Source organism: Triturus cristatus, chromosome 6 (genome assembly GCF_964204655.1).
Source record: "Triturus cristatus chromosome 6, aTriCri1.1, whole genome shotgun sequence".
Classification (NCBI taxonomy): domain Eukaryota; kingdom Metazoa; phylum Chordata; class Amphibia; order Caudata; family Salamandridae; genus Triturus; species Triturus cristatus.
Genome location: NC_140589.1, coordinates 1008007409 through 1008079497, shown reverse-complemented (window position 1 = coordinate 1008079497; position 72089 = coordinate 1008007409). Strand labels below are relative to the sequence as shown.

Below are 72089 nucleotides of genomic sequence, written 5' to 3'. Positions count from 1 at the left end.
GCAGTGCCACATAAGTCCATTCCGGTGACCTGTACTTTTGGTTGGGTTTTCTGATTCTTTTGATCTCCTCCGGTTCTTTTGATTTCCTTTGCTCCTCTTCCTTCGTTTGATCTTGACTTGACACTTCGTTCACCTGTTCAGCTTTTGATGAATTCACTCGTGTCAGTCGATACCTCAGCCTCTTTATCCTGTTAGGCCAAAGGTCTCCTCTTACACTCCTTTTCGGTCTCACTTCTTTATTATTCCTTTCTCCGATCCAAGTTCTCTTTCTCAGAACTCGACCCTCTGATTTCTCATTCTCACTCTCATCTGATCCTGTCTCATTTGCCTCTTGTTCTTCAGCAGTTTTCTTTCGCTCCACAGTCTTTTCCACCACTGATTGAGACTTCCCTATTTCTGTTCCTCCTCGGGTCTCCGACACGCAATCTTCTTGCTGTCTACTTGTCCCTTCACCTAGCTTATCAGAAGTGTTCCCTACACCTCCTCGGGGGTCTTCCGCAATCTGTCCCTCTCTATCTTCTTCTGACCCTGCTTCTTCAGGTATAATCTCAAGTGGTTCTTCAACCTCCTCATCTGATTCAGGAGTAGTCTCTGTGGAATTGCTCCTTTCTTTTCTTTCTTCTCCACTGCTCGTTGGAACTTCAGGCACTCTTACAGAATCCGACCTCTTCTCTGAGGCTCTCAGTGTTTCTCTTGAAACCTCTCTTGGAAAGAAAGAATCACTAGACTCTCTTTCTTCTTCACCCCTTACAGGATTCTTCCCTCTTCTCACTGGTTCAGTGTCTGGATCATCACTGGAATCTGACTCTTCAAAATACTCCTTACCAGTCCCATCCTTTGGATTTGGAACTCTCAGAGTATGACTCGCATGCACCCAATTTTTCACACCAGCACACTTTACTGCAGTTGTCTAGTCAGAATAACTTGTCTTGGCCTTCCCCACCTTGGAACCAAGCAATTTCTTCTTCTGTGCACCTTAATCCTCACCCAGTCACCTGGACTCAGATCATGAGCTTGCTTCTTCTCAAGCGTGGTAGCGTCTTCTCCAACCTGGTGAAACACAGAATGAACTGCGTCAGCCAGGCCTTTACAGTAATCCAAAATCATGTCATCAGTTATCGTCATCAACTTGTTGACAGGCACAAATGCATGTCTCATCGCACGTCCCATTAAGATTTCGTGCGGACCCAAACCTGTGGTTCTATCTGGAGTAGACCTAATAGTCATAAGCACTAGAGGCAAGACATCAGGCCATTTCATTCCAGTGGCTAAACACATCTTACCAATTCGGTTTTTGATTGTGCCGTTCATCTGTTCAACGACTCCAGAAGCCTCTGGTCTGTATGCACAATGTAACTTCTGCTGTATGCTTAATGCTTCACAAATTAAACCCATGAGCTCATTATAGAAGTGTCCACCTCTATCAGACTCAATCGTCACTGGGAACCCGTACCTAGGAATCAACTCTCTCAACAGTAACTTTGCAACTGTTATCCCATCATTTCTCCTAGTCGGATAGGCCTCCACCCATCTTGAGAACAAACAGACTACGACTAGAACATACCTCAATCTGTTCACTTGGGGCATTTCAATGAAATCTATTTGCATTCTGGTAAAAGGACCTCCTTCTCTGCCTATTGTTCCTAGACTCACCACAGTTTTCTTTCCAGTATTAAACTGCTGACAAATCAAACATCTCTGACAGATGCTCTCTGCAATTAATCTGAACTTTGCATTGTACCAGGTTTGCTTGAATGACCTAATCATCGCATCCCTCCCCAGATGTCCCTGGCCATGATACATTCTTGCCATTGTCGACAGCATGGAGTTAGGCATGACTGGTCTACCATCTCTATAGATCCAAACATGATCTGTTTCTCTTGGGGCACAACCTGCCTTAATCCAATCTCTCATTTCCTCATTTCCTGCCTCATCCTGCAACTGTTTCACTTCATCCCACGTTTCTAGCACATTTGTAAACATCACAGAACAAAAAGACATTTCCCTTTCTCGTGCCCTATTGATCGAATGATTGTTCTTTGCACAATACTGTGCTATGTCATTTGCGAAGCGATTACCAAGAGTAACAAAATCATCTCCTTGTCCATGAGCAGCACACTTAACAACTGCTAACTCTTTAGGCAGCTGTATCGCCTCAAGCAACTTTCCAATCACTTCAGCATTCTTTATTGGAGTCCCACTCGACATCAAGAAACCTCTCTGTAGCCAAAGCTGGCCAAAGTCATGAACGACTCCAAATCCATACTGACTATCAGTCATCACAGTCTCTCTCAGATTCTTCCCAATCTTGCAAGCTTTCGTCAATGCCACCAATTCAGCCACTTGAGCAGATCTTACTCCTTTCAAAGGCGAAGCTTCCATAACTTCTGAAACCTTGCACACTGCATATGCTGCACTTAGCACACCATCATCAGTTCTCAGACATGATCCATCCACAAACAGCACATGATCACTCTCAGGCAACGGTAAATCTCTTATGTCCGGTCTAGGTTTTGTGCAGTAGTCAAGCACATCCAAACAATCATGATCAATATCATCTCCCACATTCACATTTTCAGCATCTGGTAACAACGTTGCTGGATTCACATTCACACATCTCTCAAGAGTCACATTTGATGCTCCCAGAATGATTTTTTCATATTTAGTCAACCGACTATGTGACATATATTGAGTCCTGCTTCTTGTCAAAAGAATAGCCACATCATGAGGTACGAATACCCTTACAGGATATCCCATTATTATACCCTCACTCTGTTCCAAGCTTCTGCATGTAGCAGCTACTGCTTTCAGACAACCTGGCAAACCCACAGCTACGGGGTCAAGTGTCGATGAGAAGTACGCAATCGGCCTCCTTAGTTGTCCATGTTTCTGAATTAACACTGAAAGTGCACATCCATTTCTCTCATTGCAGTACAACTCAAATTCTTTCTCATAGTCTGGCATTCCCAAAGCAGGGGCTTCACACATTCTGCTCTTCAACTCTTCAAATGCTGCCATTTGTTCTCCATCTAATTCCAATGGGTCTCTCACCTCACTTTTGGTCAATTTAATCAGTGGTTTCGCTATCAGGGAAAAATTACTTATCCACTGACGACAATAACCCACCATTCCCAGAAACATCCTCACTTCTCTCTGGGTCATTGGGGCTCTCATTCCTCTGATAATTTTGATCCTGTCATCGGTCACTTTTCTCAGACCTTTTTCAATATTGTGTCCAAGATAATGCACCTCTTTCTTGCAAAACTGCAATTTGGCTGGAGATACCTTTAATCCTCCATCTGCCAGATGATTCAGTAAAGCTATGGTATCCACTTCACAAGCTTCACGTGTCTTCGATGCCACCAGTAGGTCATCGATATATTGCACTAGCACTGAGCTTTCAGGCATGATCAAACTCTCCAATGACTTTTTAAATAACTGATTGAATATCGAAGGACTCTCTGTATACCCCTCTGGGATACGACACCATGCTAAAATACGCTGGCCAAACCGAAATGCAAAAATCGGCTGGCTGTCATGATGCAATGGAATTGAAAAGAAAGCATGACACAAATCAATCACTGTGTACCACTCAGCATCATGAGGAATCTGATACAAAATCACTGAAGGATTTGGCACAATGGGACAACATGCCACCACAATTTTGTTAACTTTTCTCAAATCTTGTACAATCCTGAACTTTCCATTAGGTTTTTTCAGCCCCATTATCGGTGAATTACACGGGCTACTCAGTATCTCTCTCAAGACACCCTGCTGAATCATCTTGTCAATTATAGGAGTTATTCCTTCAATTATTTCTGGTGTCAATCTGTACTGAGGAATATTAGGATAAACAATCCCCTCTTTCACTGAAATCTTCACTGGATCAACATTATTCATCAATCCCACATCTTCTCCAGTAAAATCCCAAACCGCTGTTTTTACTGTGTGTCTCAACTCCTGAGGCAAATCATCTGGATTAAACACAGCATATGTACCATATGTTCTGGTAGCAGTATGATGGTTAGATTATTGTCTTGATCTGATAAGATTGCTTGTACATAGGCTTTTTGATTCATTGATTATTGATCTATGATTGGTATATGTACTAATACTAGGTGTTGAAGTCGTCGTGTTGAGTTTTATGTAGTGCTTCTGGAACTTGGGAGCTGGTGACGGTTCCGTAGTAGGGCAGAGGGAAGTGAGTGCTGCTCTCGGGAAAAACGTGATTGTTGGAATTACCTATATGTATGCAGGAAAAACGTGTGACAATTGAAGTTGCGCGTCACATTGTCTGGGTTCGGAATCAGTGACATCGTTGTGTGTTACTATTAGGGACATATTTTCGGTATAAAAGGAGTGCGTATGGTAGTGAAGGTTATCTGTGAAACTCTGGCCTTAAGTCCCAGGGATCCGTAAGGTTTGCCGTTAAAGCTTATCGCTGGAGAGGTAATAGGTATTCTCTGAACTTGTCTGAAGGACTGGGCAGAGGTAAGCGCTGCTTGGTTAACGCGTGTTATAATTCTGTAGTGGGACAGACTGTTCGCTGTTCTCGGGAAAGACAGGATTCTGTGTGATTGTGCTACATTTTCTGGTATAAAAGTGCGTGAATGTATGAGCATTTAGTTGATTGTGAGACAGGATATTTTGTCATTTACGAATGATTTCCCTCGACTGAGAGACAAGCCCGTCGAGTGGTATAGGCAGGTAGACAGGTTTGTGAAATTGTGTCCTCACCTTTGAGGTGGTATTTATCGAGTTTTTAAGCTCCAGTTTTGTTTATAAGTTATGATTAAAATCACTGATTTGTAATAACTAATGTTTAGTTTTGTTTAAATGTCTAAATTAACCAACATTACTAATGAGAAAAAACTACACGTGGGATGCATATATGTTGCTTAATAATAATGTGCGGTTTTACTAAATGAGTGTCACAAAGGTGCTATTTGATTCGTGTTTATGCTTTCTAAAATAACATGTGCTAATGCTTTATTGTGTTGTGGAGGGCTAGATAATTACATACACATAAGGGTATTAGTGGGGAATAACACTGTATAATCATTATGATGTGGTAACGTTGTTTTGTGTTTCTTTTAATTAAGATGGTCAGTTTGGCCTAAAACAAGATGGCTGCCATTTACAGCCTGCACTCGAGTGATTGAATTTTGGCGGAAGGTCTTGCTGAACATGGTCGAGAGTCACCTGACCACAGCTTCTGCCTGGGTTTAAAATTTCTGTGAGGACAGCAGCTCTGGGAAGCATAAACACGAATCAAATAGCACCTTTGCGACACTCATTTAGTAAAACCGCACATTTTTATTAGGCAACATATATGCATCCCACGTGTAGTTTTTTCTCATTAGTAATGTTGGTTAATTTAGACATTTAAACAAAACTAAAAATTAGTTATTACAAATCAGTGATTTTAATCATAACTTATAAACAAAACTGGAGCTTAAAAACTCGATAAATTTTCAACAGAAAACTCTGCTCCAGCATGACCACGCTGCATTTTGCTCCGTTTCCTGTCGCTGGCACTAGGCCGACCCACACAAGTGAGGTACCGTTTTTCTCGTAAGACTTTGGGGAACGCGGGGTGGGTGGAAATTTGTGGATCCACGCAGATTCTCGAACTTTCCACCACAGAAATGTGTGGAAAATGTGTTTTTTTTGTCAATTTTTTAGGTTTGCAAGGGATTCTGGGTTACATACCCTAGTGGGAGGCAGTCAAGTCACCCCATCCTGGATTCCCCTATGTGTCTAGTTTTCAAAAATGTATAGGTTTGCTAGGTTTCCCAAGGTGCCCGCAGAGCTAGGGTTCAAAAACTACAGCTAGACATTTTGCCAAAAAAGGGTCATTTTTCACTGCGAAATTGAGGTGTGACCACTTTGCGTTTTGCGCCGTTTCCTGTCGCGGGCACTAGGCCGACCCACACAAGTGAGGTACCGTTTTTCTCGTAAGACTTTGGGGAATGTGGGGTGGGTGGAAATTTGTGGATCCACGCAGATTCCGGAACTTTCCACCACAGAAATGTGTGGAAAATGTGTTTTGTTTGTCAATTTTTTAGGTTTGCAAGAGATTCTAGGTAACAGACCCTGGTGGGAGGCAGTCAAGTCACCCCATCCTGGATTCCCCTGGGTGTCTAGTTTTAAAAAATGTATAGGTTTGCTAGGTTTCCCAAGGTGCCCGCAGGGCTAGGGTTCAAAAATTACAGCTAGACATTTTGCCAAAAAAGGGTAATTTTTCACTGCAAAATTGAGGTGTGACCACGTTGCGTTTTGCGCCGTTTCCTGTCACGGGCACTAGGCCAACCCACACAAGAGAGGAACCGTTTTTCTCGTAAGACTTTGGGGAATGCAGGGTGGGTGGAAATTTGTGGATCCACGCAGATTCCGGAACTTTCCACCATAGAAATGTGTGGAAAATGTGGGTTTTTTGTAAATTTTTTACGTTTGCAAGGGATTCTGGGTAACAGACCCTGGTGGGAAGCAGTCAAGTCACCCCATCCTGGATTTCCCTGGGTGTCTAGTTTTCAAAAATTTATAGGTTTGCTAGGTTTCCCAAGGTGCCCGCAGAGCTAGGGTTCAAAAACAACAGCTAGACATTTTGCCAAAAAAGGGTCATTTTTCACTGCGAAATTGAGGTGTGACCACGTTGCGTTTTGCGCTGTTTCCTGTCGCGGGCACTAGGCCGACCCACACAAGTGAGGTACCGTTTTTCTCGTAAGACTTTGGGGAACGCGGGGTGGGTGGAAATTTGTGGATCCACGCAGATTCTCGAACTTTCCACCACAGAAATGTGTGGAAAATGTGTTTTTTTGGACAATTTTTTAGGTTTGCAAGGGATTCTGGGTAACAGACCCTGGTGGGAGGCAGTCAAGTCACCCCATCCTGGATTCCCCTATGTGTCTAGTTTTCAAAAATGTATAGGTTTGCTAGGTTTCCCAAGCTGCCCGCAGAGCTAGGGTTAAAAAACTAAAGCTAGACATTTTGCCAAAAAAGGGTCATTTTTCACTGCGAAATTGAGGTGTGACCACGTTGCGTTTTGCGCCGTTTCCTGTCGCGGGCACTAGGCCGACCCACACAAGTGAGGTACCGTTTTTCTTGTAAGACTTTGGGGAACGTGGGGTGGGTGGAAATTTGTGGATCCACGCAGATTCCGGAACTTTCCACCACAGAAATGTGTGGAAAATGTGTTTTTTTTGTCAATTTTTTAGGTTTGCAAGGGATTCTGGGTAACAGACCCTGGTGGGAGGCAGTCAAGTCACCCCATCCTGGATTCCCCTGGGTGTCTAGTTTTCAAAAATGTGTAGGTTTGCTAGGTTTGCCAAGGTGCCCGCAGAGCTAGGGTTCAAAAACAACAGCTAGACATTTTGCCAAAAAAGGGTCATTTTTCACTGCGAAATTGAGGTGTGACCACGTTGCGTTTTGCGCCGTTTCCTGTCACGGGCACTAGGCCGACCCACACAAGTGAGGTACCGTTTTTGTCGTAAGACTTTGGGGAACGCAAGGTGGGTGGAAATTTGTGGATCCACGCAGATTCCAGGACTTTCCACCATAGAAATGTGTGGAAAATTTGTTTTTTTGAAAATTTTTTAGGTTTGCAAGGGATTCTGGGTAACAAACCCTGGTGGGAGGCAGTCAAGTCACCCCATCCTGGATTCCCCTGGGTGTCTAATTTTCAAAAATGTATAGGTTTGCTAGGTTTCCCAAGGTGCCCGCAGAGCTAGGGTTCAAAAACTACAGCTAGGCACTTTGCCAAAAAAGGGTACATTTTCACTGCGATATTGAGTTGTGACCACGTTGCGTTTTGCGCCGTTTCCTATCGCGGGCACTATGCCTACCCACACAAGTGAGGTACCATTTTTATCGGGAGACTTAGGGTAATTCAGTTCTGTAAAGGAACTGTTATTATCTATTGACTTTCGATGCATTTCTGCCTTCCAAATGAAAGATATTGTGTAAAAAAGAAGTCATTCTAAAAAATGACTGATAATTCTCATGCTAGTATGAGTATCCCCAATTTCAGAAATGTGCAAATATCTACTGTTTCTAAACTCTATATTTTGTTCCCATTTCAGAAATACATAGGTGTCTTTCATACCGATTTTTCCATGTACACATTTTTACAGAATAATTACTATATACCCGGTACATAATAAAAAACCATTGCAAGTTGCTGCTCAGTTTTTGGCTCTGGGTTCGTCGGGTTCTTGGTGAACCTACAAGTCCTATATATCCCCACAACCAGTAATGTCCAGCGGATGTAATAGTATATTGCTTTCAAAGAGCTGTCATAATTAGAAGAAGTTACAGGTGAAAACGTTGACACAAAAGGCTTTTTTTTTCAACTAATTTTCAATTTATCCTATTTAACTGTTAGTTTCTATAAAAAAAACCTTGATGGATCTACACAAATGACCCCTTGCTGAATTCAGAATTTTGTCTTCTTCTCGAAAATGTATAGCTTTCCATGATCCATTATTGCTTTTGTACCCATTTCTGCCATTAACTGGAAGGAGGTCAAAAGCACAAAAAACAGCAAAATTAGGCTATGCCCCAGAAAAATGCCAAAACTGTGTAAAAAATGTTGGGTTTCTGACAAAAGTCTGGTATCCCCAAAAAGCTGGGAAAATGGTGATTCCAACCCAACAAACACGTTTTTGATAACATTTGCAGGGACAAACCCAGATGCTTTCATTTGCAGCCTGTTTTTCCAATTTTTCCGAAATAAACCAAAATTGTGATGTATTTTGGCTAATTTCTGTGACCCCTCTGGGAGAATCCACAAACCCTGACTACCTTTAGAATCCCCATGATGTTGGAAGAAAAGGACGCAAATTTGGTGTGGATACCTTATGTGGTCAAAAAGTTACAGGGGTCTAAGCGCGCACTACCCCAAATAGCCAAAAAAGGGCGTGGCACAGAAGGAGAAAAGGCCTGGCAGCGAAGGGGTTAATGAGATTTTGTTTGGCATGTTTTACCAAACATCCTTTACATCCAATTACTGCATACTTTTCTTCATTTATATTTTCTGTAACATTTCTCTTAAAACTATAATGTTGCAGTACTTCATAGAGACATATGTTTTCCAGATGTGGGCTCCTTTTGGGATAGTACGTATCCAACATATTAGTTTCAACAATATCTGTACTTTCTGGTTCATTCAATGCTAAGTAGTCAATTTCTTGTAGAGATTTCAATACTCGATTTCGTGTTGCAGCAAGACCTAGACTTACCCAAATGATTCCTCTTGACTTTAAATATAAACTTGCAGAAATCAACCAATCCGAACATTCGTAGGATCCAATCTCTCGATAGTAAAGCATCTTCAAACTAAAACTGTACAATTTGTTACTAAGAGTCTTCTTTTGTGAAATTTCTTCCCATATTTCCTTCAACTCTATCTTTTCAGTTTTCGTTATATGTGACATAACATCCATGTTTGCATTCCACATTGTCAAAATCACTGGATTATAGTAATTAATATTCTTTGAATCTTCAGTTCTTTTTATGTGGTAAGTATTCTTCAGAGATTTTTGAGTTATAGTATGCCTTACTGCTGACATGAAATTATTGACTCTTATTTTTGAAATTACTGGATGTGGGAATCCAAAACAACATTTTGTATACATTTTTCCATTTGACGTGTATTTTCATCAACAATATTGTCCACATCGATGACTTTGAAACCGTAAAACTTGTTGTCTTAAGCTGTTTTCTCCTCCTTTTTTTGGAATGGCACAGGTAACATAGTATTCAATGAAAGGCAAAACAGTTTCATCAGAATCGGTTTCAAATTTAGGTGCATTCTTGATCCATAATAGCATGTGTATATGAGGAGCACCTCTGGCTTGGTACTCCTTTCTCCAAAAGAAATCAATAACTTTTCCAAGAGGTGGATTATTTTTTTGCAGATAAAAGACATCATAGCTTGAAACCTATGATTAAAATATCTACACATATGTACAGGATCCAAGGAACACAGTTCTCCAGCTGTCTTCAGTTCAATGTTTTCTACATTTGAATTTGCATGTCATAAAAATTCAAGTAAATTGTCCCATGTGTATTCAGCACAGCTAAGCAAAATAAACCATGTAGGGGTTCCTAAGTTTCTGAACATACATTGAAGTTCTCAGTGACGACGATACCAATACTCATTAATACCACATTGAAACACCATCAAATTAATTAAATGAGATTCTAAATAATCGTCTCTTTGTTGAACTTTGTCCAAAAATTCCTATGCAGAATCATGTTTACGATGAACTCCTGTTTTTAATATGTGATTCACTGCATATAAAAGTCCAGACAAGTCACTTTCAAACAGAAGATGAAATAAATATAGAATACACTGTCGAAATCTTGGATCTTCTGAGTACAATCGCGTTGTACGATATTCTGAAGCTAGAATCTGTCCTGGTCATTCATCATATCGTCCACCTGTTCCAGTGTGAATAGCTGAGGAAAACAACAAGCTTTTTAATTTTTTTCCATACACTCATAGGAGTTCCCTTTGCTGTCTTCATTTGCAATAATTCAATAGTGTTTCCCATAACTTCTTTTGAATGTAGAGGATGTATAAAGTAATGTTCATAAATTTCTTCACTCCTGGAGTTGTCCCCTTTTTCTATTTGGCCAGTTGAAATTTCTCTATCATATTCTAAAGATATTTCTGGTTCGTCCCCATATACATTTTTATAACAAATATTGTCTTTTACTACTAACTCTTGCCATGTTTTCCGACTCTTTGTTGGTACATGGTACACCATTAACTAGAAAACCTACAGGTTCACTTTCCTCTCTCTCTATACCAACGGTTTCTATGTTTTTCTTTAAATCCAAAGGTAAATACACAACTCTTGCACAGATTGAATAAGAATGGACTCATACGTATTTAAATCTACCAGTTCCGGAGGAACAGTTACCAACTCTAAGTTGTTATGTACAACTCTAGCTGGCATTTTGTTCTCTTCTAATTTGTTGTAACAGCATTTACAAATACGTTGATCACTACCCAACTCAAAATGACCTTCCACCAACATATTAGCACCAAAGTGCTCCCACTTATCATTGTTTTCCTTTTCACCTTTTAACCCCTTGAGTGCCCATGACGAGATGGTCTCGTCATGGGCCGCGGTTGCGCTGTGCCCATGACGAGACTATCTCGTCATGAGCCCTGCCCGCTAATGAAACGCCCGGCACAGGGCGTGGAAAGGGCGGGGCACTCAAGAGGTTAAATAAACATCAACATTCCTAGTTTGACTTCTAAACTCCTCGCGGCCCCCGCTTCGCGGGAGCCGCTCGTAGAGGAGTACTTGACCTGCGTTGCTTGCTGCCTACTGGAGCCCCGTAGGGCATTGATCTCACCTAACCTGTGTCCAGGGAGCCCCGTTGGGCATTGAAAGTTGATCGGGGAGCTGCTGTGGAGGAGGACGGGACTGCGAGGACCAGCAGGCTGTGCGTGTTCCATCCAGCACACCTGCCGCCTCTTCCCGTGACTCCGCCCCCTTTATCAACAGCCAGTATAATACCTGAAGGTATTACGCGTCAGCGGGACGCGTGTGCGGGACATCACCCGGGACAAAGCCCGGACTAAGGGCGGACCCTCTGAGACCCTCCGAGGCCGATCGAGGCTGGGCTGGGCCAGGAGTGACTCTGCTGCATCGTGGTAATTGGGAGTTTCTCTTTTAAACATTGCCATGGCTTCCAGTGAGATTGTTATGCCTGGGGAGAAACCAAGGCCAGTGGTAAATGGCCCCCTTGACAGTTATTTTAAAAAACCTATCGTAACGGATAAGGAGCTGGACACTACCATGGAGGAGCGCAGACTAGAACGTCGTCGCTCTATTGAAAATATGAAACGTAGAGCTCCAGAGGTTGTTTCCCCAAACATTCCTGTTGTCGAGAGTGGTAGTAATGGTGTAAACGACACCCCCCTCTCGCAAGAGGGTGTTCCGCTATTGTTACGTGACTGTTCGCCCACAAACTGTGTCCCTAGTGTTCAGGTTATCAGCGATTCTCTCCCCCCACATGCCATAAGTCATTCTAAACTTTTTAATACGCGGCTTGTGGGACGGGGGGTAGGAAAAAAGGCTAAGAATCCGAACAAGGGGATTACTCATGGCCCTCCTCCCAGGAAAAAAAGGCGTAGGGTGGGGGTGACCAATGGCCCCAGAATACAGTATTCAGAATTTGGCCACTATCTTTCTAAAGGGTCTGTTTCTGGGTTATTAATTGGCCCAGATCATAGCCAGACGGCGGCCACTAGTACCTGTCCAACGGTCGTGAACCCTGTTGTGACCCCCCCAGAGCCTGCTCTATCAGCTGAAGTTATCCCACAGGTGCCCATTCCCATAGATTTTTTACCCCAACTGGGGGACATGATTAGCATTCTCCTTTTACCAATTACTGACACCTTAAGGAAGCTGGAGCATAGGCTAGCGAACATCGAATCTACAATGAGAAATATGGCCGTTGTAGGTAAGGTTACAACGGATGGTACTAGTAAACAGGCTGGAGCTCCCCTTATAAATCCACCCAGGGAACCTCCTGATCTCAGTAGGAATGTAGTGCAGACTGTGGGCCACCTAACTACGGATCAGGGCAGAAATGAACCTTTGTTGCCGAAGGAACATATAGTTAGCAAGCCCGTTATGGATTTGGTGGAGGTAGCCAGTATTGCCCCAGAAGGGAGCCCTGTCCAGGCGCAGGGTAACCCTAGGTGGGAGGGGGTTCCTGGGATTCATGGCCTTCGGGTTGATTTACCCCCAGAAGCTGCACCCTTAGTGGTGGTGTTGACTGGGGTTCCTGTTTTAACTGTTAATAAGAGTGAGGATTATGCCCAGCTTAAAAATAAAACTATCCACTGGCTAAGAACATATAGACCCATAAACAGGAAAGTAAATGGTGAGATATTACATGTTAGACGTCTCCCATGGCTTGGTGGAAGGAATAAAGACGTCGATGGAGATATAGTTCTGATTAATTTCAGAGACCCAGAAGCGGTAGCTCTTATATTGAACTGGCCCCTGGGCAATGGTAATAGCCAAATTCGCCCTCGATCTTTGACCTATTTCTATCCCAGGTCCTTGGTTTTCCCCACATCCTATGTAAGGAAAAATCGTTCAGTTTACGCAAATGACCCCACTGCCCTTTATGCACCAAATCAGCGAATCGATCACCAAGGTTGGAACACGGTTCCCTTTAGTGGCCACAGGAATAACAACATTCGGAGAATGGAGCACCTGAGGCCTTTTACACCTTTAGAATTAGGGAACAGGTTTGATGTTTTTTCCAACATTGATGATTGTGATTGAAAATTACAGTTTGGGCAGGGTAGGCGGGAGAGTCCAATTGGAGGTGGAGTTGCGGGGAACGTTACTGTGTTACCCAATGTGGTTGATGACCCCCAAAGTAGTGATGTGCTTCCCCTAGATGCAAAAAACACTACTTTAAGAATTCCTAATGTGATAGATACCACCACATGTACTGCCCAAAAAAGTATGTTAAATCCAATAATATTATCGGCCACAATAGATACCAACCCATCCCAAGTAGCCTTAGAAGAGAACCTAAGGGCTATTACGTGGAATATAGCTGGGCTAGCCTCTAAGGTAAACACCCCCATATGGGCTGATTTTATTAAACAAGGTTATGATATTATTTGCCTACAAGAAACTTGGGATAGGGCCGAAGTACATGTTGAGGGCTATACTTCTTTTAACGTGCAGGCTGTGGCATCCCGAGCTGGTCGAGCCAAGGGTGGACTCGTGACCCTGATATCCACTGCACTGACTGAGTTCTGTGTTAGTGATCATGTAGTTCTAGGCGAACATGCCTCGGTTCTGCGTATGGTCCATAGCGGATGCAGAGACTTAATAATAGTGAACTTTTATAACAACATTGCTGGGCACAAACAGGGAAAGTTTATTTCTGATATAGAGCAGGCCATTGATGCCTTTTTATTGAGTACACCCAAACCTGCTGCCATCATATGGGTGGGAGATTTTAACATTAAATCATGTACCTATGCACTCAAGGGGGCATGTGGCCATAGGGAGGAGTACTCGGGAAGGGAAACAACATGTGTATATAATCATTTCCCGCATAACAACTATGGTAGTGCTCTGAATAACCTATTGGCCAAATATGACCTGGACCTCCTTGAATGTAATAAGAACAAAAACAACGTTAGATGTCCAACATTCCATGGGAGGAACAGTCAAACATTTATTGATCATATTATGATATCTTGCTCTGTAGCTTATATTAATGTTTGGGTGATTGAACAAACGGTCAGTGATCACAACAGTGTAACCATTGAACTATTGGGTTGGGGAATCAAAAGGAATACCTTTGGTCAACCAATTCAGGACATTGTTGCAGTAAGACCGAATGGGATGAGAGTGAAATGGACAAAAGTTGACCCCATTAAACTTGTTGCTAATGTGATCACAAACTGTTGTGGGGAGGTCGAATATTGCTTATTGCTGGACCCATGCCCACGAATTCTGTTATCCAAATTCCTAACCATTACCAAAACCATTGAGAAATCCCTGACACACAAACCTCGGAAATCAAGGAAAGTTAAGGCGGTGTGGTTTGATGACCATTGTGCGCAGTCTTTAAAAAGGTTAAAAGCTTTACTTGATGCAATACCCAGAGACGTTTGTAAGATCAGGGAAGAGCGTCATAATTATAAAACTGCACTTTCCATTAGGAAGAAGGAATTGCAGGATGCGGCATGGGAAAAATTAGACCAGGCTGCAGATACTAAAGATCATAAACTTTTTTGGGACACCATAAATAGCCCATTCTTGAAGAATGACAATGTCCCTGAACTAACCTCGCATGTCAGTTGTCAGGCCTGGATAGCTCACTTTACTGGGATTTTTAATTCTGATTTTACTACCGCTTCTAATTCTAATGTTTTAACTGATACTCCAACCTGTTTTAAATGGGAGAAACTATTGTTCTCGGTGACACTAAGCGAGGTGATTGTGGCAATTGAAAAGAGTAAGGGGGGGAAAGCCCCGGGCCCAGATGGGGTCCCCGTGGACTTTTTTAAATCTGAGATTGTTTTATGGGCCCCCATTTTAACCCGTTATTTTAATGCTGCAATCGAGGACGAGCTACCAACCTCATGGGGTCAATCCATCTTAGTACCACTTTTTAAAAAGGGTTCCAGGGCTGAAGCACGAAATTATCGCCCAATTTCACTTTTAGACTCGTCGTTAAAGATTTTGAGTCGTATACTTCTGGTGAGACTAGAGACCTGGGCTGAGGACAATAATGTTCTTTCGCCTATTCAGTTTGGGTTCCGAAGGGGTTTAGGAACTATGGAGCAGTGCGTGAACCTTGAACTTATCATCGGCAAGTACACTAAAGCCAAGGAGGGGAATTTGTTTATGTGCTTTGCCGATTTAAGTTCTGCTTTTGATTTAGTGGAACACGCACTGCTCTGGCCAGTACTACTTGACATGGGCGCACCACCTGAAATCATCCACCTCTTGGCTAGAATGTATGGTAATCTTTCAAGTAAGGTTAGATTCGGAACAAATGGTGAATGCACCCCCCTTTTTAAAATTGGTAGAGGGATCCGACAAGGGTGTGTGCTTGCTCCCCTTTTATTCTCCCTTTTTATAAATCAGGTTGATCAATTTTTACAAGAATCTTATGCTGATGCTCCCATCATCAATGGAAAGCAAATACCCGTCCTACTATATGCGGACGACGCGGTCCTGATCTCCAGGACCGCGAATGGGTTGCAAAAGTTAATTGAGAAATTTCATATTTTTATTAAGGGCAGAAAGCTTAAAATTAACAAGGGTAAGACTATGACTATGACTTGTGGTAAGAAAATAAAGAAAAACAAGTCATTCTTTTTAGATGGGGATAAACTTGAGGCAGTCCGACATTTTTGCTATTTAGGTATCACCTTTTCAGGTGATGGGAGATGGGTAAACGAGCAATCCTGTGTTGGTATGAAGACGACCAGAAATACAAATTGCATCTTCAGATTCGCCTCGAAATTGGGGGGTCGTAGAATCCGTGAGATGATTTCTATCTATAATTCAAGGTGCATGTCCTCTGCTTTGTATGGAGCAGGGATATGGGGATATAATCGTCAGATTGCTCTGTCCATCCAGCAAGAGGAAAACAAGTACCTGAAACGACTATTATGCCTCCCCGCTTCTGCCTCAAATGAGATTACCCACAGAGAGCTAGGCATAAATCATGCCGCAGATCTGATTGCATTGCGTCCCTTGTCCCTATGGCGGTCCATATGGGCCAAAGAAGAAACTAGGTTTACCCAGGAAGTAATTTTGGACTGTATCCAACTAGATCGTCATTCGAAAATTCCCTGGTTAGAACATATTTACTCCTGGTATAAGATTCTCTTTGGCCAGGATATTTTTAAAGATATTTTAACAACATCGGTTTTAACAAAGCGTAACCTTAAAACCATTTACTTGGACCATGCAAAAGGGACCAGAACGAAGGAGTATGCAATGCAAAGTACGTTCAAATTATATTTGGAGTACAATCTTAGTACAAGATTCCCACCTTATCTTACATTTGTTAGTATTAATTCTCATCGCTTTGTTCTAGCACGCCTGAGGTTGGGAATAGTCCACCATCTGGTGGCTTTCCCAACCGTAAAAAAACCCGGGTCATGTCTGTGCCCATGCGACGGGAAATCAAAACAGAGCATCTGCCACTTTTTATTTTTTTGTAATTTTTATACTGGTTTTAGGAAGTTTTATTTGAAGCAATTATTTTTAGAATATAAGATATACAATACAAGAGCCGCAATACAATTGTTGTTTGATTTGGCTTCCCCGAATGTGTGCTATCGCGTGGCCACCTACATTTTAAAGTGCACCTGGCACAGGAAATCAATTGTTATATGATCCCCTCGTTCCGTTATCCCCGCTCACCCGTTGGCTATGACTATCGGTGATTTACTGTTAAGTTACATTGTTTGTTGTATATTTATTTTGTACTGGCATTTGCACAAACCTTTATTACAAACAAATTGCTGCTAAAATGTATAAACTGAATTAACTCCCCCCTTAACAACTATTATTAAAATGTATTTAATGATTAAATTTAACTCTGCACACCAAGTGATATACTTTATTGATTTAACAATATTGGCATGGATAGTGATGTAATTTTAAATGTTTTTGTATTTAATTTGCATAAAATTTGATTTTTTATTGTTTTGATGTATGTGGCTATATGGTTGTACTTGTACATACCGAATAAAGCATTTTGAATTGAATTGACTTCTATAGTGAGTATGTCAGCAACAAATACAAACATAGTTTGGTTTTTCAGAAAAAAGTACCTTAAACGTTGTAATTTCTTTAACAAACTTCGCACTAGTACTATCTTCCACCTCTTCTTCAACACCTACACTTATTAAACTCTCACTTTCTGTACACTCCTCTTGAAGACAAAAGAAACAAAACAGTACATCATCAGAAACTTTTTCTACATCTTTTACCGTGTTTATTTCACTTAAAGATAATGCAGGACTTTTCACATAGTACAATCTTCTTACTAACTTCTGCATTTCTGAGTGATGTACTGCTAACATTCTTAAATGATGAAAAGTACTTCAACACACTTTTCTTGAAAGACAAGCCAGAGAATGACCCTGTAAGTCAGTATATTTTCTCACTTTACAAGGATCTAGTCCTTGCAACATCTTAATCTTCTATTTAACACTTTTTTTAACCATAATCTCATAAGAAATTTTGTAATATATCAATAGATTCCTGTTGTATACTGCAAATACTTCGACAATCCCACTGATACACTGGAGCTTGTGTACATCTCCCTTAAACGTCTTTAGCTATTACTTCTTCCACATTTCTAGGAACCATCTTTTCTTTTTTAATTGGACAACCAGTTTACCCTCATAACAACGACCAATGGTATCAACTGCATGAACTAATGTACTTTGTTAAAAATAGCTTTCTTCATTAAAAAAAAGGTTCAGTACTAGAATTGTGCTTCCATTCTCCTGAATTTGTTTTGCAAAAGTTAGTTCTATTACCCATTCTCGTCAATACTAATATAAACAATCTTCTTTTCAATTCAAAAGCCTTTTCGACTACACTTTCAATCTGTTGGTTTTTTTTGTAAAATACTGCTCTTCTTTTATATTTTTTGCAATCTTTCAATTCATTTTGTAGTTCTCTACTTTTATACATTTTTCTCCTAATGTCTTTATATTCTTTCATCCTTCTTTCAACATAGATTGTTTTCCCATAACCTGATTTTCCATTACTTTGTCCTTTTTTGTTTTCTTCTGATTGGTTCTAGTACTTTTCTTTCTATTTTCCCCATTTTAAAAATTATTTACGTTCTTTAAAAGTCTTTTAACAAATTCTTTAGTTCTCTTACCAGAAGTCTTTTTCTTCAATGTCACATGTTGTACTTCATCTTATTTCTGCTTTTCTCTTTTCTTTAAATAGCACTGTTTTTTTCTTTTCTTTTCTTTTGATCTTTTCTTGCCATACTCAATCTTTAAGAGAAATAATGATGAATATCTGAAAACAAAGAAAAGTTTGAATAGTTTCGTTAAATAATTTTATATTATTAAATTAATTGTATACAAATAGTCTCATCTATAAATAATTAAATATGTTTAATTGCATTGCAAACCTATGTCAAGACACTGCACAATTCCTACAATTAGAAGACATTACAAGCTCTACAACAGAATCACAGAGCACATCTACAGGATTTCTCTACTGCCACCCAAATAAAATGTAAAGTGCAGTATGTCAAGTTTTAAGGCCTGCTTGGTCTTGTTATTGAGATATGTCTCTACTTGCACATGTATTCCCATATGTGTCGTACATTTGAAGATGCTTTACATATAAAACAGAAGTATACATATATTTGAATGCATCTTTTATATATAGTACACTAGCAAAAAGTACAGACTCATGCATGCATGGTTTCAAAAAGATGGTGAAACTTACAGCAAAAATATGTGAAGTGTTGCTGCTTTGTTTTTGCCTATACTAAATACCTAACAACTGCCCCCTCTGTATCCTTCTTCCCCCTTTCTACACCTCTATTCCCTCTTTCTCCACCCCTGTTCCCTCGTTCTGTACTTCTGTTTACTCATTCTGCACCTTAAATGTTTCTGCACTTCTTTGTCTGTTTCTGTAACTCTCTTGCCTCTTTCTGTACTTCTCTTGTCTCTTTCTATAGCTCTGTTACTGCTTTCTGATCCTCTCTTGCCTCTTTCTGTGTCCCTCTTGTCTCTTTTTGCACCTCTCTTGCTTCTTTCTGAACCCCTGTTGACTCTTTCTACACGCTTTTCCCCTCATTGTTCACCTCTGTTGCCTCTTTCTGGACCCTCTTGCTTTATTCTGCACCACTCTTGCCTCCTCCTACAGCCTTCTTGTCTTTTTCTGCATTTCTGTTGTTTCTTTCGACAATGCTCTTGCTTATTTCGGCACATCTCATGATGATTTCTGCACTCCACTTGCCCACTTCTAAACCTCAGTTGGTTCTTTCTGCACTGCTCCTCCTTCTTTCTGCACCTCTTTTGCCTGTTTCTGCAATTCCCTTGCCTGTTTCTGCATCCTTCTTGCCTTTCTGCAGCTCTATTGCTTCTTTTTGTACTTCTCATATTTCTTGCTGCACCTCTCTAGCTTCTTTATGCACCCATATTTCCTCTTTCTGCACCCTTCTTCTCTCTTTCTCTACCTCTCTTGCCTCATTCTGCACCCCTGTTCCCTTTTTCTATACCTCTCTTGCCTGTTTCTGCAACTTGCTTGCCTCTTTCTAGTACTCTTCTCTCCTTATGCACCTCTGTTAGATCTTTCTGCAACTCTCTTGCCTCTTTCTACACCCCTCTTGCCTCTTTCTGCACCTTTGTTGCTTCTTTTTAAACTTCTCTTGCCTCTTTGTGCACCCCTCTTGTCTGTTTCTGCACCCCTCTTCTTTCTTTCTGCACTTGTCTTTCTACATTTCTGTTACTCATTCTGCACCCCTCTTGCCTCTTTTTATATCCTTCTCTGTTTCTGAACCTCTCTTGCCTCTTTCTGCAACCCTCTTACCTCTTTCTGAATTTCTGTTGTTTCTTTCTGCAATGTCCTTGCTTCTTTCTGTACATCTCTTGTAAATTCATGCACCCCTCTTGCCTACATCTACATGTCTGTTGGTTGTTTCTGTACTGCTCCTCCTTCTTTATGCACCCCTTTTGTTTGCTTCTGTAACTCTCTTCTCTCTTTGTGCATCGCTCTTTACTCTTTCTGCACCTCTGTTGCTTCTTTCAGCACTTCACCTGCCTCTTTCTGTACCCCACTGGCCTCTTTCTACACTTCTGCTGCTTCCTTCTGCACTTCTCTAGCCTCTTTCTATACCACACTTGCCTCTTTTTGGACCTCTCTTACTTATTTCTCTACTACTCTTGCTTCTTTTTACACTTCTGTTACTCCTTATGCACCCCTCCTACCTCTTTCTACATCCTTCTCCCCTCTTTGTGTACTTCTCTTACCTTTTTCTGCACCCCTGTTCCTTTTTCTCACCTCTCTTGCCTATTTCTGCAACTGTCTTGCCTCTTTCTGCAGTTGACTTTTCTCCTTCTGCACCTCTGTTGCATCTTTCTAAACCTCTCTTGCAAATTTCTATACCTTTCTTGGCTCCTTCTGCACCCCTCTTGCCTCCTTCTGCACCTCTGTTGGTTCTTTCCGCACTGCTCTTGGATCTTTCTGCACTTCTTTTGCCTGTTTGTGCACTTCTCTTGCCTCTTTCTCCACCTCTGTTGCTTCTGTCTGCACTTCTCTTGTTGCTTTGTTATTTATTTTGAGTATGCTCAATACCTAACTACCAGTAAAATGGTAAAGCAGCAATACCAGAAAAGTAATGTTTAACATATTTTGAGTGATAATTTATTGATTATGATACTTTGTAAGACTCTCTGGAAATTTTCACTTGAAGTGCACTAAATAAATCCAAGTGTCTCTTTGAATAATGAAGCGCACTCTCTCAACTTTAAATGTCTTCATGGTCTTCTGGTTAAGATATGTATGAACTTGCACATGTATTGTGATTTGTCTTTTACATCTGAATATACTACACATATAAAACACAGGTATTCATCTATTTGTATGTTTCTTTGATATATGATATTTCTTACAAAAGGTACGGACATATGAATGCATGCTTTTAAGAAGATGATGAGACTTACACCAGAAACATATGAAAGATTGCTGCTATATATTTCACTAGGCCCAACACCCTATGTAGTCATAGAACGATGAAGCAGCAGCACAAAAGTGAGGTTTAAGGCTTATTAAATGAAGAATCAGTTATAACGCTACTTTGTATGAGTCTGTTCAAAGCAACACTTCAAGTATGCCACATCATTTTCATTATCTGATTCGAACCTGAACAGCAATCTGTCAAGTTTTACAGTCTATTTGGTGTTGTAACTTAGGTATATTTCTATTTGTACATGTAACATGTATTCTGATAGATAATATGCATCTGAAGATACTAGACATATAAAATACAAGTATACATTTATTTGTATATTACTTTAATATATGATATTGCTACTAAAAGGTTCAGAAATTTGTAATAATGGTTTCCGCGCTATGGTAAGACTTACAGCTAAGATATATGATGGGTATGTCTCGGTGACTGCATGACTCCCTGGGTAGTGTCGGGATGATTGTATGAGTGCAAGGGTAATGTCTGTGTGATTGCAGGACACATTGGATACTGATTAACTGGTTGCAAAAGTGCAGACGTAGAGATTGCATGCTTGGATAAGAACATGAATAGACCCTGAATGCATAGATGAATGTCTAAGTAGTGCCTACATGAATGAATGAGTGCAACAGTAGTGTCTAGGTGTTTGTATGAGTGCAAGAATACTAGCTGGGTAATTGCAGAAGAGGATGAATAGTAACTGTCTGATTACCTGAGTGCATGAGTACTGCTTGGGTGATTTGATGAGTGCATCGGTAAATTGAATGAGTGCACATGTTGTGACTGAGTGCATGGATAACTGCATGGATAGTGCCTGAGTGATTACATGAGTGCAGGGGTACTGCCTATGACATTAGAGAACTGCATGAGTACTACCTAAATGATTGAAGAAGTGCATAGGAAATGCTTGTATGATTGCATGAGTGCATGGCTAGTGCCTGCGTCATTGGAGGAGCGCATGGTTACTGTCTGAGTGATTGAAGAACTGCATAGGTACTGCCTGGGTGATTGCATGGGTGCAAGGGTAATGCCTGCATGATTAGAGCAATGCACAGGTGCTGCGTTAGTACATGGAGGAATGCATGGGCAGTGCCTGACTGATTGGAACATTGCAAAGGTAGTAACTGGGTGATTGCATGAGTGCAAATGTTGTGCCTGAATGATTGCATGAGTAGTGCTTGGGTGATTACATGAGTGCAAGGGAAGTGGCCGGGTGCATCTTAGAGTGCATCAGTAGTGCCTCAGTGATTGCATCAGTGCATCTGTACTGCCTGGGTGATTGGAGGAGTGCAGAGATAGTGCCTGTGTGATTAGAGAAGTTCATAGGTAGTACCTGGGTGATTTTATAAGTGCACAGGTAGCACCTGGGTGATTGTAGGAGTGCATAGATAGTTCATGGGTGAATGCATGATTATAGGGTAGTGCCTGCATTATAGAAAGAGTGCATAGGTAGTGCCTGAGTGATTGTATAAGTAAAGGGGTAGTGCCTGACTGATTGAAGAACTGTATATATAGTGGCTCGGCGCATGGATGAGTGCAGGGGTAGTGCCTGGGTCATTGCCGACTTACAGCTGAGACATCTCTTCACGTTTCTGCTTTATATTTGACTACACCCAACATTCTGAGTAGTAGAAGAATAGTGAAAAAGCAACACAAAAGTGTGGTTTATGACATGGTGCACACTTTTCTAGTACAGCTTTACCATTCTCTAACTGCTCAGGGTAATGAGCCTACCCAAATATAAAGCATCAAAACTACTTATATCTCTGTTATAAATCTCACCATATTCCTGACAGCATGTATGCATGTGTCTCTACCTGTTACTAGTACTAGCATATATAATAGAAACATACAAATAAAGCTATATCTCTCTTTTATGCATGTAGCATCTTCAGATGTATAACACATATGAGAATACATATGCTACTAGAAAATGCATCAATCACATGACCATGCAGACCTTAAAACTTGACAGACTACACTTAACATTTCAAACAGACACCTAGATTTATGTCACTATAATCAGTAATTCCTCACCCAACATATCTTAAACATCACTTTACTGCTCCTGCTGATTTACCTTCTACTTCTACTCAGATGAACAGCCTACCACAATTAAAAGCAACAACCCTTCACATATCTGTTGTAAGTCTCTCCATATTTCAAAAGGCATGAATGCATGGGTCGCTACCTTTGTCTAGTGCCATCATTTATAAAAGAAACATACAGATAGATATATACCTGTATTTTATACATCTTTAGATACATAACACATATAAAAATACATCTGCAAGTACAGACATACCTCAGTCACAAGATGATGCACACCTTAAAACTTAAGAAGCTGCACTTTTCATTTCAAGTAGAAACCTACAATGTTAGGGTATATTTCAAGCACTTCTCATTTCAAGTAGAGGCCTAAAATCATATGGTGTATTTCAAACATACCTTTCCACAGATGATTACAGGAGTGTACGGCTAATGCCTGGGTGACTGCATTATTGCAGTGGTAATGTCTGGGTGATTTAAGAAGTGGAAAACTGCTACCTGATTGATTGAAGAAGTACATGAATAATACCTGGCTAATTGTGTGAGTGCAAGGGTAGTGCCTTCGGTGATTGGAAAAGTGCATGGTAATTGCTTGAGTGAGTGCATGAGTGCATGACTGCTTGATTAGTGTAAATAGATAGTGTCTAGGTGATTGCATGAGTGCAGAGGTAGTGTTTGGGTGATTCGATGAGTGTATAGGTAGTGCCTGGTTGATTTTATAAATGAAATGGGTGATGGGAGGAGTGCATGAGTAATGCCTGGGTGATTGCATGAGTGCAGGGGTAGTGTCTGGGTGATTGGAGGAGTTCATTGGTAGAACCTGGGTGATTTTATAAGTGCATTAGTACTGCCTGAGTGATTGAAGGAGTGCATGGCTAATGCCTGGGTGATTGTATGAGTGCAGGGATAGTACATAGGTGATAAGAGGACTGCATAGGTAGTGACTAGGTGATTTTATAACAGCATGGATTGTGCCTTGGTTATTGCATGACTGCAAAGGTAGTGCATGGGTGATTGCATGAGTGCAAGGGTAGAGCCTGGGGGATTGGAGGAGTGCATAGGTAGTGCCTGGGTGATATTATAACTGCATGGATAGGGTCTGGGTTATTGAAGGACTGCATGTGTAAAGCATGACTGATTGCACAAGTGCAAGGGTAGTGTCTGGCTGATTGAAGGACTGCATACATACTGGCACATGCATCAAACCTTTTTGCAATCGCAAACGGTGCGATTCGCAAAAATCGGCCGTTTGAGATCGCAAAATTAGCTTTTGCAATGCATCATGGGTCAAGTCCCTCACAATTTGAGAATTCGCAATTAATTGCGAGTTCTCAAATTGCGATTGCATTTAAGGAATCACATTTTGCGATTCCTTAAATGCAATGCAAGAACCACTTTGAAGTAGCAATTTCACAACTGGGGGGCGCAAATTACCATGAAGTTGAACTTCACGGTAATTTGCAAAAACTTTGAAAAATGCACTAAAGTGCATTTTTCAAAGTTGTAGGTTACACAAGCATATGTCCTTGGGACATGTGTGTGTGCAACATTTGTGCACAGATCAATTTCAGGGGTGGAACAGGGTGTCCTTTTAACACCCTTCCACTCTTGAAATTGCATGAGCAATTTGCGAGTACCAATTGGTACTCGCAAATTGCGCTAACAATTTCACATTCATTCCTATGGGTCTGTAGGCCCATAGGAATGAATGGGAAGCTATTCCTTATTTGCGACTCGCTATTTGCGAGTTGCAAATAAGGAATGTGTAGGAATTGCTATAATTATAGCGATTCCTACATGCATAGGATTTTGCGAGTCCTTAATTGCGAATCCTTAATATTCGCAATTAAGGACTCGCAAAATCCTAGCTTGATGCATGTGCCTGTTAGTGCCTCAGTGCATGGATGAGTGCATCAGTAGTGGTTATGTGATTGCAGACTTACAGGTGAGACATATGATGGATTGCTGCTTTATATTTTACTATGCCCAACATCCTGAGTAGTAGTGAAATTGCAGCACAAAAAGAGAGTTTTATGACATGGTATACACTTTTGTACTGCAGCTTCACCATTCTGTAACTACTCAGGCTGTTGGATGTACCCAAATATAAATCATCAAACCTACACATGTGTCTGTTATAAATCTCACTATATTCCTGAAAGCATGCATGCATATGTAGACACACCTTTTGAAATCATCATCATATGTAAAAGAAATAAACAAATAGACTGCACTTTACATTTGAAAGACACACCTACATTTCTGCATTGTATTTCAAGTGTACCTTTCCCCAGACTCATAGAAAGTAGCCTAATCAGTAATCCCTCTGCCAACATGTCTTAAAACTCATATTAATTCTGCAGCTTCAGCATTCTATGAATATTGAGCTTAGCCAAACATAAAGCAGCAACCTGTCATATGTCTCTTCCATAACTCTAACCATATTCCTAAAAACATACATGCTTCTATCTGTACCTATTGCCAAAAGCATAACACATATCAGAATGTGTGTGAAGTAGAAACATAACTACACTCACAAGACCATAAAGGCCTTAAAACTTGACAAAGTACACTTAACATTTCAAACACACACCTAGATTTATGTGGCATATTTCAAGTGAACTTTTACACAGACTCTTATAAAGTACCATAATAAATAATTCCTCTCCCAACATATCTTAAACATCACTTTTCTACTACTGCTGCTTCACTATGCTGGTACTAATCAGGTATTGAGCATAGCTAACAGCTAAGCAACCCTTCACTTATCTTTATTGAAAGTTTCCCCATGTTTCTAAAAGCATGTCTGCATATATCTGTACCTTTTCCTAGTATCATCATATGTAAAATAAACTTACCAATAGATTTATAAGTGTATTTTTTAAATCTAGCATCTTCAGATGCATAACACATATGAAAATACATCTGCAAGTACAGACATACCACAGTGCCAGAACCATGCAGATCTTAAAACTTAAGAAGCTGCACTTCTCATTTCAAATAGACACCTAAAATAATGTGATATATTTCAACCATACCTGTCAACAGACTCATACAAAATGCCCTACTCACTAATTCCTCTGCCAACATGTTTGAAACCACAGTTTTGAGCTGAAGCTTCACCATTCTGCAACTAGTTATGCTATTGGACCTAAACAAATATAAACTAGCAACCCTTCACAAGTCTCTGCTGTAAGTCTCACCATATTCGTAAAAGCATGCATGCATGTCTGTACCTTTTGCTAGCAGCATCATATATAAAATTAATATACAGATACATGATTGCCTGATTTATACATCTATCATCTTCAGAGGCATAACATGTACCATGTTACATGTGCAAGTAGAGACATGACTCAGTCATAACACCATCCACAGCTTAAAACTTCACAGACTACACTTCAAATTTGAAACAGACACTGAAAATTATGTGGTATATATGAAATGTAGCTTTCCACACATCATACAAATTACTATAATAAATATTATCTCTACAAACATATCTGAAACCTCACTTTTGTGCTGCTGCTTTACCATTCTACACCTACTTATAATGTTACACCTAGCCAAATACAAAGCAGAAACCCTTCACGTGTCTCTGCTATAAGTCTCACCATATTCCTTGAAAGCATGCATGCATATGTCTGTACAACACTATGCACACCTCAAAAATCCACAGACCAAACTTCCATACTTCAGACACAAGTCCATGCACACCATTAAAACTTGAAAGACTGCACTTCCAATTTGAAAGTGACACCTAAAATTATGTGGTATTCAACAAATGTACATATTTCCACACTATTTAAAAGTACCATAATCACTAATCCATCTTTCAATATACACATATTACTATACAGAATCTATTTCAAACAACATTTAACCACAATAAACTACAATACACATCTCTACATTCAGTAATATATTTCAAACATCACAGTTCTTGAATAATTTTTAACATTAAAAAAAGGTAATACATAATACACCTCAAAAATGTAAAACTCACCTTCCAAATTGATTTGTATGATATGAAATATCACACACTCATAAAAGATTTTCTTTGGCACACAATCAATGTAATGCACCACTCCCAACAAAGTAAAACCAGTAATGGCAAACTTTCCCTCTCTTTCTCCACACAAATAAATGTAAGTAACAAATCACATTGCTTCCTACATAATTTCAAATGGTAAAACACATGTCTATTGGTTAGACATATTAACCCTTACCAACTGACTTCTAAAAGGGCCCAAACTGGTTCTGGAATTTTTGGGAGTCGCGACTCCACCATGCACCAACGCAATGGAGCAGCGAATCCATACAGGAGTTCAAAAATATAGTACAAATAAAAATACCACTATTTTTTAAGAACAGACCACTTCTATAGATAGTACTGACTTGGGAAATTATACTTTAATAACATATCACTTATAAATAATTACAATTTCACATTTTAAGTCCACAGTTAAGTTTCAACCCTTCCTCAATTCTGCTTAAGACCATTTTCTATAGTAACAGTTCATGGAACATTCAATGAACTGACAGGTCACAGATTCGCCATACTTTCAAGTTTAGCACACAAGGTTACAAATGCAAACAGCAGGTGTGGTTGACGTTTGCAAAATATCACCTTATCCAATCTACTGTCCCTTTTGAACATTTTTTACTAACCAATAAGAAACATGCTTTTTTAATGAAAGTAACATGCACCCTATTTTTGAATTTACAATGTTCTTAAACAGCCAATCAATGCTCTACTTTTTAATGAACAGCATCTTGTCCACCATTTTAGATACCTTTCATTCTACCAACTGACTACCTCAGCTACAGACATATTTTTATTACTTCCAGTCATACCTTCAAGATGCTCACAGTATGGATTTTGGGCACAGCTATGTTTAATGGTGCTAAAGATAGGCTGAATGCAGAGGTATTGACAAAGACCTAGCTTTGCAAAATGTGGATATTTAATGGATTGCACAGAGAGGATTACAGTGGCACCAATTGATGCCTTTGGTTACAAGCTTTTTGTATCTCCAACCCGATGACCTCATGATTGTGCACTGTGGTGGCAATGACCTAGGCACATTGACTGGGGTAGGGGGGAAATGCTAATAAAGGACACCTTTACACAATTGATATTGCTTTTACCTCAAACTGTCTTTGTATTCTCTAATATATGCCAAAGACAGAAATGGAAGTGGTCAAATCGATTCTGTCCACAGATTGAGAAAGCTGGAAAGAATGTCAATAAAGCTGTTTCTGCCTACCTTAGAGACCATAGGATGGGCTCCATCTATAACAACAATCTACGTTTTGATATGGATGACATCTACAGAAGTTATGGTGTACACTTCACAGATCAAGGAAACAGAGTATTTCTCAACAACCTAAAGCTGTGCATCCGCACTTACATGTAGCTACAACAAACTCATAATGAAAACAAGGGCTCTTTTTAGAGCTACCTTATAACACAATAGTGAATCTAAAAGTTTTTTACACATACACATTTAAAAAAAAAAAATTTTGTGGATTCGCACACCTGATGCGAATCTGCGAAAGCATTAATTCAATGTACTACAATACAATACAATTTTCAGGTTTAACTTTTAATTTTTAATTTTATATATTTTTAACAACTCTATCAAATTTAATCTTGTCATTAACTTCAATCACACTACCTCTTTAAAACAACTTCACAAATACAACACTACCTTCTAAATCATATGCTACTAAATCATTTATTTGAGGTGAATTTTGAATTCTATGTGACGTTACATGGCGGGCTGTGCTGAGAGCCGCGTTGGGGTCGTGACTCCAAAATAGAAAGAAAAAAGAAACGCCCCACTTCCATTATTCGGTACTCGCCCTGGTGACCATATCCCCTGGGACCTACCAGCATTTTCTTTTTAATTATGGAGTGGGGCCACGTGTTTCCCCTCCTGAAGCCAATAATGGCCCTAGGGACCCCATCCCCTGGGGCATTGCCTCTTTTTTAATTATTTTTCAAAAATGGTTTGGGAGGGGGACATGGGACACTTTTTTCCCAGGGGACCCCATCCCCCAGGCCCGGTCCTATTTATGTATTTATTTAAAAACAAAACTACAAAAGGGAGAAGAGCCGTGTGGCCTCCCTTCCCTTGGCCACTATTGGCCACAGGGATCCCATCCCCCTGGGCCTGGCCTCAATGTTGGGGACAGTGGGGGAGCCCCAATGCACCCGCGGTCCCAGCCAGCTCCGCACCTCCTGGGGGAGCTGGCATTGCTTTTGGACAAGGGGAGCTGCTAACATGCCGCTCCCTTGTCCAAAAGCAAAATTTCTATTAAACACCACACCGTAGTAAATATCCACCAAAGGACCAGACGCAGATTCCGGATATTGCCAAATTTGAGTCACTGCACTTTTGTCCACTATAATATGTTTCAGTCACAACGTGACCTTGCTCACACATGCATGGTGTCATTTTGTCATTGCTTAAATAGTGTCCACATCATTAGTTACAAAGAGTGACTGAATTTCATAGTCTGTCTTCATTTAATTGAAACAATACACAATTAGATTCAAACATAAATAGTTTTTTATTTCACACATATTATAAATGTATTACCTGACAATTAGGAATTCCCTGAATTTCATACAACAAATGAATAAATAAATAGGTTGCAATTGATAATATTGCCTAATGCATCGGGCACAGTGATCATTATAGCGTAAAGGATATGGTTCCATCAATGCAGCACCAAGTTTTTTTATCGGATTTTGCAAATACATTCTTTACCTGAATGTACTTCCTGCCTAAATGGATTCCAAAGTAGACGCAGACCAATCTTTTTGCTGTGAATGCATAATAACTAATTTAGCCCCAGTGGGCAATTTCTATATCATAAAAGCTGGACCTTCATATATACTTCTGATATAAAAACTGATCAAAAATACATGCACCCCTTGACATGGAGTATTCTTCTTACATTCCAGTTACTATTTCTGATAACTCATATTGGACCACAACATTTAATTCTTTTGGCTCAAATTAATTTACCATACTTTAAATAAGATCATGGATATAAAAAAAAATTGTGCTATTTGAAGCCAGTTACTGACCAATAGTATTATAGAAATGAATTCAGTTCATCTTTGTTGTTCAGACTGTTGGGAAATTAAGTGTCTAAATTTACGATGTATTTGCTCTCCTATTGTTTCAATGCTCTGTCTCGATTGCCCCCCTCAGGGTTTCTTGGAATTGTATCAATTACAAAATGGGTTAGACATATGGGGTCATGAACATGTAAACTGTAAACATGTTGTGCCACTAGGCACGTTCAATCTTTGTTCTTTACCGCATGTCACATTTACAAACCAATACATATACTGCAAATTCTGATTTGCAGTTGAATGTACCTTTAATCTTGCTTGTTTGATCACTGAATAGTGCCATATTTCCTTTAGTATTGATCATTGGTCCCCTGCAACCATCACTTTGGCTTAATTACTTCAGGATGACTCAGTACCAAGGCATCCCTCATGAAATACCCCAATTGAAAAGCTATCTGCGGCGATTTGGGGTATCGTGGGCCCAGAAATGTAATCCCCCTTCACCAAGTCCCAATGTTTCCGTCGTATGCCTTGCAAATATCTTTCTTCCCAATTGAAAGTTGTTATCAGTCTGATGGCGGATTCCTGTTTCTGTTTTTGCCTACTTGTGAAGAAAAAGACTCCCTCTTCTTCGATTCTACTTTGGCTATGGCTGAAGACAAAGATACCTTAGTATAACCACACTACAAGCATCTTTCCAACATCTCATCCTTTCCTATATGTCAATTGTCTATGCAACAGCAGTTCCTCCTTAACCTGAGCAATTCCCCATAGGGGATGCTAGCCTTTAAATGATGAGGATGAAAACTATGCGCATGCAAAGTCGAGTTGCCTGATGTATTTTTTTGTATAGTCTGATCTTAAATCTGCCCCCTCGTACAAATACTTGTAGGTCAAGGAATTCTATTTAAGTTGCACTTACATTGCCAAAGAAATGCTAATTAAGATCATTTGGGCCGAATGCTTCTATGAATTCAGTGGCAACCTGGAATGATTCCCTCCATGTCATAAAAGAGGTCATCAATGAATCACAACCAACAAATGACATGCTGATCTCTTACTTTCCCATGGTCACCTGCTCCTCACACCAGCCCATATGCAAATAAGCATAGCTGGGGGCAAAGCCGGTACCCATCGCTATACCATGAACCTGTCTGAAATCCTGATTATTGAAAAGAAAGTAGTTGTTATTTAAGCACCACTTCATCAAAGAGATCAACATTATTGTATGTTCATAGAAACTCAATGGTCTACTTTGCCCCATTGCATGAATTCCATCATCATGATTGATAGTGGTATATAAAGAGGAAACGTCAACCGTGATCAACAAGTACTTATCACTCCATAGAATGTCATACACTCTCTTTAAAAAGCTACCAGTGTACTTAATAAATGAGGGTAGATTTCTAACACATCCTTGCAGAAAATATTTGACGTATTTTGAAGTGTTTTCAAAAAGACTTTTAGTTGGCAGGGGTGATCGGCCTTCCAATTGGGTGCTTGGGATCTTTAAGTATTTGGGGATGAGGTACATTATATATATCTTGCCCTATTAACCCGTAAACCCCTAAACCCCCACCCACTCTAAACACCTAAAATACCCTTGTCACCCAAAAACCTATACCGACCTTTAAACCTAAAACTGCCCTTGCCACCTAAAAACCCATACTCACCTAAATCCTAAAAATACCCTTGCTAACCAAAAACCTATACCTAGCCTAAACCCTAAAAAATACCCTTGCCACTCAAAAACCTATACCAACCTAAACCCTAAAAAGCCCCTTGCCAATCAAAACCTATGCCCACTATATACCCTAAAATACCCTTGCCATCCAAAAACCTACATCCACCTAAACCCTAAAATGAAAATTGCCCTAACATACACCAACACACACACACACACACGCACACATATATATATATATATATATATATATATATATATATTATCTACTGGCGGTCGCCAGTAGATAGTTATAGTTAGGACCGTGTTTCCATAGGAAATATGAAAATTCTATTTTGAATAACTTTGGCGCCGGTTGAAAATCCTCGTGAAATTTTCAAAACTAATGGGGCGCTCCGCTCAGCTCCTACCCTGAAAGTCTCGGGGTGATTCGTCAAGCGGGGGCCGAGAAAAAAGGGGGGTCCCAAAACGCGTTTTCCACATGCATTTTTCCCTAGGATCTTTAGTCGAAGGTACAGCCCGAACGGCTGCACAGAATTACTTGAAATTTGGCAGAGCGGTAGTCCTCAGGTCAGGGAAGTGCCTTTTGCATATATGGGGTCAATCTGTTCAGTAGTTCCTGAGAAAATTGCATTTAAAAGCACATACATATCTATAACGTGCGCTAGCGTAATTCTGATTGGTGGTTACATGTCAGTCAACGTTCGAATCGGTCGAAATCAGGAAGTGTCGGCAGCCATTTTGTTTGTTTTGGGTGCGAGAGTGAAAAAGAGAGGTGGCGAACGTGAAAAGGGGGCAGGGTAGAGAGTTCCTGACCCCCTAGCCTTTGTCAGGGGGTCCCTAAAGGACCCCAAAGGGTGAAAAAACATTATTTTTTTTTAAATCGCGGGGTGCGCGCACGGTGAAAAACCATTAAAAAATGGCACATTATAGTTAGGAATTAGCATTTAAAAAACCTTGCAAATTTACTTAAAAAACCATAGGTTTCACACATGTTATAGTTATGTGGACATTTCACTCGTAAAAAACCAATGAAATTCCACCGTTATAGTTAGTTCAGATAACTATAACTCGCGCAACCGCCACTCTATCACAAGGATGATGTCATCAGTGATGTCATGAGTGATGCCACTGACCATGTCATGAGTGATGAAATATGTGACGTCATGAGCACTGGATTGCGGGTGCGCGAGTTATAGTTATCTGAACTAACTATAACGGTGGAATTTCATTGGTTTTTTACGAGTGAAATGTCCACCTAACTATAACATGTGTGAAACCTATGGTTTTTTAAGTGAATATATATATATCTATATATATCTATATATATAGATAGATAGATATATATATTCACTGAAAAAACCATAGGTTTCAGGGGCGTTATAATTAGCTGGACATTTCCCTCGTACAAAACCCTAGAAATTCCCCCATTATAGTTAGTTCAGCTAACTATAACTCGCGCCCCCGCAATGCACTGCTGATGACGTCACATATTACATCACTCATGACATGGTCAGTGACATCACAGATGACATCACTGATGACATCTGAATTGACATCACTGATGACATCACTGATGACGCCATCCAGTGAGTGTGTGTTTCTGTAAATTTTAAATATGTTTAATTATAGATATAGGGAAAAACCTATGGAAGAATGAGTGGGTGTATAAATGTGTGAATGGATGATTTAGTAGGTGCGTGACTGACTCTAAAGTGAGTCATTAAATGTATCTTACTGCAGACTAGTGACTAAACTGTGTGAATGTCTGTATCTGTCTGTCTGTTGGTGTATAAGCGGCTGCATGGTTTTGTGAATAGCTATATGAGTGTCTCTATGGGTTATTGATTGGTTGTCTGAGTATCTGTATGGGTGCCTGAGTGTTTGTGTGGGTGTGGTGTGTGTGACTCTGTGCATACATGTGTGAGTGGGTGATTCTATGGGTGCATGGTTTTAATAGTGCATCTGTAATGGACTGTATGGTTGGGTGAGTGTATGTATGGGTATGTTAGTGATTGAATGTATGTCTCAGTGGTACATGTGTGAGTAACTACATATGTGAAAGGCAGTATATATGTGTGTAAGAGTACATAAGTGGGTATATGTGAGAGTGTGTGATTTGTGAGAGTGGATGTATGGATGAGTGTGTGCTTGTATCAGTGATTGTATAAGAGCGTAAGAATGTGGTACTATTTTTATGAGTAAGTGAACTTGTGTGTGCATAACTGCATAGGTGAGTAAATGGGAGTGTGAATAATTATTTGCATGACTGACTAGGTGTGAGAGTACCTCTATGGATGATTGGTGGTATGTGAGTGTCTATGTAGGTGTATACATGCATATGATAGTCCTGTACTGAGTGACTGTAAGTATGAGGCACTGTACAGGTGAGTGAGTGGATGTGTGTGTAGATCTAAGAGTCAATGAGTGGGTATGTAGTTACTGGTATTGGAGTATCTATTGTTTTGAGAATGGACGTCTGAAATTTTGATTGAGTATATCAAAGGGTGTGAGAAGATGCACTCATTTATCACATAGATCATGTCATCAGTGATGTCATCAGTGATGTCATTTCAGATGTCATCAGTGATGTCATCAGTGATGTCACTGACCATGAAATGAGTGATGTAATATGTGATATCATCAGCAGTGCATTGCGGGGGCGCGAGATATAGTTAGCTGAACTAACTATAACGGGGAATTTCTAGGGTCTTGTACGAGGGAAATGTCCAGCTAACTATAACGCCCCTGAAACCTATGGTTTTTTCAGTGAATTTCTAAGGTTTTTTAAATGCCAGTTCCTAACTATAACGCCCCTGAAACCTATGTTTTTTTCAATGAATTTCAAAGGTTTTTTAAATGCTAATTCCTAACTATATCAGGCCTGAAACCTATGGTTTTTTCAGTGAGTTTCAAAGGTTTTGTAAATGACAATTTTGAATGTATTAATTGTTATACTGATTTTTTTGATTCTGATTTACTACATTTTTTAAGCTATTTTTTTGGTTTATTTTTTTAATTACATTATAATTACATTATACATTACAATACAAAATATACTTTCTCAGAATGATTTACTTTAGTTTAAATACTTGGCAAATAGGCAACAGACTTTTAAATACAGTAATTACAGTTGTTGCAATGGGCAACACAATTTCAAACACAAAGCAACATTGAGCTCAATGTGAATTTCTAGTTAAATGCAATTAGTTACTTTATGGATTACTTTTCTAACCACAGGACTGGATCCTAGATTCAGTCCTTGGAAATCTCCTGTAAACCGTTGAGTAAAAGCTCTTTGATTACAGTAGTAATTTTTAAGGAATATTATTGAATTTTAAAACTTGACACTTCGAAACTTTTTCCCATAGAATCACCAATGTTATCCTATGGCAGAAAATTCATTTAGCAGGTAAGTAGTGTTATCATTACTTTTTCTTACTCAGTGGTGGATCCTGTATCCAGCACTGGCCATCCTCCTGTAAACAATTGAAAGAATGTGTTTAAGTCATACAGACGATTTTTTAGGAATATTTTTAGCTTGTGAAAATAGACACATAGAAACTTTTCTGGTGAAAACCACACAATGGATTCCTATGGAAGGAAATACAAGTTACTGATAAGTACGCTTAGAATTATTTTTCAGGGTCAGTGCTGGGCTAAAAGATGCAGCCCTGGGTTCTCTCCTGATAACAGGTGAGTAAATCGGAATTCGTAGTTCGGCTGATTTTAGAGGAGTATTTGTATGTTTCAAAAATGGACACTTAGAAACTTTTCTGCTGAAAACCACACAATGGATTCCTATGGAAGGAAATACAAGTTACTGGTAAGTACGCTTATAATTACTTTTCAGGGTCTGTGCTGGGCTAAAAGATGCAGCACTGGGTTCTCTCCTGATTACAGGTGAGTAAATCGGATTTCGTAGTTCGGCTGATTTTAGAGGAATATTTGTACGTTTCAAAAATGGACAAAAAATGTTCTGCTGAAAACCACACAATGGATTCCTATGGAAGGAAATACAAGTTACTGGTAAGTACGCTTAGAATTACTTTTCAGGGTCAGTGCTGGGCTAAAAGATGCAGCACTGGGTTCTCTCCTGATAACAGTTTAGTAAATCGGAATGTGTAGTTCGGCTGATTTTAGAGGAATATTTGTACGTTTCAAAAATGGACACTTAGAAAATGTTCTGGTGAAAACCACACAATGGAATCCTATGGAAGGAAATACAAGTTACTGGTAAGTACGCTTAGAATTACTTTTCAGGGTCAGTGCTGGGCTAAAAGATGCAGCACTGGGTTCTCTCCTGATTACAGGTGAGTAAATCGGAATTCGTAGTTCGGCTGATTTTAGAGGAATATTTGTACAATGGGGAAGGAAGGTGGAGGGGCCTGAGGTGACGTGTGCAATCACGCCCTGTGGCACATTTTAAGTTGGGGAATGAATTCCTCTTCAATCCTAAGGTCCCCTGGGGGCCAACTAGCCCACCAGGTACCTCCAGTATGCGCCAGGGAGCTGCATTGCAGAGAGGTATTCAGAGGCCACGCCCCGTTTTACAACACTCTGCAACACAGCTCCGTGGCGCTTACTGGAGGTACCTGGTGGGCTAGTTGGTCCCCATAGACCCTCAGGTTTGAAGAGGAATTAATTCCCCAACTTAAAACGCGCCACAGTGCGTGTTTTCACAGATCTCACCTCAGGCCCCGCCCCCTACCTTCACCACTGTGCAAACGTGCCCCGTGGGGTGTTTTAAGTTGGGGGATTAAGTCTCCTTGAATCCTGAGGTCCCCTGGCGGCCAACTAGCCCACCAGGTACCTCCAGTATGCGCCAGGGAGCTGCGTTGCAGAGAGGTGTTCCGACGCCACACCCCTTTTTACAACCCTCTGCAACGCAGCTCCGTGGCACTTAGTGGAGGTACCTGGTGGGCTAGTTGTCCCCTAGGGGACCTCTGGATTGAAGAGGAATGAATTCCCCAACCTAAAATGCGCCACATGGCGTGTTTGCACAGTATCACCTCAGGCCCCGCCCCCTACTTTCACCACTGTGCAAATGCACCCAGTGGTGCGTTTTAATTTGGGAGATTAAGTCCCCTTGAATCCTGAGAACCCCTGGCAGCCAACTAGCCCACCAGGCACCTCCAGTAAGCACCAGGGAGCTGCATTGCAGAGAGGTGTAAAAAGGGGCATGGCCTCATTACACCTCTCTGCAACGCAGCCCCCTGGCGCATACTGGAGGTTCCTGGTGGGCTAGTTGGCCCCCAGGGACCCCCAGTATTGAAGGGGAATTTGTTCCCCCTCTGCAAACCGCCAGGGGGCGCATTTGCAGAGGGATGAAAGGAGGGGGCGTGGCCTCCTCCCCGATCCCGTTTAAAAAAAAATCTTTTTAAGAAGGGGGGCTGTGTAGCCCCCCTTCTTTTTCTTATGTTTTGGCCCTGGGGACCCCATCCCCCCCGGCCTGCCCCCAATTTGTATGTTTTTATTAAAAAAAAAAAAAATCGGGAAGGTGGCCGCGTGGCCCCCCTCCCGAGGCCATAATTTGCCCCGGGGACCCCATCCCCCGGGGCATGGCCTTTTTTTTATTTTTGTTTTTGGAGGGGTGCTGCCTTGCCCCCCTCCTGTGTCCCCTTTTGGCCCTGGGGACCCCATCCCCCGGGCCATTTAAAATTATTTATTTTTAGGAGGGGGGCCACGTGACCCCCCTCCCGGGCCACTACTGGCCCCGGGGACCCCATCCCCCGGGGCCTAGCCATCTCGTTGGGGACCGTGGGGAGGTGCCAATCCCCCCACGGTCCCAGCCGGCCCCCGCTTCCTGCGGGAGCCAGCATTGAAACGCGTTGCTGGTGCAGTCAGTAAAAACCTTTACACTGCAACTTTTAAGGTGTCCTTGCTATTTTCTAGAACATCAGAAATTTTAGTTTGTATATATTATCTACTGGCGGTCGCCAGCAGATAGTTATAGTTAGGACCGTGTTTCCATAGGAAATCTCAAAATTCTATTTTGAATAACTTTGGCGCCAGTTGACGAATCCTCGCGAAATTTTCAAAACTAATGGGGCGCTCCGTTCAGTTCCTACCCTGAAAGTTAGTTCAGATAACTATAACTCGCGCGACCGCCACTCTATCACAAGGATGATGTCATCAGTGATGTCATGAGTGATGCCACTGACCATGTCATGAGTGATGTAATATGTGACGTCATGAGCAGTGGATTGCGGGCGCGCAAGTTATAGTTATCTGTACTAACTATAACTGGGGAATTTCATTGGTTTTTTACGAGTGAAATATCCACCTAACTATAACATGTGTGAAAGCTATGGTTTTTTAAGTGAATATATATATATATATATATATATATATATATATATATATCCGGCTCGCTTTTCCGTCACGCCCCTTCACTCGCGGTCGGGTGCTTTCTCTGCGGTGACGGACACCGCACTCAGTCAAGGCTCCGGGTACAAAAGGCACCAGCACTCACGGGAACAGTTGTCCAAATATGCTTTATTGGACCAGCTTACAGCAAAACGCGTTTCAGCTATCGCCTTCGTCAATTGCTAGAGGCCATGACTTTTCAGTGGACATAAATACTCCATTTACATAGACAACAACATAGGACTTGCTTCAGTCCACATTGGCGGCCATTACTAACATGCAAACACAGTTCTCTGTTGCAATACAATTCTGCCCTGAATGGGCCTTCAAAACATCACACCCTGGATGGGTTTTTTTGTTCTGTCATATGTTGAAGAAACAATTTCAATCAAAATAATAATAAAAATACAACATAATCAAGATCCATATATAGATACCTTAAACTACAGGTGGACAGCCAACTCCTCCCCACTGTTCAGACCAAGTGGCATTTTGGTCTGTACATCAATGATATACCTGGATTCAAGTTTCCTTAGTTGTAACTGTCTGTCACCCCCTCTAACATTTAGTGGAACATGGTCCAGGCAGAAAAAACTCAATAGATCCCTATTGCTCTGGTGGAGGGATTCAAAGTGTCTCGCCACTGGATATGACACATCCTTATTGTGAATAGCCCTCATATGTTCCAAAATGCGTACCTTGGTTGGGTGAATGGTGCTCCCTATGTAATATAGACCACAGGGGCAAACCAGGCAGTAAACTGTGAAGCTGGTATTACAATTCATCAGTTTATTGATCTTTCTGGGAGATTTAAGACCTGGGACTTTATAATGTGTTGTTTTCTTGCTGTTTTTACAAGCCCTGCATTTTAAGCACGGATAAAAACCAGTTATTCTGCCAAAGGGTGGTGTTATCCTCTCTTTACTACAATGGCTTTGTACCAGGTCATCACGTAACGTTCTGGCTCTTCTAAATGTCAATGGTGGTGCCTTTGGTATATCTTTTCCTAAAACTGAATCCGTTTTTAGGATGTACCAATTCTTTCTTAGAATGTTTCTGATGACCTGAGCATCCTCAGAATAATCTATAATTATCCTGAATTTGTTGTCAATCTTACTTGCTGGTCTGGTAATGTGATCCTCACTTTCAATCAAATCAAGTCTAGACTTTGTTTCCGCTTTTCTGACAGCCTCATTAAGGATGTCCTGATGATAACCCCTTTGCTTGAACCTGTTCATGCTTTCTCTCGCTGCTACTTGATAGTCACTATCTAGGGAGCAATTCCGCTTAATCCTGAGGAGTTCCCCATAGGGTATGCTACTTATGGTCTTCTCAAAATGGCAACTCCGGGCATGCAATACAGAATTCCCTGCGGTCGGCTTTCTGTGCAAACGAGTGCACAGTCTACCTTCCACAGGGAACACCACTAAGTCCAAGTAGTTCACACATTTATTGCTGATATCCCCTGTGAACCTAAGGTTAAGGTCATTGTTGTTAAGTACTTCAACATACTCATTTGCCATTTGTTCAGTTCCATTAAAAACAATGAACAAATCATCGATGTATCTTGTCCAACAAATGACTCTTTGAGTCCAACATACATTGGTCTCCGCCCAGGCCACCTGCTCCTCCCACCAGCCCACGAACAAGTTCGCGTAGCTGGGGGCGAAGCAGGTCCCCATCGCGGTACCGCGTATTTGTTTAAACAGGACATCCTGAAACAGAAAAATGTTATTGTGCAGGCAGAATCTCACAAACTCAATTATCATTACATTATGTTCTGCCAAATTAATTGGCCGATCATTCAGAAAGTGTTGAATCGCCTGCATTCCTTGATCATGATTGATACTAGTGTATAGACTGGATATGTCGAGAGTCATCATTACAAAGTCATTCTCCCAGTGTACTTTTTCTACTCGTTTCAAAAAATCCTTGGTATCCTTGATGTAGGAGGTGAGTTTGGTGACTGGTACAGACAAAAAGAAATCCACATACTGGGACATGTGCTCAGTTAAACTTCCCAAAGAGGAGACAATTGGGCGTCCGGGGGGGTTAACGGGGTCTTTATGTAGCTTTGGTAGGTGGTAAAATGTTGGAATCTTAGGATATCTGCACTCCAAGAAACCATATTCTTCTTTAGATAACATCCCCTTATGGTACCACCTATTCAGAAGATTCCTGTGAGATGTTGCACTGCTTTCAAATTCTTTGCGTGTTATTTTCATATAACTAGATGTATCATTAAGTTGGTTCAGTGCTTCTTTCTGATAATAATCAAAAGTCATCAAGACAACATTCCCCCCCTTGTCGGACGGTTTACAGATAATTGATTTATCATTTTGTAAATCCTTGATTGCCTGTTTTTGTTGTGCAGTAATATTGCCCCTCCTTCTGTTATTCATGTTGCTTCCTCTCAATTTGATCAAATCCTGTGTCACTGCCTCAGTGAATATATCTATGGAGTCAGCTGGCATCATCGGCACAAATTTGGACGCTGGTTTGAATGGGCTACCTGGATTGATTTGGATAATCTCCGATTGATCCACACCTTTCTTTGTGATCAGTTGTCTGGGGTCGCCCTCATGTTGCAAATCTTCCATGACTGCCAACGTTTCTAGATCACCAGCTGTAAGATTTTCCATTTCACTGATTGATGTTATTTCTTTCTCTTTTGTGGACTTTTTGCCCTGAAAATATTTTGCGAGTTTCATTTTCCGCGCAAATCGGAACAGATCAATTTTGGTTTGCGTGTACTCAGATCTCCTTGAGGGGCAGAAACTTAATCCATATTGTAAAACTTTTAATTCCGCCTCCGTTAATGTTCTTGGTGTTAAATTTACCACTGTAAGAGACTCTGATGTTGCCGTCTCGCCCCTCTCCTGCTCCGGGTGATCCGAGGCGATGCAGTGCTGCTGCTTGCTCCAGCCGCCCCTCCTTGTTCTACGTCTGCTTTTTTCCTTTGTGGCATTGATTTGCCTCTTCCAGCTCGGCTCCATGTTTCCCGGATAATGCGAAATTCCTCGTGAAAAGGTGTCGCCACTGTTTCTTCAGCACGTCTTGTATATATATATATATATATATATATATAATCTACTGGCGGTCGCCAGTAGATAGTTATAGTTAGACCGAGTTCCCATAGGAAATCTAAAAATTCGATTTTGAATAACTTTGGCGCCGGTTGACTTACCTTCGTGAAATTTTAAAAACTAATGGGGCGCTCCGCTCAGCTCCTACCCTGAAAGTCTCGGGGTGATTCGTCAAGCGGGGGCTGAGAAAAAAGGGGGTCCCAAAACGCGTTTTACCAATGCATTTTCCCATAGGACCTTTAGTCAAAGGTACAGCCCGAACGGCTGAACAGAATTACTTGAAATTTGGCAAAGAGGTAGTCCTCAGGTCAGGCATGAGCCTTTTGCTTAAATGGTGTATATCCGTTCAGTAATTCCTGAGAAAATCAAAAGTAAAATCACATATATACCTGGGCGGAGCCTAACCACACATCTCATCGTGAGATCTGATTGGCTGTCAGCACTTCATCCAAGAAGTGTTGGCAGCCATCTTGGAACCAATATACATGATAGCACCTCATTAAAAAGCATTGCAGTTAATAGAAGGTTTTAAGACTTTAGTTACATTATAAATCATTTGTTGATGGTACCATACTCATTTTAGGAATTGTGGTGTGTTCTAAGGTGATTTTACCATGTGAAAAAGCCTTCTGCTGTGATATCATGAATCATGTTTGAGAGAAAACTATTTTCTCATGCTTTTCCCACAGAGGTTTGGAAGGTGATCTATAAGCTAACTGAGAGCATATTTTCTGTAAATTCACATTATCTTTCTCAGTCATGTGAGAATGAAGTCTGACATTCTCAGTAAAACATGTACATCCAACAAGGGCAGAGACTGTCAGTTGATTCCTTTGTGTTCTACTGCAGCTTCCCAGAGTGTTCTAAAGAACAACTAGAGCGCCAACAGTCTTACTTATGACAAAAGTATGGCACACCTGAAGCCATCTTGAATGGACTAAAGTGGTAACACTTAAAAACATTTAATTCAAAAAGGAACACAATGAGGGGGTTCATTTTGCCATAGAAATTATGATTAGTGCTGAAGAAAGAAAAATTAGGGCACATTTTGAGTGACTTCTCAAATCCTCTTCTATTTCATTAAAAATTCTGACATGCAGACTGAAACATGCACTTTTAATACCAGCAGCAGACTTCTGTGGTGAGCAGTAGCTTTACTACAGTGATCTAATGAGCAACTAGAGTGCTAACATTCAGAATTTATGGCAAATGTGTGACACATCTGAATGCCTTCTTGATGGAACCAAAGTAAAAAACTGAAAGTATTTCCTACTGAGGAAACTGCAGTAAATGAGGAAATTAGGAAACTTCATAACAAATAAATTTCCCAAGATGGCCACCGGAGACAAAAGAGCCCAAATGTAGCCCAAATATCACCCAGATGTAGCCCAAGTATAGCCCAATGACAGAATGTCCCAGAGTGTTCTTAAGAACAACTAGAGTGCTTACTGTCTTACTTATGACAAACGTATGGCACACCTGAAGCCATCTTGATTAGAATAAACTGGTAACACCTAAAACATTTATTTTAAAAAGGAACACAATGAGGGGGTTCATTTGGCATGGAAATTATGATTAGTGCTGAAGAAAGAAAAATTAGGGCACATTTTGAGTGACTTCTCAAATCCTCTTCTATTTCATTAAAAAAATCTGATATGCAGACTGAAACGTGCACTTTTAATACCAGCAGCAGACGTCCATGGTGAGCAGTAGCTTTACTACAGTGATCTGATGAGCAACTAGAGTGCTAACATTCAGAATTTATGGCAAATGTGTGACATATCTGAATACCTTCTTGATGGAATCAAAGTAAAACACGGAAAGCATTTCCTACTGAGGAGACTGCAGTAAATGAGGAAATTAGGAAGCTTCATAACAAATAAATCTCCCAAGATGGCCACCAGAGACAAAAGAGCCCAAATGCAGCACAAATATCACCCAGATGTAGCCCACATGTAGCCCAATGATAGAAGTGTGCAAAACACTTTTTTTTGTGCATTTGCAGTTTTATATAGTACAGACTTGTCAGGTATTGGAGTGCTTTACATGAGCATTGGTTACATCACACAAGATCAAATTCATTTTGGTTGTAGACATGGGGAGATTTAGTGATTTGACCAGAATCACAGAATGTTGAGCTGAAGCAGAAACTCCAACCTGGTTCCCCAGTTGCAAAGTCTGCAACTCTGGAAGTAACACCACATCCTCTCCCCTAAGTGCAACATTTAAACAAGTGGTCAACTGGATAAAAAAACATAAAGATTACAAATAATTTAAAAGTTTTTTGTCGCTATTTGAAAACTCTCATTTTAGTTTTTTAGAGCACTAACCATAATTTTGATGCAAATAAGACCCTCTCATATATGTAATTTCTAAAGGAAATGTTCTAGGTATTATAGTTTTGATTACATCAAGATGACGTCAGGCGTTCCACACTTTTGTAATAAATATAGAATGTTAGCAATCTAGTTGTTCATTGGGATACTGTTGAGAGGCAGAAGCCAGGGGCACGGACTCTGAAAATTGAAGGCAGGCAGGAGAGTGCAGACGCAACATTTTGACCACACTGGGCAGACAGGAAGGGCAGTGGCAGCACAACAGACTATGAAGGGCAGTGGAAAGGGGGGTCGGGGCAACAAACCAACAATACAGGACTGGCAAGAGACTCTGTGGCAATATAATTGACCATTGTGGGCAGAAGGAAGAGGCAGTGGTAGTACAACCATACATGCCAACAGACCCATTTCAGCCAGGAAACGTCCAATGTTTTTAAGCTCAAATGGTCTTTATTTGATCTGTCTCCTGTCTACAATCTCCTCTTTTTCAATGTAACTCAAAGGGGAAAATCAATACCGCAGTTTTTTTCAAAATCTACCTCTTACCAAGTTCAAAATGTTCGCAAGTATGGTACATTGGATCATGGTAGGCAGGAGGAATTGGGCTAGGGACATGGACTCGGATAACAGAGGACAGGAGGGACATGGAGAGGTGTACCAGACTGACCCTACAGGGCAGGCATCGGGGTTTGCAGCAGCACAATACACCACACAGGGCATGCGGGACGGGAGTGCAGCACAACAATCCATAGAAAGCAATAGGGAGGGGACAGGACCATGCACATGGACAACAGAGAACAGAGGGGAAAGAGGCAATGGTAGCTAGCTGACCATAATAGACAGACAGGAGAGAAAGCTGCAGCATAACAAACTCTAAAGGGCAGGAGGGACGGATCAGGAAAATTACAATGGAACAGACAAACCAGGAGGGAGGGAATAGGGTCTGCACATGGAAACAGAGGGCTGGGGGCAAGGGGGCAGGGCAGGAGCAGCAAGATGACCATGGAGGTCAGGCAGGATGGGCACTAGAAACAAGACACACCATGGAGAGCAACAGTGTGACTATGATGGCATACACACAGACCATGGAGGGAAGGTGGGAGGGGGTCAGGGGCAGATAGCTGACCACACAGGGAAGGTGGGAGGGGCCATGGCAGCACAGAAGACCATGCATGGCAAGCAGGAGGGTTAGTGGCAGCACAATGGCTATGATGGGCAAGAAGGAGGGTGCAGGGACATGCACAAAGGACCATGGAGGATAGAAGGGAGGGTCAGGACCTGGGCACAGACAAGAGAGTTCATGGGAAGGGGCCTCACAACAGACCGCGCGGGCAGGCAGGAGGAGCAGTTGCAGCACAACAGACCAGGGAGGGCAGAAGGGTGTGGCAGTAAAATGGACCATGGAGGACAGGAGGAAGGGGATAAGGGCATGGCATGGGGACAGGCAGGGTAGAGGTAGCAGGGACAGGTTACAGTCATCTGACAATGCTAGGCAGGTGGGAGGGGAGTGGCAGCTCAACAGAACACTCAGAGTAGATAGGAGTGGCAGGTCCATGGAACATGGTGGGCAAAAAGGATGGAGCAGGGGCATGCACAAAGACATCGGAGAGCAGGGGAAGGAGAATAGGGGCAGCAAGCTAAGCAAAGAGGCTAAGCAGGAGGTCAATGATGGGCCACAGAATTGGGCAATGGAGGGCAGGAGGAGTGGACTGGTACATCATGCTAAATGGAGGGCAGTGGCAGCACATCAGACCATGCATGGCAGGAGGGAGGAGGCTAGTCCATGGATTCAGACAACAGAGGATAGGGAGGAGGTGGATGGGGCAGCAAGCTAATTGTTCAGAGAAGGTGGGTATTAGGAACTTTATTGTTTTTAAAATGTGTGTCTGTGTGAACTACTTAAAATATGAACAAGTATGCAGCATAATCTCACTTTTATTCAGGAAGAAGAGGACGTTTGTGACTGTGACTCCGGGCTCACTTGGCAGAAACACCCCCTGACCCTCCAACCCCCATCGCAAAATGTAATGCCCGTGAAAAGGGTAGGTGGACGCAGTGTTATATAGAACATAGTCCTGAGAGCACGATTGAAAATGAAAACTAGATATAGTATATGGTATAAACTATGCACCACAAAGTGTGATATAAGATGAACCGGGGCGTGAAATATAATATGCAATACATTGTGCGCAATGACAGATTCATTGGAGAGCGCGAGATAGCACAGGTACTAGCGCGTGCTATGCGATATGCGCCTTGGAGTGTAATATTCACAGGGCAGTGTTGTGTAACCTAACTAGCCTCTAAAGTTGTAATATAAAATATATGCTGGGCAGTGTAACGTTGCATATGCACTGTGACAAAGATATGGATCCCAGATTGTAATATGTATGGCATAGCGCTGTGAGTTATAAGATAGGTATCGAGGAAGGCACATTAGATGGGGCAATATAACCCGTGCGAAGGCAAGTGTGGCATGACATATTCACGGGGTGGTGTTACAGTGCACATGGGCTAGAGAGTGTCATAGCATACGCACTAACTGGTGGAATACAACACAAAGGTGTGTGGCACTTGGCGGGCACTGGTGGGTGTAACACTGCATTGGGCTCAGCCAGGAGCACGCTGTGACTCTCAAGTGAGGTTTGTCTCCTTTCCAGAGAGTAAAATAAAAAGTATTACACATCTGGCGGTGGATGTGTGTTTTATTAACCGTGAGGGGGGTTTCTTGCATAGTTTGGTTGAATTTTTGTCGAATCCCCTTTGAATGGCTTGGTGCGCGTGTGTATTAAATGTGCTCATCAATAGCTACCCATGTTTGTATAAATAAACGACAAGGGTGTCTACTTAGAGAGTACCCACTGGCGGGGGCGCCGGGATTCGGCACGGTAGGGCGTCAGACACGTCAGAGCTTCACTAGCAGTGTAAATACATTCCATGTGGATTCATTGTATGCATAGTCGCCTTTTAATGAATATCACGCAAATCGTCATGGTGATAGGTACATACGGTTTGTCCAGCATGTCCTAGGTGTTTCTATAAATATATATTTTTTTAAAATAATAAAAAACAAAGGTCGGCCCCGGGGGATGGTGTCCCTGGGGCCATAAGTGGCCTGAGGAGGGGGGCAATGCCCCCTTCCAAATTTATTTTTTTCAACAAAAAAAATTAGGGTGCAGGGCCCGGGGGATGGGGTCCCCAGGGCCAATAAATTAGAAAAAGAAGGGGGGCCACACAGCCCTCCTTCTTAAAAAAATAAAATAAATAAAAGACCGGCATCACGCTGGAGGCCATGCCCCCTCCTTGCAGCACTCTGCAAACGCACCCCCTGGCCAGTTGTAAGTTGGGGAATTAATTCCCCTTCAATGCTGAGGGTCACTGAGGGCCAACTAGCCCAACAGGTATCTCCAGTATGTGCCAGGGAGCTGCATTGCAGACAGGTATTCTGAGGCCACACCCCTTTTTACACCTCTATGCAACGCAGCTCTGTGGCGCTTACTGGAGGTACCTAGTGGGCTAGTTTGACCCTAGGGACCCTGAGGATTCAAGGGGACTTAATCTCTCAACTTAGATCGGCCACAGAGCGCGTTTACACAGTGGTGAAGGGAGGGGACAGGGCCTTAGGTGACGTGTGCAAACATGCCCTGTGGCGCGTTTTAAGTTGGGGAAATAATTCCCTTTCAATCCTGAGGGACCCTGGGGGCCAACTAGCCCACCAGGTGCTTCCAGTAAGCGCCACTGCTCTGCGTTGCAGAGAGGTGGTGCAGGCCGTGTCACTTTTTACACCTCTCTGCAATGGCGCTTACTGGACATACCTAGTGGGCTATTTTGCCCCTAGGGATCCTCAGGATTCAAGGGGATTTAATCTCCCAGCTTAAAACGGGCACAGGGCGTGTTTACTAAGTGGGGAAGGGAGGGGACGGGGCCTGAGGTGACGTGTGCAAACACGCCCTATGGTGCATTTTAAGTTGGGGAAATAATTCCCCTTCAATCCTGAGGGCCCCTGGGGGCTAACTAGCCCACCAGGTGCTTCCAGTAAGCGCCACTGAGCTGCATTGCAGAGCGGTGGTCCAGGCTGTGCCCCTTTTTACACCTCTCTGCAACGCAGCTCTGTGGCGCTTACTGGAGGTACCTAGTGGGCTAGTTGGACCCTAGGGACCCTCAGGATTTAGATGAACTTAATCTCCCAACTAAAAACGGCCACAGGGCGTGTTTACACAGTGGTGAAGGGAGGGGACGGGGCCTCAGTTAACGTGTGCAAACACGCCCTGTGGCGCGTTTTAAGTTAGGGAAATAATTCACCTTCAATCCTGAGGGACCCTGGGGGCCAACTCGCCCACCAGGGGCTTCCAGTTAGCGCCACTGCGCTGCGTTGCAGAGAGGTGGTCTATTCCGTGCCCCTTTTTACATCTCTCTGCAACGCAGCTCTGTGGCGCTTACTGGAGGTACTTAGTGGCCCAGTTGGACCCTAGGGACCCTCAGGATTCAAGGGGACTTAATCTCCCAACTTAAAATGGCCACAGGGCGTGTTTACACAGTGGGGAAGGGAGGGGATGGGGCCTGAGGTGACGTGTGCAAACGCACCCTGTAGCGCGTTTCAAGAGGTAGTTTTAAAACCCTGCCCTTTTTTTTTTGTTTTTTTAGTGTAAAAACGGCATTCTTTATTCTGTATACTTTAATCTCAATGGAACAAAAATTGCAACAATGACAACTTCTGGGAAGAGTGGACTCACCTGTCCAATAAGAGCAGGTTGGGGTCTATCCCAGAGATGTGGGGAACATTCAAGACTCTAGATCCAGCAGAAAAAGGGAGGACAACACCGACCTACTGCGGTGTAAACTACCTCACTATGTGGCAGTTATGGGCTCCATCTGCCCACATGCCACAACCCCCGACTACTCCGGGGTGCAATAAAGCAGCAGCTGGCTGGACGCCATTCGTCTTGATGCACGCAGGCCTTTACTTTAGGCCTTACCCCGCCCAGTAACCTCTCCAACCCTTTCGCCAGAAAAACAAACGGGCACAAACACTAGAACAGAGGCGTGTAGCAATTGCAAGGAGTCAGTTTGAGAAACAAATTGCCGCAGCATGCCTGGTGTTACACAGCCTGCAGTGCGGTGCTTTAATCAACCTCCTCCATTCTGGATGCATCTTCATCTTCCTCAAGAGGTGGGATCTCATCTGTCGTGGCAGATACAGGTTCTTCAATAGCAGGTTCCTCCTCATCAATTCCTAACCCAAGCTTGATCATTCTGTAGATGCGGTTTGAATGTGTCTGAGGGTCTTCCAAAGAGAAGCCAGATGACAGCAGCGCCATTTCAAACAACAAGACCACAAGGTCCTTGACAGCTTTGTCGTTCTTATCTGCCTCAGCCTTCTGTCTGAGGGTCTCTACGATCGGGTGGTCAGGGTTGATTTCTAAGTGCTTCTTGGCCATCATGTAGCCCATGGTGGAATTGTCACGAAGGGCCTGTGCCTTCATGATCCTTTCCATGTTGGCGGTCCAACCATAGGTACTGGTCACAATGCAGCAGGGCGAAGAGACAAGGCGGTTGGAGACAGTCACCTTCTCAACCTTCTTGTCCAAAACCTTCTTGTCCAAAATCTCCTTCATAAGCTTGCACAGGTTCTCGAACTTGGATTTGCTCTCCTCCATTTTCTTTTTTTCTTCCTCATCCTCTGGCAGCTCCAGGCCCTCCTTGGTCACAGAGACTAGGGTCTTTCCATCAAACTCCTTTAATTGCTGGACACAGTACTCATCGATGGGTTCAGTCATGTACACCACCTCGAAGCCACGCTTCCTGACACGCTCTACAAATGCAGAGTTTGCCACCTGCTCCTTGCTCTCACCAGTGATGTAATAGATGGCCTTCTGGTTCTCCTTCATGCGGGACACGTATTCTGTAAGCGCTGCCATCTCATCGCCAGTCTGGGAAGTGTGGTAACGCAGCAGCTCCGACAGCTTCTTCCTGTTGGCAGAGTCCTCGTGGATTCCAAGCTTGAGGTTCTTGGAGAAGGCCTCGTAGAACTTCTTGTAGTTGTCCTTGTCCTCCGCCAGCTCGCAGAAGAGCTCCAGGCACTTCTTGACGATGTTCTTGCGGATGACCTTCAGGATCTTGCTCTGCTGCAGCATCTCTCGCGAGATATTCAGGGGCAGGTCCTAGGAGTCCACCACGCAGCGCACGAAGTTCAGGTACTCCGGGATGAGCTTGTCGCAGCTGTCCATGATGAACACTCGGCGCACGTACAGCTTAATGTTGTTCTTTTTCTTCTTGTTTTCAAAGAGATCGAAGGGCGCTCTGCGGGGGATGAAGAGCAGAGTGCGGAACTCGAGCTGGCCCTCCACGGAGAAGTGCTTCACCGCCAGGTGGTCCTCCCAGTCGTTGGTCAGGCTCTTGTAGAACTCGCCATACTCCTCCTGGCTGATGTCGTCGGGGTTGCGGGTCCAGATGGGCTTGGTCTTGTTCAGCTCCTCCTGGTCGATGTACTTTTCCTTGATCTTCTTGGTCTTTTTCTTCTTCTCCTTGCCATCCTCCTCGTCGTCGGAGCCCACGTCCTCTATCTTGGGTTTGTCCTCGTCCTCTTTGGGCGCTTCCTCTTCGTCTTTTTTCTCCTCCACCTTCTCCTCCTCGGCTTCATCGTCGCTGATCTCCTTTTCGCGCTCCTTCTCCAGATAAAGGGTGATGGGATAGCCGATGAACTGGGAGTGCTTCTTCACCACCTCCTTGACACGCTTCTCCTCCAGGTACTCAGTCTGGTCCTCCTTCAAGTGCAGGATCACGCGGGTGCCTCTGCCGATGGGCTCACCTGTGTCAACTTTAACCGTGAAGCAGCCGCCGGCAGAGGACTCCCAGGCGTACTGCTCGTCGTCATTGTGTTTGGAGATGACCACCACCTTCTCGGGCACCGGCCTGGAGCACTTCCATGAAGGCCTTGGTCCCAGACTTGGCGATGGTGCCCAGGTTATTGATGAGGTCAGCCTTGGTCATGCCGATGCCAGTGTCCACCAGAGTCAGGGTGCGCTCCTGCGGGTTGGGGATGATGTCGATCTTCAGCTCTTTCCCGCTGTCCAGCTTGGTGGGGTCTGTGAGGCTTTCATATCTTATCTTGTCTAGAGCGTCGGAGGCGTTGGGGATGAGCTCCCGCATGAAGATCTCCTTGTTAGAATAGAAGGTGTTGATGATCAGGGACATCAGCTGCGCGATCTCGGCCTGGAAGGCGAAGGTTTCCACCTCCTCCTCCGCATGCTGGACTTCTTCTGGCATCTTGGCGGCTCCTGGTGTCCGGGCAGAGGTGAGAAGGGTACAGAGCGGCGATGTTGCAGCTGCTGTCTACGGTGGAAAGAGAACCCCTGCCCTTTTATATACTAGGGGCTTCCAGAGGAGGTCATGCTAATCACGGGGGGACCCCAACGCATAGTGCTCTCTAGTGTATGTAGGTGTTTTCACTGTATTCTGAGTGTCTTTTAACATAGCACTGGCTCTAGGACTGATTAGTCAGACTCAGTTAACACCAGTATCCATCTGAAAAAGTTGAGGGTACAGGATGATTTTGCAACAAGGCTTCTTTCTGCTCTTCTGTTTGTTCTTTCTGCACGTTATCCTTCTTCCTGCACTTTTCATCGTCTTTGAGGACTTCTGTTGTTTCTTTCTGCATTTCTTTTTTTTCTTTCTGTGCGTTTTTTCTCCTTTCTTCACATGTCCTATCTCTGTAGGCATAGTTAGAAATTAGCATTTAAAAAACCTTTGAAATTCACTGAAAAAACCATAGGTTTCAGGCACATTATAGTTAGGAATTAGTATTTAAAAAACCTTAAAAATTCACTGAAAAAACCATAGGTTTCAGGGGCGTTATAGTTAGCTGGACTTTTCACTCGTACAAAACCATTTAAATTCCCCCGTTATAGTTAGTTCAGCCAACTATAACTTGCGCGCCCGCAATGCACTGCTGATGACCTCACATATTACATCACTCATGACATGGTCAGTGACATCACTGACAGAGGACAACATGTTCCAAATTGAAATATTCCAATGGTTATAACTGTTACTATTCAAACTGTATACCTACGCTACACGCCAAGGTATTTACACCTAGACTTTATAAAATGGTATATGTCTTTTGCCAATTGTATATTTGCACTAAACAGCGGCAGCTATTCAACATGGTTTAGGGTCATCACCATTACCCTAAGCCCTATGTACTGTATTTTAGAAACCAAGGGGAAACTATTTTAAAGTTTTAACAATGTATTTAAACATATGTTATTTTAACCCAAAGTTTCTTGGTGTACATTGTGATAAACATGTCTTCTATGTCAATGGTTTGCAATACTATGTATTGAAATTGCATGTTTCACTTTAAAAACAAAAAAATGAAACAAACAGTATTTAAACCTATCAAGCACTGAACAGCACGTCATGTGATCAAGATCCCTAGAGGATCGAAACGCGTCAGGCGACTGAGAGGGTGCAAGGGAACGGCACAATAAAGGAATTTGCACTTATCTGTGGTCCGTCCTCCATTGCTGTTCAACGCCAGAAGCTGTAGCAGTGTTTGGAGTGGAATTCATATATATATATATATATATATATATATGGTTTCCGAACATAATTTTAACACAACACGTAATACTGATATTTTTTTAACAAATAAAAATGTTACCAGTCGGGGGCATGGCAAACTGCTGGTGAAGATGGCCGTACTGTAGAATGGCTCCGGCCCTAATCCCCACGCATCTCTGTTGTAACTGGAGGCTCAAGGATCGATGTTTGAAATCCGTCGTTTAACTGAGACTGGAGGAACGCTAGCGCCTTGCAGAGACTTGTGGCCTGCTTGAAGTTGTGCAGCCCCGGCCTTGCGTGGCCGCCTAGACCACTGCCGAAAGCGAAAGTAAATGCCTGAGCCGGAATCAGGGAACGAGGACACCGTAAGACAATGCATCGCAGGGGATCCCTGCAGCGAGGTGCACTTCAAGTTAATGACAGGTGCTGAGCACCGCGAAAGCACCTGCGGGTGAGGTATAGCCCGACCGCAAAGAGAGAGGCTGTGGGCGCCCAAGATACCCAGAGTGCGGACCTCGTCTGGAACACGAGGTGTGCGTGCACAGCAGAGAGAGCTACGGATATTTCCATTGTGATTCATGTTGAAGACGTCCCTGTGGGCCCGCAAAAACGACTCCTAGAGCCAGACCCAGGCAGGCAGTTGGGCCATATATCAATTGAGGCTCTCCATAACATTGCATACAGGCTCTTCGTTTTCTTTGCAGTGCCTGGCCTACACCTAGAGCCTCCATCTTGCATGTGCATACCTCTCTGCATGAAGTTGACAGGCACACATACATCGAAACCCCTGCTGAGCCATCCTTGAAGAAGGTGCAGAGGATTGACACAGGCTGGTAGTGGCACCTTGGTTGCCAAACAGCAGGATACACTGCCACTATTGCTGGGGGAGTGGTGACCCGGCAGGTAAGCCAACAGGCTGATGGGGGATTGACACCAGGGCAGCGGTGGTAAAGCCCCGGGACACCTGAAACACTCCCCACCCCCTCCTATGGTACCGACCTGGATCCCGGAGTGGGTCCATTATGTCCAGCACCAGAAAGCAGGCTTGGCTCTAATCACCCCAAACTGAATAAAATGGTGTGGCTTGAGAATAAGGAGATACCTGAGATGCAAGTTGATACACCACCTGGAAACCGTGATACGCCACCAGCACAGACAGACCCTACCCTACAAGATATTCTTACAGCCGTCACAACGGTACGTACATCCTTAGAATCATGCATTGATTCTGTCTCCATCACGGTCGGACTCCTCCAGGAAGACTTTTGCAAAATGAGCGATCCTGTGACTGAAGTGGAAGAAGTAACTAAGAGCCTAGTCACTACCTCCAAGGGTTTAGAGAACCAGGTACAGGAACCGCATAATATTAGTCTCGTGCTCGCAGACCAATTGGATGATTACGAAAAGAAAGTCAGGAGGAACAACGTGCGCATTATTTGGGTTCCTCTGAAGGCAGAGGGCCAGACAATGGACTTATTTGTGGAGGAACTACTCACTCAGCGGCTCCAGCCTAAGACTCTCTTCAAGTACTTTTCGATTGAACATGCTCACCGGGTGCTGGGGGCAAACCTAAGCCTGGGCAGCCCCCCATTCCCATAGTGGCTAAAATGTTTAACTATTGCGACAGGGACATAATCCTACTAACTGCGCGATGTGCTCCCCCGATCAAGATTGACAATAGCGCCGTCATATTTTTCCCGGACTTCACCCTGAAGGTCCATAGACAGCGCAGAAGTTTTCTGGAAGTCAAGAAGGCCCTGAGAGACAGAGAGCTGCAATATGCAATGCTGTTCTCTGCAAGGCTCAGGGTGGAGGCTGAGGGCAGAGCATGGCTCTTCACAGTGTCGTAGGGGGTCTGGAAGTGGCTGAATGGCTGGCAACAGGTCGGAGACGCAAATAAGACAGACATCGAAAACGGATGAGAAAGGACCGTGGGGTAACCACGTCGGAGCGTGAGGAAAGCGACACCGTAGATATAGAGTGTACAGAGACTGGCCGAGTTGGTCCTACATAATGAAATAAGAGTAGGGGCCCATTTAATGTAGTCCTAGGGACATAAAGTTGCTGGCCGTGTGCCGTTCACGGAACCCCATTGGACTGTTGAATATGCGATCTAGATGTTCAACGGCCAATGCTGAGGAGTCGCAAAGGTAGCGCCCTGAACTGGAAATGGCTGAGTACATGCATTGAATATACTATAATCAGAGATGGTTTGCAATACATATATTTGAAGTGGGGGAGGGTCTAGTCTTGCTGGTTCACATCCCCTTCGAAATAGGGACGGGAAGTTTGAAGTCTGTCTTGCAGGGGGCAGGGTGGGGGGCTGGGACAAGTTACAGGAAGTTCACTATTGTTCACATGTGTTACAGCGATTAGTCTTGCATCACTACACACAGAAGCTACTGAATCCCATTTGTTTTGTCCAGTATACACACGCTGCTGCATACAAACATATACCCTGTTAAGTGTACGCATAGGGTGGTTTCGACCAGAGGTGGGAGGAAAAGGGAGCCCCCAAAGCAAACATAATGGCAACTGACGATACCCCCGGAAACATGAGACTCTAGGCAACATTAAACCTGCTCTATTGAAACGTCAATGGGCTGGGAGATAGGATCAAGAGGGGAGTAGTATTACAATATATCAAAAGACAGGCTGCAGACATGATCCTGTTGCAGGAGACCCATCTTATTGGCACTCGACAGATGGGGATATAAACTTGTCGCACATGCAGGATTCACTACTGGATCCAGAGGGGTGGGGATACTCATGAAGAAAAATCTCCCATTCGTGGAACTTCAGACACATACAGATAACTATGGACGCTTTACTGGGCTATCCGGGTCTTGGGAGGGTAGGACTATGAATGTCCTCTCGGTGTATATACCCTCTGCTTTGCATAAGTTGGCTTTGCCAGAACTGAGCAGTATGATTCTCACGTTGCCGGACGGTAAAATAATAGTGGGTGGTGATTTCAACATGACGCTTTGCGACCAAGCATACAGATACCCCTGAGAGGCACCGTACAAACACAAAACACATTGGCTGAATTCGGGGCAGCAGTGCTGTGCCTGACGGATATATGGCAGGCAACATTCCTGCAGTTACGGCAGTATACATATTAATTGGCCGCTCACAAGTCACTCCTGTATTGACTATATTCTGACTTTAGCTGACACCGCACGCCCCTTCTCTGAGGTTCAATATTTGGCGAGGGGCATTTCTGACCATTTTCCCATAAAGGTTTAATACACAATAACCACCCCTACCCGCAGGACATTTACCATGAATCCACGGTGTCTTCTGATCCCTCACTTCAAAGACGCACTGATCCAAGACACCGAATACTACTTCGCTGAAAATGTGGCGACAGTTCAGTTGGTGCAGATTTTCTGGGAAGCTTAAAAGGCAGTAATTAAGTGTTGTGTACTGTCACTCTCAGTTGGTTACAGGAAAGAGAAGGACAGACAAATTATTGAATTGGAGCACGACATCCTGGCACGGTAGTGCACGTTAGGGGGCAGCTGTGATGAGACCGAGAATCACATCCTGAAACTTAAAAGAAAAGAATATAGAAACCTGGCCACTGAAACGGCTAAGGATAGTTTTCGTGCTACGCTATTTAAAATATATGAGCAGGGAGACAGAGCTAGTAAACTCCTAGCATGGTTGCACAGGAAGAAAAGGGCAGACTGATAGATAAGGGTGTTATATGGGACCTGTCTGCGTGACCCACAGCACATAGCAGAGGGATTTGCAGATTACTCAACTTTACTCAGTGGTAGCAGCAGACACTAACAAAGAAGTACAGGAGAAAATAACCGATATTCAAATCCTAATGTTAACCCCAGAAGACCAACAACTGCTGGGAGGGGCTATTATGGTCGAGGAGAAAACAACTGCCATACTCAGCGTACAGTCAGATAAAACAGGGGGCCCCAATTGTCTCCCTATCAAACTCCTCAAAGTAACAGTGACTAAGGTTGCTTCGTATCTCCTTTATATGTACCTTGAGAGCAAGTCCATTGGCGCACACCCCAACGACCAGAGACTGGCTTCTATCGATATCTTACATAAGCCAGGGAAATCGGCAGAAGACTTGGCTTCATACAGACCAATATCCCTGTTAAACGTAGAAGCCAAAATTCTTACAAAAGTACTAGCTAATAGGTTACTCCTGGTTATTACAAAATCGGTCCACCTGGAGCAGTCGGGTTCATGCCTGGCCGCAACACGGCTATGAATTTGCGTAGTCTAAATGGTATACTTGCCAGGTAAACAACGTTAGGGAAGGGGCGGCCATACTTTTTTTGGGACGCACATATGGCCTTTGCTACTGTGGAGTGGCCATATATGTTTGCGGTGCTCGAGATGATGGGCCTGGGCAAGGAATATCTCGATTGCATGTAACTAATCTACGCTGAACCACTTGCTCAGGTGGTAGAAAATGTACATGCGTCCACCACGATCAATCTACGCCATGGAACAAAACATGGTTGCCCACTATCTCCTTTGATATTTGCTCTCGTCCTAGAACCCCTTGCATGTTGGATACGTCAAGACCTATTAATCCGTGGGCTGAAGTTGGCAAAGGAGTGGGAGGACAGAATCTCGCTCTATGCGGAAAACATCCTTCTTTACGTTGCCTTCCCAGGTGCCTCAATTAACAGAGTCCTCCTCTGCTGCACTGACCACAGATAATCCTCTGACTACAGTATAAAATTGGTCTAAATCACTACTATATGTAATACATGGGTTTGCGCCAGCCCTTCCCGCCACTTGTGAAGTCACGATTGTGGAGGATGGATTCAAATACCTAGGTGTATTTGCAACAGCAGACCCTTTTCTCTACCAGTGTCGTACTAGGACGTGCCACTCTCTACAAAATTATGGCCGTTCCCCGGCTCCTATATGCATTACAAAACACCCCATATAGCATTCCCAAATGTATTTTAAATCAATTGAAGGAGAAATTAGAAATCTGCTGTTTCGGGAAGCCTCTGCGTATCTCTGGGCTAAACTGGTCCGTGGGTGGTATGACGGGGGAATTGCCCTTCTGGACATCCGATGTTATTACTGGGCCGCCCACCTGTCAATCATAAATAAATGGGTATAAGGACCACAACAGGACCCAGCATGTCAGATGGATAAATGGGTGATGGGCCATGGAGGGTACAGAGAAGCGTTGTATACAAAATCAAGTGGGAAGCCGCTCACGGGGCCCACTGCTCTTCCATATGGCACACTACAACTGCTAAATTGGGCTGGAAAAATAAATTGACACAAATTACACCACTATGGCACGCTGCCATATCGGGCAATTTAAGTAGGTGTAGTGGGTTTGATGAATGGGACATAATTGGCATATCGCAAGTTAGTGACTTGATTAAGAAGGGCAAAATACTGACCTTCGCCGAACTACAGAGTACAAACTATCCGCGACCGAAACCTTCCGATATTTACAAATACGCCATGCCCTACTAGAAGCAACTATAGAATTGAATGGGAAGGCGCCCCACAGGAGGACAGATTATTGGCAGATCCCATGCTGAGTAAGGCAATCTCCCTCACATATCGTGAGATAATTAATAATATACTAGACCCAATGACTCACCTGTACATGCTTTGGCAGACTGACATGGGAGATTTGGAGGACAAGGACTGGCATGTTGCATTATCCTCCCCGCATGAGGTGGCTGTATCGGCATGGTTGCAACTGGTCCAATTGAAAATTTTACATCACACATATATCACATGCACAACACTTGTCAAAATGGGCCGCAGTAACTCGAAAGACTGTAGAAGGCATTTGCGGAGAGGTGGGTATGTTTTACCACATACTCTGGGGAATGTCCATTGATACAGAGTTACTGGGAGGCAGTTAATCACATTGTGAATGAGGTGAGTGGAAATGCTCTAACATTATCTCCTAAAACATGTCTCCTAAACATTTGTGACGCCACTAACCTTAACCGTATGGATCAACTGTGGGCGGCCAATGGCTTCACAATTGCCAAGCGTAACATTGCTTGCAAATGGGGAGTTCCAGACCCACCAACGATTGCAGATTGGAAACGGGATGTTGATTGGTGGATGTTGGACTAAAAAGCAGTCAACATGAATAGAGGCTGCCCCAAAAAAGGGATAAGATATGGGGGAAATGGAACTTATATCGAGGTGACATTTGATCCTCCCCCTCCGAGCGGATGCATGGGTTGGATTGGTCAAATTCTGAAATGGGGGAAAAGGGGGAATGGGCATAGTTGGAATATTTATTATTGGATTGAAATCTCCGGTCATTGATTTGAATGTGATGCACAAACTTACATTGTATCGATATGTTCTCTCCAATGAACAAAGAGTGTATAAAAAAAAGTTACCAGTCTATTGTTAAAAAAAAAGATTGACTAGATAATACATTTTAAATATATTATTTACTCATCATTCTTTTATACATTTTTTCAACCAAAATACCGTCAATGGAAGTGTAAACAATACTTCACAACTATCGCATTTAACCACAGTAACACATTACATATAAATGTTTATTTTTCAATTAATGAGTGACATTAGGATTCTGTAAATGTAAACAAACTAGCAACCATTTTGAGGGTGGTGACGCAATAAACACAATTTGACTATCTAAAAAGCCTGGCGCCTGATCTTGCCGTCAGTACATGTGGAATTAGACATACGCGGCAGAAGTTGACCCGGTAGTGGGTGGGAAACTCTATGACGGACAGAGCCATAGGCTAATGTGTGTGAAAGCAACATATGAAAGCCAATGGCTGTGTCCGTCTCCGTTTACAATCACATAGGCTGTGTACATTTACACAGCATTTTGATAAAAGCTCACTTGCCTCCAAACACTGCAGCCAGCAAGACCTCCTCAACTTTTGCTGCTGTTTCCAACCTCTGGCAGCCACGATGTCAGGAAGAACAGGTGACAGGATCTCAACCTACTCCCCATAGGAGCCAGAGTTGCTGCCAACAGAGGTTCTGTCCCTGTACAGCAAACTCTTCGGCTCACCAGAGAAGGTACATGTTTAAAATGTATTTGTAAACCTGTCTAACTGTTTTTTTATACACACGCTAGAATATTCTGAGTGCTCCTTACCTCAAATAACGTATTCTCCTATATAATAAAGTATCCCCAAAAAATCGCCAAATAAGTCCAGATAAGTCCAGATAAATCTACTATTATTTCAACCGGCAGAAAGCATGCAATATGTCGCTCCTACAAACGTTGCCTTGTGTTCTAAGTATCTTTTAGCCTTGACTTTACAGAGTCTCATTGAAAAGAAACCACAAGGTATTTTCTAAGTCTAAGGTACTCTAGCTCGAGGTCACAAAGGTTACGTACATATAAAATTACACTTTATTGGATGTTATGATTCAAATGAGATTACCACAAAATCACGGTATCAACAATAACTGGATGTTATTAAGCATGATGTGAGATTTTATATGATATCAATGAAGTTTAATATTGCGAATAATGAGAAATTTATAAGTTATCTTTTGTTTGGATTGTGTGCCAATGATTTTAATTGGCTATATCTGTTAGTTAATGTGCTGATGAATTATTATATTTGGCTCTTACAGCGTTCACAATTTATGTTTTGAATAGCCCTTTGCATTGGGTGCAACTTCTTGGGTTTCTTGGGATTATGTCAACTTTAATATGAATGATATTACAACCTCGCACTTTGTATTACTTCCAGCCCTAAGGAAGTTGTAGGTTTATTGCCTGTTACTACGAAACACGTTGGCATAAGGGATTGGAGGATCTGTGAAAATTAAAGAGAAGAAAACAAGAACCCAACCTATTAATCTGTGCTTTATCATTTGACTACTGTTTTTTCCATTCTATTAGTCAAGAGTGCTCTGAAAAATTGTGAATAGTGTAATCAATCCTAGATTGAGTTTTGGAGAGTTAGGGTGTTTTCTCTCCCTTTTGGATGCACCGTTCACTTTTGAGTCTTAGTAAATATAGTGTGAATACTAGGCCTGGGCTAAAATTCCGTTCCGCTCGCGGAAATTGCGATAATTTGACATTTTCGCGTTACGCGGAGAGCGCGAAAATGTCAAAATTTCCGCAATCCGCATCTTACCGGAATTTTTTTTCTTGCTCGTGCTGTAAAAAAATACATTCTCGCGTGCGCTCGATCGCCTTAACTGAATCCCCACGTTCGCCGACAAGTTTTCCCAATCCGGTCACGTTCTCCACGAGATGTTGGATTGTTGGTAGCCATTTGCGCTGTCTCGTGACAGTTCGCGCCTGCATTAACGTCATTTGTCATGCGATCACGTCATTCGTCGCGCGATCACGTCTTTCTTCTCGCGATCATGCACCGCGAGAGTATGGGATGATAGAGATCTCGCGCCTGTGAGCAACCGCATGGGTAAGTTGGCGAGCCGCGATCACGCAGAAAATACCGCGAACGGGCGGGAAAAAAACTTCTGCGTCTTCGCGATGTTTCCGCGTGTTTGCGGAGATTTTTAACATTTTCGCGATAGTTTGCGAAAGTGAATTTCGCAAATTCCGCCCACCCCTAGTGTATGAGCGCCTTTATACCCTCTACACCCAAACTCAGTGAATATTTAATCGACTAATTAGCTTCCCAAAAATGTATGAATGGTCTATAAATTTGGCTAATTGCCCTTGCGATGCACCAAAACACTATGAATGTGGTTCTTTTCTGTAAATTCTATAGTCAACATAGGAGACGTTACATCCTACCAATAATTACATCACTCCGGTTTCCACAATTCCTCCCTGCATAGCTATTTTTTCAATCACTGCCTACCCTAGAGATTTGTTGTTGAATGTAATCTTTTTATGGGCAGTTATTAATGCCAGGAAGAATATTTCACTAGTCCTTTTTTAGAATAGGGCTATATATCAATCAAGTAGGTGAATTCTTATCGGCCATTCCAGTGGATGCTCCCGCTTTAGTGAATCAGAAAATTGCCACTCTCTTATTCGCAGACGATAGCCTCCCCATTTCTAAGACACATATGGGTCTGCAAAAATTACCAAATTGATTTAAGTTATTTTGTGATGAAAGGGGCCTTGAAATAAACACCACAAAGACAAAACTGATGCTGCGGAACCCCCACAAATCCTTCAAAGGGAGCTTGACCCTAGAAAACATCCCCTTGGAGAGAGTGAGCTGCTTTGATTACCTGGGAATTAAATTATCGGAAGGTATGGCCTGGAAACAGCATCTTAATAAGGACTGCCTCAAGTTTTCACAGGTAACTGGGGCTTTAAGAAAGGAACTTTGTCTCTCCCATACAAAACCAATCGCACCGGCCCTGAAGTTATAAAATTGCAAGGCTGTGTGTAGTGCCCTATATGGGGCTGAGCTCTGGGGCATGAAAAAAGTAAGCAATCTCACAGCATCTGAGAACAAGTTCCTTAGGAACTGGCGTCCCTTCCATGAAGCACTCCACTTTGCCCACTAAAGCTTGATATGGGCATTTAACCAATTAATGATCTAGCGAAGCTCCGCCTTCTCTTATTATGGCAGAGGCTCATCACCACCCAACAACTGACATCATACACAGTTGCTTTCAACGCGGTTTGTGCTCTAGACTCCATGAACAAAATAGGCTGGATTAATCACATTAGAAACTTCATGTCTAGTATTGGGCAAACAGAGCACAGCAATAATTGCCCACCAGCTCTTTCCAAAAAACAAATTAAAATGCTGTACTGGGAATGGGCTGAGCAGAATGACTGTAGCAATAGGAAACAGGGCAGATTAACTGAAAAATTTAGAGACCTCAAGGCCAGTCACTCCTTAGAAAGCCATCTCGATTTTATCAAGGTGCCGGCTGACAGGAAGCTCTGTATACAATTTAGGCATGGCAGTCTGCCGGTTAATGCATTTACAAACACTTGGCAATGCAACGATGCCCAACCCAAAGGTTGCCCTTGCGGCCCTGCCTTGATCGAATCAATTGGTCACGCTCTTTTTGAGTGTACTGCATATACAAAATCAAGCGGTAAATGGCTAATCCTCGTTTGCAGACAACTTGGAACTTGTGACTTTAGAGTAGCCCTGCGCATATTAAAATCTGACACACAACCACTATTTGTGTGTGCAATTGTGAAGTTCCTGGGCCATTCTTGGGGGATTAGAGGCAGACCGATCAGCAGGTAGAGGTGCCAGGATCGCTATTATCTATAAGGAACAGTTCACCTGTCGCCTGTTGGGGAACCCTCTCAAAGACTGTGAGAACACCCACTTTATAATAGAATTCTCCCCACTCCCCTCGTTCACAGGCATTCTCATCTATCATCCCCCTGGAGCGATAGGAGCCTTCAATAAATCTCTGCTGTAGGCAACGGTTAACCTTGCCAGCTCGGCGGCTAACTTCACGGTCCTTGGAGATTTCAACCTCCAGTTCGATGACCCGCGCACTGTAAATGCAGGCGAGTTAGCCAGAGACATTATGGCTCTCCAACTGTCCCAAAAAATCGTGCATGCTACTCATGTCATAGGACACCTCCCCGACTCGGTGTTCTCCAGTTTAGATGACCTTAAAGGGACAGAGCCCATCCCTCTTCCTTGGTCAAGCCACTTTCTGGTGTCCCTTTCCTGGTCTCCACAGGTAATCATACCTGTCACTCAATCTCTCAGGACCCATTGAGGAAATATGAATTTTTATGGTCAATTGTGTCCCCTATCTTAGACCCCAACGGCTCCATGTACATGCTACAAGTACATGTATGTTCCCTCCAGTTCCAGCTATGAAGACGCAAATACATGTGCGTCCAACGTTAACATGTCCTCTTTCATATCTGCCATGAATGGGCCGGATATTCCATTCCTAAGTATGATTGGCCACCGACTTTATATGGTACACTTTTCACGTTTTACAGTTCAGGCGAGTAGGCCCTGAATTCTGCCATCAAGCCTTTTCCTGCTTCTGCCTCTGAAATGCTCCAGCCTGGACCTGCATCTGTATCCATGAACTTTGTCTTACTCCCTGCGCGGCTAACGGTGCCTGACGCGGCCTGTTGCCTGCCAAAAACTGTATTCAGCCTTCAAGTTATCTGCTCCGTTCCTCATCCAATGCATTCCTGTCTAAGTAGCTTAGGTAAACATCCCTCTAGCTGCAGAGCAAAGGGCCCGGCCTTACTGTCTCCGTGCAAGTAATTCATAGCCCCTGTTACCATGGAAGATTCCTGCCCCCTCGCATCTCATGTAGACACCTAGACGCTTGTACACGCACTAACAGTCAGTATAGAATAGGATTTGTCCGCGAAGACCTTTTCTTCCAGATAATATAGTTCCTTAAACACAAGATATTAGATATGATTTAGGACTAGGTTGTCCTGACACCCCAGACTTCAGTCTCCACATGTAGGGCTAAATGTCAAGTTCCCTTCACCCTCTAGTTGCACGTCAATCACACGTCATGCGGCTGCGCGCGCATCTCTGCCAAATATTTCTGCTGACACTGCAGGATTCTCTTATGGATCCACCCACTTGTGACATCATTTTAAATGACGTTTCTAGTATACGCCTATTATTACGCCTATTTTCATTACGTATGTGTATTCTTATCTGTATTATCAGCTGTTACGCCTCCTGCACCTGTCTTAACGTAATGCTTTTCGTATATATATCCTTACTTGTCAATAATGTATTGCCGATCCCTTCCTGAACCTTCGTGGTGATGGAATATGATTGCCTGGTTCGAACCATAATTCCTTTGTAAGGAATAAAGTCCTTTTCAGAACCTCTAATACCACGGATTCTGCCTCTTATTTTGACTGAGTTATTCTTACTAGACTTTACCGCATAAAAAATAGTACAGGTAATTTAAATATTTACCACATAAATTGGCGCCCGAACAGGGACACTTTCTCATCTCACGCGCCGGAGGTGCGTTGCAGGCCCGGTCCCCTGCCACAGCTGAACGGACAAAAACGCGTACCCGCAGGATTTCCTGTATCTCCCTCCGGCCAAGCGGGGGTGACTGAGGCTGCGATCAACACCCAGACGAGGCGGTGAGAAGTGCGAAGTATCCCGACCAGAGCCTAGCTGAGAGAGCAAGATCCGAGGTATACAGAGGCCCACCAGGTTCCGAAGTTCCGAGTCGAGTCGAGTCCAGTCCGGTCCAGTTCAGTTCAGTTCCGAGGCCTTCCGTTCCGTGCTACCCGGTGAGTACCGTTGCCGGGGAGGCATTTAGACGTGCACATTAATTTGTGCCGGTCATGACGGGTTTGGGTACACAAATCCGGTCTGCACTGTTCTAGCAGTGTATCTGTACTGTTTAGCAGTATATCTAGTATGTTCATGTATATAATTCAGTATTATCTAGTATTAGTATTATGTCGGTGACTAGTTTTCTTCTAATTATCATTGTTCGTTAAATGTTAAATGTTAAAAGTTAAATGTTTTAATGTGTTTAAAAATAGTGGTATGAATGAGTGTTCCTTATTGTGTTTATTGTATTAATTGTGTTCAAATCCAGTTCAAGTAAGAATCAAGTAGCAAGGTTTAAAGATGCCGTTCTTTTCAAAATTAAGACAAATAAAAACTAGAAAAGGAGTACTCGAAGAAGCTGTTCCCATTCCACCTAGGGACACTCCAGGGTACTTTATGTATCATAAACATGGCCTAGATGCCGTATTATATCTTGACTTATGGGTAGACTACACCAAGGATCTAGCAGAAAGTCAGAGGTGGCCCGCAGCTGGGACATGGGATGCAGATTGCATCATGAGAGTAGAAGAAGAATTATGGAAAAAGAAAGCCAGACAGTCACAGAAAGATGCCATTGAACTATGGCGTAAAGAATTGCATAGGCGCACAGAGAAAGCGCTCAGACAGGAAGAGAAAAGTAGGGAGAACTCAAATAAAGCCCGAGAAAACGTATTAGTTGAGGAAGGTATCCGAGTAAAAACAGAACAAGTAGACAGACAACGGAACACTCTTATGAATGGTATGTATCCTCTTTTGGCCGAAGGTTTACCTAAGGCCACCCCGGAAATACCGAAAGATTTGACACCCCCATTACTCCCGATTAAAGCACATCCCAAGACCGCAAAAGATATTTTCCTTTCCTCCTATTTAGACGATGTAGCTCCTGAATATGTTAATGTTCCACCACACACGCCACCTGTCGATGGTGCTCAACCCCGAGATCATCCGCCCCCACCTCCGCAACAACAAACTCCTCCGCACAATCCAACAGGTCCATCTGTTTCCCCCGCTTTTCCTGCATCCACAGTTTCTACCTTACATCCCACAAATCCTTTCGTGCCTAGCACCTCAGAAGGTGCGACAGGAGGTGCGACAGCAATTTTTGCCACGCCACCGTCACGAAGTAAATCGTCTCTTAGAGATTTAGCAAACCAACGTACACCCCAAATAGCAACGTCCGACATGTTTAAGGAACATCTTGTGGATTGTAGATATGATCCAGTGCCCGGTAAAAATGACAGAATGCTGCTATCATCACTACGTATACGACGAGCTTCGCTATATTTAACGACACTACCAGGAATGGTTAATCATCTAGACAATATATATCGCTTTGTCCAAACAGGGCAAGGCCCTGAAAGTATTGACGAAGCCATGGATTACCAGAAAGTGGATATACAGAGATTACTGTTACGCTTCTTTATAAACTGCTTGATCAGAGACAAAGACAGGCCTGGGGTAGATCAGGATGAAATGCAAGTACTTACCAGATGGGGTCAGAATATATCAGAGGCAAAACATGATAAACAGACGTGTATAGTAGCTATGTGCCGAAAGATCCGCAAAGAAATAGAACGAATACATAAAGCCAGAATGGAGGCAGACAAAACTGAATCAGAGGGAGAGGAGGAGGAAGAATCAGAAATGCCCACAGGACAATTAGAAACGATAGCTTATGTAGGTAGGGGAAGACCTTGTAACAATACCAGATACTTTACTGATCCGATACGTCCGATACGTCCAGAATGTAATAGACATTTTCAAGCCCCTATGCTAAATACGAAGTCCCCTGAACACTTATTCCAGGCTGCTGATAAATTACTCCGAGACCGAAGGGGGTATCACATGCTCGATTCTATGGATGAACAAGAATTAGCCAGGTCAGCAGTACAATGGGCTGACAGTTCTGAAAAATACAGTGATGATGCGCTAGCACACACGTTTTTGAATCTTACCCCAGACGAACAGCGTTTAGCTGGTATATACATGATACAACACCTCCTTATATTATATAGAAGCCAACACTCCGATCCTGGTCCCCTACCTGATATACTGATAGAATTACTCACGAACAAATGGAGAGGTTCAGGTACTGATTTAATTAAAGAAATTCTAGAATATCGACACCAGTACATTGTCTTCGTATGCCCAGAACATGTTTCAGTTCCCCCCAAAGAAAGAAAAACGTATCACATAGACAGACAGAATCCCTTACGCGAAGTGCACCCAGTCAGAGGTGATGACAATACTTTTAAACGTGTGTTTGTGTACACGCCCATAACTAAAATTGAATTATTAGAAATGAAGAAAGTAGTACCTAGCCATGACAAAGACCCAGCAGGTTTCCACCGTGAGATAAAAGACATGTTACTCATGGGAGAGTATACATACCCTGACATTATGAAAATATTAAAAGTCTTATTACCTGCCGGTATTTACGAGAAACTCAAAGAAAAGGAATGGGAGGTGGGAGACCAAAAGATAGATTGGACAGCATTAGAAAACGAAGAAAAGGTCCGAGCTGCAGGTTCAGGGCTTGGGGAAAAGACTACAGCATTACCATGATTATTAGTGCAGGTACTACCACGTTTATTAACTACGAAAAAGGAAGACTGGGGTGCAATTTCAGCCTGTAAACAAAAACAAGATGAAGACACTAGTGATTTCTATTCCCGATTTGAAAAATGTTTTGGTATTAATAGTGGCATAAAAGCAAGTAGTGAGTCGTATCCACATCTGTTTGTGACAAAATTAGTTGAAAATTCCTTGCCCCAAGTTAAGAGTAGAGTACTGAAATTCGAGAGTACTTGGCAAGGTAACACACCGTCACAGATGTTACAAATGTTACAATATCATCACAACAGAATTAGGGAAGAACAAGAACATGAACAAAGACGTATGAAAGACACGAAAATGAAAATGTTTGTTGCTCAGTCAGTTCCAGCTGACGGTCATAAAAAGGGTACGACGCAGTCCAATGATTCAGCGGGTCCTGTTAGAGGGACATGCAACTATTGTAAACAGCCAGGTCATTATATACACGATTGCGCAGTTCTGAAACATAATATCTCTACGGGTATAACGAAAGAGAGACCACGTCCGCCTAGACAGGATCAGATCCAACAACAAGTACCTCAGAATATACAGCCTATGCCAGCTGTACAACAGACTGCACCACAACAACAACAGCCACAGCCTATTGCTGCAACACAAAACACGACACAACAGATGTACCAGTATGCACAAAATGACTATCCAGAGTATCAGCGCTACACATGAAATAGCCTAGAGAGGGAAGTTGGCCTACCCCTTATTGAGGTTCCCGTAGATCAAGAGGGTCCTTACGTACAGAGTCAAGTATTAGGGAAAGACAGAAAGTTTCTACTCGATACAGGGGCAAGCAGAACCACTATCAGTCACAGCGAAGTCCCAGGGGCACCCCTCTCAGGCTCACAAAATATTTCCCTTGGTTTTTCAGGAAAGCCCACTATTAACGAAGTATCGCAACCACTTGCATTCACAGTTGGTCCATTGACACGGACTACAGATCTATTGCTTACGGTATCATGTCCAGAAAACCTGTTAGGTATAAAAACATTGAAAGCCCTAGGAGCTATAATATGCTGTTCTCCGGACGGAGTACGACTATTTTTGCGTGACTTTAAAGGTCACTACGTGTCTAGAGACATGGATCACCGGTTACAGAATCTACCTGCACATTTATGGGCACAAGGCCCCACTGATGTAGGTTGTATGCACATTACACCATATCGAGTCACACTCAAAATAGGAGTGGTACTACCACGAATGCGCCAATACAAGTTACCGCCAGATGCTGTAGTGGCTTTACTGCAAATCATTGACGAGCTCATTGCACAAGGAGTGGTTGTAGAAACCGACTCCAATATATGTAATTCTCCGATTATTCCGATTCTTAAACGAACTGATCCAAAAGCACCCCCAGTATATCGATTAGTTATTGATCTGCGAGAATTAAACAAATGCATTGTACCACAATACCCCGTGGTCCCGGATATTTCTTCATTACTGACAGCTATTGATTCAGAAGCAACGTTCTTTACTGTAATTGACCTCAAGAACGCCTTCTTCAGCGTCCCAATCGATCCGGAAAGCCAATATTTGTTCGGATTCAGTTTAAATGGACGAAGTTTTAAATTCGCACTCGCACCTCAAGGATTTACAGAAAGTCCTAGCATCTACAGCCAAGCACTGAAAAGACAACTCGACAGTATCCACATGCCTGCTAACACTGCACTGCTTCAGTATGTCGATGATCTGCTGATCACCGCCCGAAGCGAACCCGAATGTGAAAAAGCATCACTGACGGTTTTACATTTTTTAGCCGACAAGGGGCACAAAGTGTCCCCTTCGAAGTTGCAATTCTGTGTCCAGCAAGTTGTGTACCTTGGGCACTTGCTGTCCAAATGGGGGAGACAGCTCACACCTGATCGCATCCAGTTAATTGTAAACATGCCACCACCCAAGACACAAAAGGAGGTACGGGCCTTCATAGGCCTCACTTCGTATTGCAGGCAGTGGATCCCCCAATATGCATTTTTAGCTAAACCACTCATTCAGTTGACAACACAGGAGGCAGCGACATCGACTGTCCTCCCTTGGACTCCATGTTAAAGTAAGCCTTTTACACTCTTTGTTACAGAACGTGAAGGTACTGCTTTGTCAGTACTCACGCAGGAACAAGCAGGATCACACAAGCCATGCGCTTACTTTTCTAGCACATTAGATCCCGTAGCTCAGGCTCTTCCTGCGTGTCTGAAATCAGTCGCAGCAACAGCTTTAGCAATCAGACAAAGCGATGCCATAGTGTTAGGACATCAATTGACAGTACAAGTACCACACGCAGTAGAGGTTCTCTTGAACCGGACCCAAACACAACACTTGACTATAGCAAGACTGACGGGTTATGAATTGACATTGTTCCAGCCACACATAGAAATCAGACGTTGTAGTACATTAAATCCTGCCACACTTTTGCCTTTAAGTGGAACAGACCCACTGGCACATGATTGTATTGAAGTTATTACTATTACGACGAAACCCAGACAAGACTTGACAGATATTCCACTATCAGATCCAGACCTGACATTGTATGTAGATGGTTCATGCATGAGAACAAATACAGGAGAGTTAGTGGCCGCTTATGCAGTCACGACAGACACTGAAGTTATTGAAACAAATTGTATCGATACCTTGTCAGCTCAAGCAGCAGAGCTTATCGCTCTGACACAAGCCTGTATTCAAGCCAAAAATAAGAAAGTCAACATATACACAGATTCACGTTATGCATTCGGAGTCGTCCACGACTTCGGAGTCCTTTGGCGAGAGAGAGGTTATTTAACTTCTCACGGTGCCAACATTCAACACGGTCCCCTCATTCAAGCTCTATTAGATGCAATACATCTACCTACTTCAATATCTATCATGAAGTGCAAAGCCCATACGAAAGTGACTGACATTATTTCTCAGGGTAACGACCTAGCTGACAGAACAGCTAAACAGACTGCTCAGAATCAGACTCATATAACTGACACGACAAAGACAATAGTTCCGACGCCGACACCCTGCATGACAGTTAAGGATCCCGCCCTTGATGTAATTGACATACAGACACATGCTACACCAGAAGAAATAAAGAGATGGACTGAATTAGGAGGGATCCAAACGGATCAAGGATGGATGACGAAGGGACAATCTATATGGTTTCTTCCTGACTCCATGGTTCAAGTCATCATTAACACGATACATAGTCCAGCGCACCTAGGAGAGAAAGCTATGCTAGACAGTATTCAACACATTTGGTTCAATAAACACTTGCGAGCCGCAGCTAAACAGAAAGTACGTACCTGCATGATTTGTTGTCAGTTCAATCCAGGAAAAGGCGTACCTGTAGAACAGGGTGGATTTCAACCCCCTGATCACCCTTTTGAAGTCCTCCAGATGGATTATATCCAGATGGAACGATGTCGAGGATTCAAATATGTCCTCGTAGTTGTATGCGCTCTTTCCCGGTGGACAGAGGCGTATCCCGTCTCAGATTACACTGCCCCGACTACTGCCAAACAATTAGTTCGTGAATTCTTCCCACGGTATGGTTTGCCCCGTATCGTGTACTCAGATAATGGCCAGCCGTTCTCATCCGAGTTAATGAAGCACATTTCACTCTTGTTAGGCTATCAATGGAAATTCCACTGTGTCCGACATCCCGAGGCAGCAGGTCTCGTGGAACGTCATAATCAGACCCTGAAAATACGACTTGCAAAAATCTGTAGAGAGAAAGGTGTCGACTGGATAGTAGCCTTACCGGTTGCGCTCTTTTACATGAGAATGGTAGCACATTCTCGAACAGGGCTATCCCCGTATGAGGTGATCTTCGGTAGGCCACCAAATATGTGGGGGACGCCTATACCTCGTAAGATCACTGATGTTGAATGTAATATGCTGACAGATTACCTGGCTTCCTTGATGTCTGCACTACAATCTTGTCGTTCACAGGTAGCTGCAGCTTTTCCCGATAACACTGAGGTGAAGCCCCATGACGTGGTTCCGGGAGACCTTGTACTTGTAAGGAACTTCGACAGAAGGAACCCGCTGGAGCCTCGCTGGCAGTCGCCTAAGCTCATCTTATTGACCACAAGGACAGCTGTGAAGATTGAGGGACGTAAAGGGTGGTTGCACTCGAGCCATATCAAGAAATTTCATGGACTACCATCGGATTTAAACGTTCAGCCCTGCATTCCCTCACAGACTGACTCAAAACTTCCCTTGGTTGAAAAGACAGAAAAAGAGAACTATAAACTGAAACTAAGGTCTAGCAAGTCAGACAATTCGATTGTTTAAGTCCTCTCCAAGGTGAATCGGTTGAATTAAGTCTTTGACATGTATCCTCTAGACCGAATGAGAGAGAAAAATAGACAGAAACAGCTCAAGAAACATGCATACTGTAAATCACTTCATAGTCACTGTATAGTGACATTGTTGATTATGTTTTTTCTAAGTCTTATTATTATTACTGTAAGTATGCTGTTACATATGTACTATCCTATTTTCAAGCGTGCTTACAATGCTACTGCCGAACATTCTTTTAGCGAATTACCTCCGCATGAGTTGTCCTATAGATTTGCGCTGCGCAACAACACATTCATTAGTATGTTACATCATTCTCATCAGACCAGCAATGCTACAAATTGTTGGATATGTGGCCGACTCCCTCCCTATCAGAAATACAGGGGAGTTCTGCCCCTCTTTCCGTATCCATTCACACACAATGGCTCCTGTGGAGCATGGTTTAGTTTGATTAATTCCCTAGATTCAAATTCAGTAGTTTATCAAGACAACTGGGTATGGGGAAACCTGAACCTAGTTTTACTTAAAGTCTGCTACCCTAAC

The 72089-nt window shown here is 42.7% G+C and overlaps 1 pseudogene across 1 annotated transcript; it reads right to left on the bottom strand.

Annotated features, from left to right (window-relative positions):
- Nucleotides 1-48526: 48526 nt before the first annotated feature.
- On the bottom strand, nt 48527-51211 carry LOC146820919 (heat shock protein HSP 90-beta pseudogene; annotated as a pseudogene). The gene has a single exon (XR_014963072.1). The product of XR_014963072.1 is annotated as a heat shock protein HSP 90-beta pseudogene (transcript).
- Nucleotides 51212-72089: the final 20878 nt, after the last annotated feature.